Below are 72,089 nucleotides of genomic sequence, written 5' to 3'. Positions count from 1 at the left end.
TTTCTTTCTTAAAAATAATTTTAAAATATTTTGTCATATCATCTATATTTCCTGCTGTATTTCTTCCCCAACTTTTTCCCCAGTTATCTATCTCATAATAAAATATAAAGAAAAAAAGAAAGTTCTTCAAAACTGAACACTGTATCAAAGAAATCTGGTATTACAAATAGTTTGCCACAGCAATTGCCTCCCATTTATGCGTAGAAGTAGAGGGAGATGCTTTCTCTTATTTCAATTATGTAGTATTCAGTTTTGATTGTTTTGTTATTGCTATCATTCTCATTTACATTATTGTAGCCCCAAGCTATATATCCAAAATCTTGACTTCATTCTAGACAAATGCCTATTACACAAAGACCATAATTCATAGTCAATTGAAAATTAACCCATTTATCCAAACTAATAATAAATAGAAATCAGAAAAGCTTCACATTAGAATGTGCCAGGTAATGCATGGAATGAATGAATTGTCTTTCTAGGAGTAAGATAGCTCAGCTTCAATATAAGAGAAATCCTCCACCTCATGTAAGGGAAAAACTCCCTTAGGTCTCTAGTATGGTAAACTGGAAAATAGGGACATATCAAGATATGGGCTCTTCTAGTTATTGGCTTCTTTCTTAAGTTTTTGTTTCTTTCTAGAGAAAACCTGAAGATTTGTGATCCTGAAGAAAACCTAGAACTTCATGTATCCTTTCTCAAAGTTGAAATCCAGACAAAGTAGGATGTCTTCCCTCCTATGCTTTCCTATTTACAACTGTGTGGGGATTTTTTTTTTTTTTTAGCCCTATTTAATTCACTTTGCATCAGTTGATATATTTTCCATGCTTCACTGCATTAATCACATTCATTGATTTTTACAGAACAATAATATTCCATTACATTCATATTTCACAACTTTTTTTTCCTCCCTAAACTATTCCTCAATCTATTGGCATCTACTTTGTTTCCACATTTTTGCTGCCACACAAAAGTGCTGATCTTAATGTATGAAAAGTCTTTCTTTTTGGTCATTGACCTGTTTGGAGTCTATAACAAGATGTGAAACTTCTAAGTCAGTGAAGATGGATATTTTAGTCACTTTCTTTGCATAATTCAAACCTGCTTTCCAGAATGATAGTACATAATCACATCTCCACTAGCAATGCATTAGTGTGCCTTTTTTCCTAAAAATCCCTCTATCCTAGTGGCTCTTGGTTTTAGATAGATTCTTATTTAGATAGATCTTTCTTGATATATGATTCCTTGACATATTAAGAAAAGATTCCTCTATGTTTGTAGTTTATAGAAACCTTAGTAAAGATACATTTTGTACTTTGTCAAATTTTTTTTTCTTGTATCGAAATAATAATTTTTTAGATGTTTAAAATGTTAATTTTATCAGTTGTCTTATTTAAGTTAAACCACACTTGTATCCCTATAAATTGAATTTAATCAATGAGAACTGTTTTTTTTAAATTGTTGTAGGATTTTAATTTTTGCCAAGATTTTATTTTAAATATTTTATTTATGTCCTTGAACAATATTGGTCTATTGTTTTATTAATGATTTCTTGGTTTATGTACTAAATTACATTTATCTCATTAAAGGAATTTGATTGTTTTCTTTCTCAATTTTTGGAAATATTTTATGTAGTATAGGTATTAATTTTTTTTTTTTAAGAAAGTACCTACTAATTGGACCTTAATAAATACTTGTTGATTGACTGTTCTTTGCTTATTTCCTTTTGCTCTTCCAGTCCCTGCTATTGAAATGATCCCTAATAGTTTCTCTGTGGTTCTTTTTAATCTCTTTTTTATAAATTCTCTTTTTTGGTGAATTCCCACAGCTTCACTTAACACCTTCATGCTGAGTCAAAACCTTTGATTTTTTTTTCTCCCTTAAAAATTTTTTTTTTAGATTTTACAACTAGTTTTGACAATTTGGGTTAGAATTTCTGTAATAATATATAATGTTAATCATTATAATTTGTTCTAATTTGTTATTTATTTTGATGGTGGCTATAATTTGACTGTACAGACAGTTGTTAATGAAATAATTGGAAAGACATAGTGGCTTTACAGTTTTGATTAATACTGATCTGAACTTTTCTTATTGAATTCAATTCTTTTTATTAAAAATGTTTAATATATATATGAAATCATGTTAGCCATTAAGAATAGAAAGGTAAAGAAAAAACTCATGCTCCTGGCATTAGAATCATAGATCTTGGTCTCGAAGGGACATCAGAGGTTGTCTAGTTCAAATCCCTCATTTGATAGATGAAGAAAATGAGATGTGGGGAGATTGAGTAATATACCCAAGTACTCTCAGGTAATAAGTGTTAGACATGAGATTTGAACTACAGACTTCTATTGATATTCATATGACAAGAAAGAATATGAGCAGTGTGAAGGTAAAGTCAAAACAAAATATAATGAATTATTCAAAGAGAGAGACATCACTTCTCACTGGTGATGTCTGGTAAAATTTCATGAAAAATATAGTACTTGAATTTGGTCTTGAAGGAAGAGTTATTTCAACATGCAAAGATGATCATATCTTCTATATAGTGCTTAAAGATTTGCAAAATGAACTGTTTTCCTCAGAAATCTCTCATGTAGGTTGTGTACACATTAATATCATTCCTATTTTTTAAAGGAAACTGAGGTTCTCAGAAATAAAGTGATTTATCTACAGTCACATGTTATGTTTACTTCTCAAGTATATTATAGTAAGAATTCCTTTCATATGTGGGTTGGACTAGATGGCAGTTGAGATCCCTTCCAATATTTGGAAATTTTTGGGGTAGAATTTGAATTCAGATCTTTTCACTCCAAAGTTAGCTCTCTACTATACTCTGCTGATTCACAAAGAGCTGGAAAGGACTAGACAAAGGAGGAAAGAGGAAATCTCAAAAAGGGCAAGAAAATTAAAAATGAAAGGATATATAGGGGAATGCTGAATAATCCAGTTTTACTGTAGTATATATATATATGCGTATATATATATATATATACACACACATATATATATTTATTTATTTATACATGTATAATAATCTCTAAAATCAATTCTAGCTCTTAATTCTATGATATGTTGACTAGGGTGATTGAAATGGAAGTGGAAAGGAAGGGACATATACAAGAGGTATTTTAGAACTAGAATCAATAAGACATGGTGTTAGATTGGATGTGGGAAATGAGAAAGGGAGGAATGAATCTAAAATAATTGAGGCTTTGAGCTTGGGTGATATGTCAACAGAACAATTAATATTAGAGCAAGGAGGAGGTCTTCGGTAGGGAGAGACATGATGAATTCAGTTTTAGGAATACTGAGTTTAAAGACTGGCCTAAATCCTAACTTCTTAAACTGTGCATCACAACCCTATATAATGAATATAGGGTTTGCAGAATTATAATTTATTATCAGTAAATGAAGCTGTCCAGCTTCATATTGTAAATGAGACACAGGAATCTTTTTGAAAGTTCTCTCCAATGAGCAGAACCAGGAGATCATTATACACTTCGACAATGATATTGTATGAGGATGTATTCTGATGGAAGTGGATTTCTATGACAAAGAGACCTAATTGAGTTTCAATGGATAAATGATGGACAGAAACAGCTACACCCAAAGAAGGAACACTGGGAAATGAATGTGAACTATTTGCATTTTTGATTTTCTTCCCGATTTATTTTTACCTTCTGAATCCAATTCTCCCTGTGCAGCGGGAGAACTGTTCGGTTCTGCAAATATGTATTGTATCTAGGATATACTGCAACATATTTAACATATATAGGACTGCTTGCCATCTTGGGGTGGGGGGGGGTGGAGGGAGGGAGGGGAAAAAACAAAACATAAGCGAGTGCAAGGGATAATGTTGTAAAAAAATTATCCTGGCATGGATTCTGTCAATACAAAGTTATTATTAAATAAAATAAAATTTAAAATTAAAAAAAAAGAAAACCCTAAAATAGGTCACAATCAGATATGAATGAAATTTCTCAACAACAAAATTTAGCACAATTATTGGTACATAATAGGCATTATATAAATGATTACTATGATGACAAACCATTTTAAATGCTTAAAAAAAAAGTTCTCTCCAAAACTCATCCTCTCCCTTTACCTATTTCAAATTAAAATTAAATTGATATGCATTAATTTTTTCTTTTTTGCCTATGTATGCCCAACTATTAGCATAATATCTGGCACATAGTAGGATAATAAATGCTTGCTGACTTAACTTGTTGCTATAAATGAGATCTGAGCATCACAAATATTTATGAAATCTCGTATTGGTTGGATAATAATCAGATTATTTAGTATAATCTACCCAGAGATATTAGAATGGCTGCCTGATAGAATGTTGGGTTGGGATCAAGAAGATCTGCATTCATATCCTGCCTCTGACTCAAGCCATATGAACATGGGCAAGTCATCTGACTATTTAAAAATTTAAACAACATACTTAGACATATTTAGACAACATACTTACCTAATAAGTAATGGAGGTGTTGCAATCTACTTTGGTGGAGGAATTCTTCAAACTATGAAATCACAGGTTCCTGACACATTATCACATTAATATTAGTTGGAGGACCAATTTCATATTCTGTGAGTATGAATGTATCCAGAAACATCCAAGTTATGCAATAATTTAGGAGTGACAATCTTTTTTGAAATGTTTCATTGACAAAAAAAGTATATTTAAATATGTAGGAACTAATCCAGTGAAAATTATCATGCATATTTCAGTTTATTTTCAGATAAGGCATATATTCCAGATGTAGACATGAATAAATAACTTTGTTTTGGGCATGGTGGTAGAAAGAAAAGGTTTTAAGGGTAGGTCTTAACAAATAGCCAATGTCTAGGCAAAGCCAAGAAGTAGAATTACTCTTTACTTCTGAGTAAAAAAAAAGTTTATGAGTAATATAATGCAATGAGCTGAATCCATTCAGAAATTTTTAAAAAATGCCCAGGACACACCACAGCTTGCCCTGTCACATTGCCAAGTAATGTTACTGACCTTCTGAAGGCGGCATGAGGGAAGGAGGTGTTTTGTTCAGACGTGCCTAAGTCTTTTACTGTCACCTTGGTTAAATTAGGGGAAGCAGAAGCTACTTTACAGTTGTATTATATGCTTAATTACATGATGTGATTGTACTGATATATTTAAATACCTTAGAATTATTTTAAATTATTTTTTTAAAAAACTGTACACATATGACCCTTGAAACCAAAACAAATCTGCTTGCTAGCCCTCTCAGGGTTGAATGTGTGGACATATGTTATCTGATCAAAATGAGAAATTAGGGAAGAAAGAAGCAACAGTTTTGATTTTGCCTTTTTTTCTCCACTTTCCCTTCCCTATTTTGAAATAAAAGTTTTCTGAGAATATTTTGCTAATGATATTCACATCATTCCTGTGAGGTAAAGAGAAACCATTCCCATTTCATGAATTGAGAAGCTGAGATTTACTGGTTGAAATTAATTACAAAGTGAAATTATTTTCAATATTCTATTTGCCTTTTAGTTCTACATATTTTATCATTTAAATGTCTCCAAGTGATATAACTTAATTTAGATATGCAAAGTTACAGTTATGATGCTAGATTTTGTATAGAGATATCAAAAGAGAGAGACATATATTCTGCTTGTTGCTTCATGGGAGAAATTTGATGCGTTTTGGACACATTTGATCTTTAGAGGTTTGGGGAAAATGAATCCTGAATCCTCAAAATTGAAATGTGGTATGCACAGTTGTGCCAAGTTGGAGTGAAAATATGTCAATAGATTTAGAGTTTTATTTCCCTAAACTCTAAGTGGGATGTGTTTGAAAACAGAAAAATGACCAAATAGATGTGGTCCAGAAAAAATTATCTTAATATATAGTAGGAGTCCGGGAAAACTGCCCTCTAGTGGAACTTTTTGGAGTTTGGCCCTAAAATCTTTTTTTTAAATTAGAGGTGAGAAAATGTCCTACATCTGAGAACATGTGATTCTAGGAGAAATAGAGAAACATTTCAATTTAGGATACTAGGACAATAGATTTGGAGCTAGAATGGACCAGAGGGGGTCACCTAATTCAACCACCCTCATTTTGCAAATGAGAAAACTGAGGAAATAACTATTCACAATCAAGTAGGTGGTAGAATCTTGATTTGGACCTACATCTTCTTTCTTCAGTATTCTTTTCATAGTACCAACCTACTCTGAGAGATGTGAGTTTACAAATGAAATGGTTGTGATCACTTGTGAGCTGTGTAAGATGTGTTTACCCTGTGTCATCTTCTTTCTGGTTGTTAACTCTTGGAAATAGGCCCTACATTATCCAGGATATAGTCACAATAACTCACATTTATCTTGTGTTTCATAGTTATAAAGTATTTTGATCCCATAGTAGCCCATGTTATCCTTACCTCTACTTTTTGGAAGTGAGAAAACTGAAATTCAGAAAGTGACTTGCATCAAATTACATAAGACTTAAGCCCAAATCTCTTGATTTAAAGTCTAGGACTCTTTCTGTTCAAAGTATCAAGTTTTTTAAAATTTTTATTATTATTATTTTTTTTATCAAAGCTAAACATGATGTCAGAAATAAATAATAAGTTAACAAATCAGGAAAATATAAGCAGTATTGTCAAATACACAAAAGAATATAAAAGAATATATCTTGGTGAAATTGAAAAATCATTGAATAAATGATTTTGAATAAATCAATCTCTAAGGACCTCAGTCTTCTTAGATAAAAAAATGAGAGGATTCTATTAGATGTCCCTGAAATATCTTGCCAGCTCTTGTTCTATGTACATTTATCTATGCAAGAAATTGTTCATTGCCATTACTTTAATTTACTTTTGGGGGAAATGACAACTTTCAGTAGCATTGTTGATGTTTCAGTCCTATATTTAAATCTAGTTTTTGTTTTGTTGCTGGTTTTTTTCCCCCCCCTGCTTTGCTATCTATGGATAAGCTTTTGCAACCATAGCAAGGGGAAACATTTTCAGAGACATATTCTGCCCTAACAATGTCAGAAACTTGTAAGGGCATGACTAAAAAGCTAACTTTAAAAAAATTTGATTTCAAGTCCAGATTAGGGCTAGGAAAAGAAAGCCCCTAAAGGCAAGCATGGCCTTCTGTGTGACTTTGATAGCTTTCTCCTTCTTCTCCACTCATCCTCCTCCCAAAACTAGTCATCATTCCATAAACACAAATTCATCCCTTTGTATCTTAAAAGCTTATAATATAATCAGGAGTCTCCTCTTGGAAGGAAAATATGGCTACTGAATGTCACATCTTAATATCTTTAGCAGTCTAATATCTTAATTTTCAGCTTGGAATAGGTGACTACCAGTTGAGACCAAGGATTTTGGAATTGCAATCTAAAACTTTCACCTGGGGAAGATCTAAGAGACAATAAGTTAAGATGGATTGCAGACAGATCATTAGATTTGTTATTGCTGGGAAGGAATTTTCAATTTAGCTCAATTTTACCTAAGTATCAGTTTTCTCATCTATAAAATGGGGGCAATAATACTCTCTTTGAGGGTTGTTATTAGGAAAATGGTTTTCATTGGTTATTGCTAACTGTTTGAGTTTTGCTTGTTTTTGATACTGGATCTCCTTATCAGGAAGTGCATCAGCTACTCTCTGGATTAACTCCACTGCTGACTGGCAAAGGACTTTTGACTTGTTCTCTTTCCCACATGGACTATTTCTCCCCCCTTAAAAAATTGTTTCTTAAATACTAAGGAACTATATGAAGATGAACTAGTATGAATAAGGAAAGGGAGAAGAGCACTGACATGGAAAAATGTTCATAATGTTGCTTGGGACTTTGAAAAAGAGTGTCATCCTGCCTGTCATCTAGGGGAGGAGGTGGAAGGAAGGAAGGACAAAGTTGGAACAGAAGTGATTGCAAGTGTCAATGTTGCAAAATTACCTATGTATATGTTCTGTCAATAAAAAGCTATAAAAAAAGAAAAAGAGTATCATCTGATAATTTTTTTTCATGGCCATTCATTACATGTTTAAGGAAAGTATATCAAACACAAGGAAAGGAAAGTGACAGATAGAGGGTTAGGGTGCCAACCCTCAAAGATCTTACAATCTAGTTCTAGAGGTAAAGCCAAATCCATATATAACTATAGTGAGAGTCAGAGAATGAGAAATGCCATAAGTGAAGTTGTAATTGCTTTGGTTGATTTGGAAAAAACAAAAACATTCTTCCTAACTGAGAAAAAATACAGAAAAATTTTGTCTGAGACCTAGACTAGTTATACTACAAGAATGACAGAAAACTTGTCTCTCTTAGAAATGAACTTCCTTGGCTAAATAGAGGAATTTGAGAAATAGCATTGATATCCTGGGAATTAGCAAACTCTACAACTCAGGACTTGATTTATTGCTTTGTTGATTGTCTAAACTTAGGAAAGTTATGGAGAAAATGTTCATGTAGATTAAACTTAAAAGTGTATCATACATAGATGATATTTTTTTGAGATCTGATTGTTAAACATTTACCACACCCCTGTTTATAATCCAGAGAACTTTCTTTGAAGTACTTAGAGACTATAACATATGTATTGTCATTTATTTATAGTACTAGTATCAATGAATTATTTTTAGTGCTTTTAAGCAGAACAGTTTTTCTTCTATTTTTTCTCTCAACTACATTACTTTTATTTTTGCCAGTTGCCTTGTTTGAGATCATCATGACTACTTCTACATTTTGGAGTTTTGGTGAAGCAAAATAAATTTTATTCCAATCCCTCATTTTAACTCTGTATGAATCATTATGTTTTAAGTATGTTCTTATAAACAGAACATTGTTGGATGAATTGGTTATTCCTAAGTGTCTTTTGTCTGTTGGAATTTCCCTTATACTATGAATACTTCCCCCAGGGAGTCTTAAGTTCTCACCTTCACTGGTGGTCTTAAGCATGGAGAACAGTGAAAGGATTTGACTATGATTAATCAGTGCTATTATATATAGCAAAAGGTATGTCTTTAAAAGCACCTCTTTTCTCCATTAGATTTTGTCTGGTTCAGAATTTAGATAAATCAGAATTCTTTGATAGCCAGAGGTCAGGAGATCTTAGCATATAGTCCTAGATCTTTGTGAGTGTATGTGAAAGAGCAAAATGGATTGAAAGGATCTTCATGATTTATAACTTTCTCTCTTTTATTTATGTAATAAGAATGTAGCAGGGTCACAAGACCATTATCTCTTCATGTACTTGTTCCCTTTTAATATCCTCAGTGTCCTGATGCAAGGAATTTTCATTGGATTCTATTGCCACTTTTTCTTAGATCCAGAGATTGCTAAGAAATCAGTTAAACTTCATAGTGTAGTAGAAATGTAGATTAAAAATTAATTGAAAACTCAATAATCTAATCCTAAAGAATGAATACATCAAAGAGCAAACAAAACAGAGAAAATCAATAATTTCATTAGAGAACTACAACAATGAGACAAGATATCAAAATTAATGAGAGCCAGCTAATGTAGTAGTTATGGTAATATTCATATCTTCTAAACACTAGCATCAACAAAAATAGAGAAAGAGCAAATCAATGAATTGGACACATAACTAAAAAAAAAAAACGTAGAAAAATAACAAATTAAAAATTCCCAGTTAAATACCAAATTGCAAGTCTTGAAAATCAAAGAAGAGATTAATAAAAATGAAAGCAAGAAAACAAATTAAACTAATAAATCTAGGAGCTGATTTTATGAAAAAAAATCAATAGATAACTTATTGGTTAATTTAGTTTAAAAAAAGAAGAAAATCAAATTGCCAGTATCAAAAATGGAAAGAATGAATCCATCAATAGAGAGGAAATTATAGCAATTATTAAGAATTATTTTGCCCAATTATAAGACAATAAATTTGACAATTTAAGTGAAATGGATGGATCTTTAACAGAAAAGGAAATAGAATATTTAAATAACCCAATCTTAGAAAAAGAAATTGACAAGCCATTAATGAGCTCTCTAAGAAAAAATTCCCAAGACCAGATGGATTCACAAGTGAATTGAACCAAATATTTAAAGAACAATTAATTCCAATATTATATAAACTATTTGGAAAAATAGGCAAAGAGGGCTATCAAATTCCTTTTATGGCAGAAATATAACACTGATACCAAACCAAAAAAAAGCAAAAACTATAGACCAGTTTTCCTAATGAATATTGATGTAAACATTTAAAATAAAATAAAATAAATGACAGCAATATATCACAAGGATAATACACTATGAGCAGGTAGGATTTATGCCAGGAAATTAGATCTAGTTCAATATTAGTAAATCTATCAGCATAATTGACCATATGTCAATAAAAAACCAACAAAAAATTATATTATTATCCCAATAAATGCATAAAAATCTTTTAACAAATACAACACCCATTCCTATTAAAAACATCAGAAAGCATAGGAGTAAATGGAGCATTCCTTAAAATAATAAATAGTATACAACTAAAACCATCAGCAAATATTATCTCTAATGGAGTTAAGCTAGAAATCTTCCCAATAAGGTGAGGGAATGAAGTACTATTTAATCTATTATTTGTTGTTGTTCTAGAAATGCTAACAATAGCAATGAGAAGAAAATGAAATGGAAGGAATTAGAATAGGCAATGAGGAAACATAACTATTACTCTTTGCAGATGATATGATGGTGTGTATTGGTGAAGAAAATAAATTATATTCCAATTCCTCATTTTAACTCTGTGTGAATCATTATGTTTTAAGTATGTTCTTACAAACAGAACATTGTTGGATGGTTGGTTGGTTATTCCTAAGTGTCTTTTGTCTGTCAGAATTTCCCTTATACTATGAATACTTCCCCGGGGAGTCTTAAGTTCTCACCTTCACTGGTGGTCTAAAGTATGGAGAACAGTGAAAGGATTTGACTATGATTAATCAGTGCTATTATATATAGCAAAAGGTATGTCTTTAAAGCATTTCTTTTCTCCAATAGATTTTGTCTGGTTCAGAATTTAGATAGGTCAGAATTCTCTGATAGCCAGAGGTCAAGAGACCTCATTTAGAGAATCAATTAAAAAACTACTTAAAACAATTAACAACTTTAGCAAAGTTGTAGAATTCAAAATAAACCAACATTAATCATAAGCATCTTTATATTTATAATATATTTATATTATATATAATGATATATATAATATGTAATAATTATATACATAATAGATATATATGATATATAAATATATAATCAACAAAGTTCAGCATAAGAGATAGAAAGAGAAATTCCATTTAAAATAATTGTAGACAATTTAAAATACTTGGGAGTCTACCAGTCAAGATAAAACCAGGAATTATATGAACAAAACACTAAAATACTTTTCACAGAAATAATAACAAATCTAGATAATTGGAAAAATATTAATTGCTTATGGGTAGGATAATTCTACCTAAATTAATTTACCCCTTAAAAGTGCAATAACAAAATATCAAAAATAAGTTTATAGAGTTAGAAAAAATAATAACAAAATTCATCTGGAAGAGCAAAAAGTCTAAAATATCAAGGAAATGAATGAAAAAAAATGTAAAGGAAGAGGGTTTAGCTGTACCAGATCTCAAACTGTATTACAAAGTGACATTCAGAACACTCTGATATTGACTGAGAATAGAGTAATGGATCAGTAGAATAGATTATATATACAATACATAATCGATAATCACCTTAATAATCTAGTGTTTGATAAATAAATGCAAGGATTCCATTTGGGACAAGAATTCACTATTTGACAAAAGCTGCTGGGAAAACTGGAAAATATTTTAGTAATAACTAGGTATAGACCAACATCTGCTGTATACCAAGATAAGGTCAAAATGGGTACATAAAAAGTAACATAAAGGGTGATATTATAAACAAAATAGGCAAGAATGAAATTTTTACTGTCAGATCTCTGGATAAGGAAAATATATATGACCAACAAGAGATAGAGAGCATGGTGGGATATAAAACGGATAATTTTAATTACATTAAATTAAAAAGGTTTTGTCTAAACAAAACCAAAGCTTCCAAGATTAGAAAGAAAGTGAAAAATTAGGAAAATTTTTTTTACAACAAGTTTCTCTTGTAAGAGCCTAATTTCTTAAATATATAGAGAAGTGAGTCAAATTTATAAGAACACCAGCCATTTATCAATTGATATGAATTGGCAGTTTTCAGACAAAGAAATCAAAGCCCTCTATATTTACATGAAAAAATGCTCTAATTCACTATTGATTAGAACAATGCAAATTAAAACAACTCTGAGCTACTACCTCATGCCTATCAGATTGACTAATGTGACAGAATTAGAAAATGTTGGAGGGGATGTGGGAAAACTGGGACATTAATACACTATTGGGAGAACTGTGAAATGATCCAGTCATTATGGAGAGCAATTTGGAATTGTCTAAAGAGATGTAAAACTGTGTAGTCTTTGACCCAGCAATACCTCTACTAGGTCAGTACCCTAAGAAATGTTTTTTTAAAAAGAAAAAGAACCTGTATGTACAAAATATTTATAGCTGCTCTTTTTGTGGTAGAAAAGAAATGGAAATCAAAGAGATGCCGACCTATTTGGTAATGGCTGAAGAAGTTGTAGAAATGATTGTGGTGGAATACTATTGTGGTGTAAGAAATGATGAAAAGAATACTTTCAGAAAAACTTGGAAAGATTTTACATAAACTTATGCAAGATGAAGTGAGCAGAGCCAAAAAACTGTATACATAGATCAATATTGTATAATGATCAACTGTGAATAATAGCAATTCTCAACAATACAAAGATCCAAGACAATTCTGAAGGATTCATGATACAAAATATTATTCACCTTCAGAGAAAGAACTGATGGAGTCTGAATGAATATCAAAGCATATATATTTTTTAAACTTAATTTTTTTTGGTGGGATTTTTTTTTTTTTGGTCTGTGTTTTCTTTCACAATGCAACGAATATGGAAATATGTTTTGCATGACTGCATATGTGTAACATATAAAATTGCCTGCCTCCTCACTAAAAAGAAAGAAGGGAGGGAGAAGTGGAGAGAATTTAGAACATAACAGTTTTACATGAAAATTATTAAGAATTTTTTTAAAAAAAGAAAAACTATTTATGGTTGCTTGTTAAATGGTTAAATTTGTTTATTGTTTTTACATGAGATTTGAAAAAAATATGTATATGAATATGTATATTACTTCATAGCTTAACAGAAATAAAGCAATTTCATTTGATTAGGAAAATCATGGTATTGTCCACTACAGGACACAGGTTCCATAAAATTCAGGAAACACAGGTAGCCAGAATTGAAGCAGACATCACTGCTTCCCATATTCAAAGTTCTCTTCCACTCCCATCTCATCGGATGGAGTGCAGGACCATAAAACCTAGGTGTCTAATCATTCTCTTGTTGCTTCAAAAGCATAGGAATGGAAATTATTAGGTCTAGTGCCTTTTAAAAATCTTATTTCTAAAAGAAATTAGAGGGGGGAAATAATTCAGTCATTCATGGAAGATTGGCACCATAGGACTTGGAGAGCTATTGAAAAAGTGAAGTTGAGTCAATAAGTCTTTAAGAAGTACTTATGTGTCAGGTACTGCGTTGAGTGCTAGAGCTAGAAGTACTCACAAAAAGAAAGGTAGCTCTTGCCTTAAGAAATGGATATTCTGATAGGAAAGTCAACAATAAAAAGCAGAGGTGGGAGGAAAATGGTGGAAAAGTCTAGAAAGTCAGAAGCTGATCTAATTGATGGCTATCCTGGGCTTCCACTTAAAATTGAGGTTCTGGAAGAAGTTTATGAATGAGAAGAGATTGGAGAATGCTCTAGGGTGACGAGGCCTACAGAAACCTCTAGGTTTCTGTGCTTCTTCTGGAAAAATAGCTATTGGGTGAATATGACATCCAGATTGTCCCTTTCTACTCTTCTCCTATGGTTCTTTTTTTTTTTTAAATTTTATTTTATTTAATAATAACTTTGTATTGACAGAATCCATGCCAGGATAATTTTTTTTACAACATTATCCCTTGCAAGCAGTCCTATATATGTTAAATATGTTGCAGTATATCCTAGATACAATACATATTTGCAGAACCGAACAGTTCTCCTGTTGCACAGGGAGAATTGGATTCAGAAGGTAAAAATAACTCGGAAAGAAAATCAAAAATGCAAATAGTTCACATTTATTTCCCAGTGTTCCTTCTTTGGGTGTAGTCTCCTATGGTTCTGATAATTTCTCCTTTATCTAGATGAGTCTCTCCAGGTAGCAGTGATGTGACAGGATCTTGAAGTTATTGACTTTCCCCTTCCTCAAACCTTATCACAATCGTGTGACTACTTTGGTCAACTAATATGGGCTATTCTGGCAATGAAACCAAATTTAAAACGTCTCAGTAATGGCAATTGCTGGAGAAATATCATCTAAAGAATCCAAAGATATGTCCATTCAGAAAGCTGAATATTATTGTACTTTTCCATGTCTCTAATTTTTAATGCTCAAAAGGCCTATATCCCTGTCAGGATGGGATTTAAAATATTCAGCCTAGGAAAGAAAGATGATAAGCAAGTTTGGAGTTTGCAGGTAGGAAGAAAAGGTAAATTGTACAAATAAATGTTGATGGTCTATAACAAAACGGCTCTGTAGTGCTTCTTTTAGGAGCAGAAATGGGAGTAGATAGTAGTTAGTAAGAGGGTGGGTGCTGTCCTTTATCACAATTAGACCATTCTTATTATAGCTTCTGACTTTTTTGCCTCCTCTTATCCATTTTGGTTAGATTATAATTCATTGCAAGCTAGATGTGAAATCAGACTCCATATTAACTTACTTGTCTAAAAGTACAGCTTGGTTCCTAAATTGAAAAGTGTAACCAGCCTCAACAGAGCAAGATTATGTTTTGATCAACTGTGATGGACTTGGCTATTTTTTAGACATTTGATTTAGAATTTTAGACATTTAGATTTTTTTTAGATTTAGATTTTAGATTAGAATTTAGAAATTTAAACATTCTATTTTCCTCAGAGAGAGTGATCCTGTCACATCACTGCTACCTGGAGAGACTCATCTAGGTAAAGGACAGATAAAATTAAATCTATCTGCTCCCTTGAATATTATTAATCCAGGGGATATGATTTTCAGATTCAGGCTAATTTTTGATCACTTTTTCTTAATGAGGTAGGAACAAGACTTGAAGCTTTAAGACTTGAGTTCCTTTCCACCAAGTATCAGTTCCACAATGAACATAGGAAGCAGCAAATCAATCTATTTATCCAATTCAATAGCAAAACGAAATCAGAGAAAATCTAAGTAGGAGAATTTATATTAGACAACACAGAATGAAAGTACTCTCCCAATGACGGCAAAGTAACTCAGCTCAACCAAGAGAGAATCCTAGATCTCATCCAAAGGGAAGTTCCTCAAAGTCTCTCATGTAACCAGCTGGGAATTGGATCATGATGGAAACTGCTTCTCACATGTAGGCTTCATCCCACAGTTTTTTCCTTCAGCAGCTTTAATAGGAGTTGGCCTTTTCTATTTTCTCTCTATAAGTTAAAAGCTATAAATGTGAGAAGAGATTGTAGAATTCCCCCCAAAATGGAGAACCTGGCAATCTCCTCTTTCCACTACTGAAGAGAGAGTCCAGTAGTAATGGTTTTTGAAACTCAGTTTATATTAAGGAAGAAAAGACAACTTTATAGAGAATTTTTTGTCCATTTTATTTCCTTAAAATGACAAAGTTCTGACAAAGTTCCATATCTCTTGTTTATTTTTCAATTACATTTTTTCCCCCAATGAATGAAAATCTCCCTTGCTTCCTTCTTTTGACCCATTGAGAAAAAATTAGTACAGTTTAGTAACTGTGGGAACATATTACAAATTGATTTTCAGACTGGCTGGAGTGATTCACAGTTTCACTGACATTGTATTAGTACTCGTTTTCCCATAGCCTCTCTAGTTTTTGTCAATTTTCCTTTTTTTAAAGTTAATTTTGCCAACCTGATGGGTGGGAATCTCAGAGTTATTTTAATTTAAATTTTTCTAATTTATTAGAAACATACCATTTTAAATATGGTTCTTAATAACTTGGATTTTTTTCTTCCTTTTTTAAAGTATCTGTTCATATCTTCTGACTGACCATTTATCAACTGGGGAATGCTTTGCTATGTCTTTTGTATATTCCATATTATGTAAATTATTTATTATGTAAGTCAAATCAATAATGATGTAAACAATTTGTTCTTATGATTCTGCCCATTTAACGATTACTTGTTATTACAGGGGAAAAGATGTAATCTAAACAAGCAAATCTTCTAAAAATTAATTATGACAGAATATGCAAATTTGCTGCATCTGACAGCTAGGGCTCCAGGGAGAACCCTGATAGATTGACATGCATTTCTTTACTGACATCTTTTCCACAAGCTTTCACTGTACTTCTCCCATTTTTAGGGGCCTGGATCTAGCCCCCAATTCCATTTATCCACTTCACATCCATTAGCTTTTACAAAGGGATATTTATCTCAGAACCATAATAATTACATACAAACATTTCCCCTCTTCCCCCCAAAACACATACTTCAGGAGCATAATCCTGAATGTTAGAGATTTCAATCTCTTTATCTAGTATAGAAAAAAAAAATAAGAAGACCAATATGAGCTATTTTGAGGGGCCATGTGTCCTCGGAGGTGAGAAGACTCCAAGACGACCTTCTTGGAGAGACACTATGAGCTTTTATCAGATGCTGCAAGTGTAGAAGTTACTGAAGGCCATTGAATCTGATCCAGTCTTTTATGTAGCATTTTGGCTATAAAGTCACTTTAAAACAAACAAACAAAACAAAACCAAAAAAACTCTTCCCTCAGTCATATGACTAGTCAACCAAAATCAGTTATTGAATATCTAAGTATGTTCTACAATCTCTCAGGCCTTAAGATCATCATGAATGTTTCAGAAACAAGCTCTTTAGAGTTCTTTATGTGCAAAAGTTGCATCAGTGGAACAAGCTGATGGGGCCTGTGCATGTGCCAGACTTCTAAGGAAGAATGCGACAGATAAAACAGACTTTTATTGAATTTATTATACTATTTTTATTGACATACATGCAGACATGACAGTTATGTTAGGCTCTTTAGGATTTTGTTTATAATGGAATTTAGGATGGTCTGGGTACATGTAATTAATGTTATCCTTTCTGGATATTATCAGATTGTCCCCCTTTTTTTTAATGGAGAAAGGGCTTTTAAATTTCTAAAGTTAGTGCTCTCAGATAAATTTGTTTTCCAGTTTAGCTTGGAATTCATACAATTTGGATTCTAAGTCTTGTTCTACAGATGACTTATGTGTGCCTTTGGGAAAACTATTTGATTTCTGTTTCTCTATTACAGAAACACAGAATATCAGAATTGGAAAGGAAGGTTACTTAGTTCAACCTACACCTAGCTGGAAATTCTTTATTCAGTTTCCCAACAACTAATCATTCAACCTTTGCTTGAAGACCTCTGGTGAGGGGGAAACTACTATTTTCCAAGGCAATTCATTCTACTTTGAGGTGGCTCCATTGGGAAGTTTCCCCTTAAGTCTAAATTTGACTCGCTGCCTGTAGTGTCTACCAATTAATCCTAGTTCTGTTCTCTGGGATCAAACAACTCAGAAATAATTTCTACTGTGTGTTAGGCTTGAATTCTCAAAGATCAGAATAAGTTTTCTGCAGGACAGCCATTCAAAAACTTCAGGACAACTATTACGGCCTCCTGAGTTTTCTCTTCCCTGAGGTAAATGTCTACAAGGCACTGAAGCCCTTCCATGTCCCTACCCTTTCCTATATATGGTTAAGTTTTGATGTCTTCACTAAAATATAAAACCCAGAACTCCAGATGTGATCTAGATAGAGAAGAGGAGTGCAGAGAGATCTTCCTCCTCCCTTTTTTTTTTTTTTAAGGTCTTGTGACTTCTTTTAATAAAGCCTAAAATTCTCTAGAACAAACTTTTGTCCTCAATATTCTTTTATACTATCAAAAATTGTTGAGGATCTGTCCAAAGAGTTTTTGTTTATCTGGGCTATGTTTTTTAAAATTAAATAATTTATTTTTTCACTCAGTAGCATTTTACACATATATATGTATATGTATATATATTCACACATATATATATATGCATTCCAAAAAAATAATTTTCAACATTCATTTTGGTAAGATTTTGAGTTTCAAATTTTTTCTCCCTCCCTTCCTTCCCTCCTCTCTCCTCAAGACTGCAAGCAATCTCATATAGGTCATACATGTCATGTGGGTTATGTTTATCAATATTATCATAGTAGAAATAAAAACTGATTTTGAATTTGTAGACACTCTGAAAGAGTTTCAGAGACCTTCAGAATTTACGGAACCACATTTTGGGAATCACTTCTCTAGAACATATAAACAACTTTACCAGCTGTTATCATGAAAAAATGTAAGGGTTATTATAAGCCCAAAATTAAAGTAGATGGTACCTAAATTGCATATTCAGTTTCAGACTACCACAATAAAGTGAATCATATGAAAGTTTTGGTTTCCTAAAAGTTATTTTTATTGCAGTCTATTAAATGTGTGATAGTATTATATTTAAAAACTCCCCAATGTACTTACTTTAATTAATAATATTTTATTGCTAAAATATTCTTGCCATCACCTAAGCCTTCAGAGAATTGCGATCTTTTTGCTAGTGAAGGTTCTTGCCTCAGTGTTCATGACTGCTAACTGATCAGGAGTGATTGCTGAAGAGTAGAATGGATATGGAAATTAAAAAAAAAAAAAGATAACAATGAAGTTTGCCCCATTGGTTGATTTTTCCTTTTACTTGAACATTTAGACACTATTATAAGGTTATTAGTTGGCCTAATTTCAATATTACTGTGTCAAGAAATAAGGCGACCAGAGGAGAGGGAGAGAAAGGAGAGAGACAGGGACAGCTGACTGGTAACATAGTCAGAACACACACATTAATTAAATAGTTTTTCCATCTTTGTGATACCCCAAAAGTGACAGTAGTAACAGATAACATATATAATAATAATGAAAAAGTTTGAAATATTGCAAGCATTACCAGAAGATGACATAGAGACATGATATGACCATATATTGTTGGAAAAATGGCATTAATCAATAGATTTGCTCACACAGGGTTGCTACAAACTTTCAATTTGTAAAAAATTCAATGCCTCAGTGGTGCAATAAAGCCAAATACAATAAAACTAGATATGCCTGTAATAGTAAACTTATCCCCAATCATTACCTGATCAAGTTTATGGTAACTTAATGGCAGAAGGGAACCATATAAAAGTTAATGTTGGTTAAATATGCCTAGGTACTTAGTATAGTAGAATTCATTGCTACTCATCAAAAAGGATAGCTTAAATTAGAGCTATAGTTCTTTAATTTTTACCTAGGGTAATAAAATCAAATATTTAGATCTGAAAACAATATTTATTTAGTCTAGCCCCCTTGTAAAACAGAGGAGGGAACTTAGTCCTGGAAAAAAGTAAATATCTTGCCCAATTTATTCAACTAGTAATTATCAAAATTGAAATATCAACTCCAAATCCACATCTTGCCCCTGTACTATCTGCAATAGCACTACTTACATTTTCTAGATGCAACAGACAAAATGTTTCTGCTATCACTTTGGATAGTACTATCTTTTGGTAGTGGGAGGAATCAAGCAATTTTTCCTCAAACCTACTATTAACATCCACCAATTTCATTTGCCTTTTGAACCTTATAGGAGTTAATAACACAAACACTACTTTATAGGCTGGGGCTTTATTGTAAGAAACTTCTATTTTTTTCTTTCAAGTTTTGGGACAAATAACAAAAGTTTTTTTTTTTTTTTAACTTTTAAGACACACACACACACACACACACACACACACACACACACACACACATCCATATATGGTTAGCATCTCTAACTCTGTAAGAAGCATGGCAATTTGTGAACCATATGTTATCATTGCTTCTAACTGCTTAGTTGTTGTCTGACAAACCAGATATTTCCATGTTATGGAAATTGGTCTGCTTTGTGTTTCTTTCTTTTCTGATACAGAAATGATTACCAAAATAATAATTGCACAGAAAAAATAATCTAACATTTTTCAGACTTATTACTAATCTTAGCATAATATTTAATCAGTTTGAGCATTATGTGAGCCATGAAATTCAGTTCTCTTCGAACTGATGACTAGGACAGGGACAAAGTCAATAAAACAGTAGTTGGTTTGATTTTTATAATCCACCTAAAAGATCATCTGGGATATATTAAACACCTCTTCCCTAACCCCTACCATAAAATCCAAAGGTGTGTGTGTGTGTGTGTGTGTGTGTGTGTGTGTGTGTGTGTTATTGAAGTGAATCAATTATAATTGAAGTTAGAGAAACCTCAGGCATACTCAAATTTCTCTCTTTGTTAATGGAACCCCAAAGACACTGTGTTCAGTCAGATTGTTCAATCTGACCAAGGAAAAAGTGAAATAAAGACCAAGATTCAGAGAAAATGTATAGCATACAGCATATGTGTTGGGAGATGCTTTGAACGACTGCGAAAGAATTTTATATGTAATCTAACACATTGCATATCTTTAGATATTATTAACATCTTACAAAGCTGGACATAAAATCAAATGTCGAAAAGCCAAAATTATGTCATAAAGAGAAGAAGCAGACAACATAAAGCCTTTCTTATGTGCTTTACTAAAATGCTTTAAAAAAAATTAACTATTATATGGCTTGTAGCCATAGGTGTAGGATAGGTTGTAAATTAATTTGGAAGCAGGTGTTTCCATGGTTGTGGGGAAAAAATGCCAACTGAACATATCTAAAAGGATTCATGGAGCAGAATATGCCAATACTTGTAAGAGGCAAGAAATGCAAGTAAAATCCCAATAGTGGAATACATTTCCCGCCTTTTGAAACAAAAGCTGGAGTCATAAATGCTACAGCTGGAAGAGTTTTGTAGGATTTTTGATCTTCGTGGGTGAACTCTGCATTAACATCCTTAACTCAGATGTACAGCTTGAAGTCAGAGCATATCCAAAAGATATATATTTTTTAATCCCAACCTCAGAGTTTCCATTAAAAATATAAACAAGGCAAACATATAACAATATGTAGTTAAATGCAATTATTATATTTTATAAAAATTTGAGCTGCCATTTATTAAGGTTCCAAAGAGCTAGCTCTCAAGTCAATATGAACATTATGTAGAGTCCCTCTGTTTCCTCATTAGAATGAATCTCTTGACTATTGATGCAAAATGCCTGTCCAGTTACGAATAATAAAATAAAATTTTTTTTGGCTGCGGCAGTTGGGGTTAAGTGACTTGGCCAATGTCACACAGCTAGGCAATGTTAAGTGTCTAAGGCTAGATTTGAACTCGGGTACTTTGACTTCAGGGCTGGTGTCACTGTACGACATAGCTCCCTTATGAAATAGATTTTGACAATGAAGCAATGGAGGGACAAATGTTGAGGTCCAAATAACTTTGGAAACCTATTCCAGAGTTCTGGATCCATGATCCTATGAATTCTAAAGCTATTCCAAAATTTCTGTTACCACTTCTGGTCAAGAAGATGACTGGGGTGGGGGGGCAACTAGGTGGCTCAGTGGTTAGAGTATCAGCCCTAAAGTCAGAAGAAACTGAGTTCAAATCTAGTCTCACACACTAAACCCTTCCTAGCTGTGTGATCCTGGGCAAGTCATTTAACCCCAATTGCCTCCTCAGCAAAAAAAAAAAAAAAAAAAAAAAAAAAGATGACTAGGTGCAACATAGTTATTTTACTTTCCTGTTAACTTACTATGTATCTTTTAAGGGAACTGGTAGGAGGAGGAATAAGGGAATAGCCCCAACTTCCAGCAACTGATGTTCAATCTATTAAATCTATTGGGCTTCCAAGATTTCAGGCCTTGGTTTCAGAGTGACAACCAAAATGAACCTATAAAATATGTAATTTTGCTCTAGAGACAGAGAGAGGTATTAAACCCCAGTGAAATAGTGAAAAGTAACCACTATTTGATAAAAACAAACAAAAAACTTGCTAAGAAAATTGGACATTGGTATAAAAGAAATTAAAATTTGATCAATACCTCACATCTTATTTTTAGATAAACTCCAAGTGAATATGAGATCTACATATAAAAGATCACATCTTAAGCAAATTAGAGAAACATTAGGAAAACACATTACCTATCACATCTCTGGCTAGGAGAAAACAAGGGATAGGGAAGAAGATAAAATAGATAATTTTGATTACATAAAACTAAAAAGTTTTTTGAACAAATTCAATGAAGGAAACAATTGAAAAAATTTTTGCAGCAAATTTCTCTGGCAAGGCCTTATTTTTCAGGCTATATAAGAAAGTGATTAAAATTTACAAGAATAAATCCTTCTTTTTATAGCCAAATGAAAAAAATTCCAAATGATTACTAATTAGAGAATTAAAAATCTAAACAATTCTGACCTTTTTCCTCATTCAAATTGTCAAAGATGATTAAAAAAAGTTTAAAAAATGATGAATGTTGATGGAGCTGAGGGAAAATAGGCACTAGGATGCATTGATGCATTGTTGGTGAACTTGTGAATGAATACAACTTTTTTGGAAAACAATTTGGAATTATTAAAAAAATTATTAACAATACATGACATTTTATTCAGTTATGCCACTGCTAAGTTTATACCTAAAGAAAAAAAAATTAAAAAGTAGTAAAAATATCATATATATATATGAATATTAATAGCAACTTTTTTTTTTGGTGGCAACAGAAAAAGGCAACTAAAGCAATTTCTACCAATTGGAGAATATCTCAATAGTGTTATATGAATGTTATGAAATACTATTATAATATAAGAAATAAGGAAATAGATGATTTAAACAAACAGACTTATATGAACTGCTTCAAAGTAAAATAAGCAGACTAAGAAGAAGGAACATTATAAAGACAAACAACTTTGAAGCTTTAGCATCATTTGTGATTCCAAAGTACTGAATATATAATCTAATATTTATTTCCTGAAAGAGAAGTAATAGATTTAAAATATCAAATAAGACATATTTTTATACATAACCAATAAAGGAATTTGTTTTGCTTGATTATACATATCTTTTTTTTTGCTTCCTTTTTATTTTTATAATCACTTTTTTTTCAAAATATACACAAAGAGAATTTTCATTCACCCTTGCAAAACTTTGCATTTCAAATTTTTCTTCTTCCTTCTTTTTCCCCTTCCCTAGACAGTAATTTAATTCAATATAAGTTACATATGTGCAATTCTTCTAAATATATTTCCACATTTATCATGTTACACAAGAAAAATCAGATCAAAAAAGATAAAAAATGAGAAAGAAAAAACCAAGAAGCAAATAACAACAAAAAAGGTGAAAATACTATGTTCTTAGCCACATTTAGTTCTTATAATCCTCTCTCTGGATGCATCACAATTCCATCGGAATTGTCTTGAATCACCTCATTGCAGAAAAGAGTCAAGTCCATCACAGTTGATTATCAGGGTTTCCAGAGTGACCCTCTCTCCAACTATTCTATGCTTCCTCCACATACCTTGCATAGTCTCTTACATGTAGATGATTATCGGATAATCTTGTTGCTGTGTACAATATTCTCTTGGCTCTATTCACTTCACTTACCATCAATTCATGTAAATCTCTCTAAGTCTTTCTGAAATCATTCTGCTTATTGTTTCTTATAGAACAATAATATTTCATTACATTCATCTACCATAACTTATTCAGCCTTTCCCCAACTGTTTAGTTTTCAGTTCCTTGCTATTACAAAAAGACCATCTACAGCATTTTTACACACATATATATCTTTAAAAAATATTTATTTTATTTAAAAATGCTAATAGTATTTTATTTTTCTCAATTACATGTAAAGACAGTTTTCAACATTAATATTTGTGAGATTTTGGATTCCAAATTTTTCTCTCTCCCTCCTTTATTCCCCTCCCTGCAAGACAGCAAGCAATCTGATATAAGTTATACATGTACAATCAATTAAAACATATTTCCATATTAGTTAATACATATATTTGTAAAGGGAGTTTTGCAAAGGACTGTGGAACTGGGACAAAGCAAAATCAGTAACCAACTATGACATTACCAAGGAAGGCAGAGATAACTTACTACCCTGTTGGTGAACTGATGATAGTCATTTTCATGATCAATATATTATCACCTATGGAAAGATCTCAATATATATTCTGTTCAAGATAAGATTTTTTTTATTATTTCCTTTCTTCTTTTTTAAACATTTCTTTTTTATTATTATTAAAGCTTTTTACTTTCAAAAGACATGCATAGACAATTTTTCAACATTGATCCTTGTATATAGCCTTGTGTTCCAAATTTTACCCTCCTTTTCCCCCACTCCCTCCCTTAGATAGCAAGTAATCTAATATATGTTATACATGTTAAAATACATACATGTTAAATCCAATATGAATAAACATATTTGTAAAATTATCTTGCTACACAAGAAAGATCTGATCAAAAAGGAAAGAAAATTAATAAGAGAACAAAAGACAAACAAACAACAACAAAAACAATGAGAATGTTATGTTATGATCCACACTTAGTTCTAGCAGTCCTCTCTCTAGGTGTAGATGGCTCTCTTCATCATGAGATCATTGAAACTGAATTTGTATTTTTCTGCTTATTTCTATGCATCTGTCTAAGGTTTTATTTATACAGCATGACTGGATTGACATTACATATATATATATATATATATATATATGTATATATATATATACATATATATATATATCCCATGGCTTTGTATTATAAATTTATTTATTTATGTATGTAGCATGACTTTATATTATATTTATATATATTTATACCACGACTATATTATATATATACATATATCATGAGTTTACATTATATAGATTTATATGTAGAATGACTTTATATTACATAGAATGACTTTATTTATTTATTTATTTTTTTACTGTATTTGTGACCATATTTGCTTGTCCATTCTTTTATTCCATCTGGGAGAAAAGTAACTTCCTCATTATTCATGCTGCATCACATTCCAAACTTTTTTCTTTGTTTTCACCAACCTAATACATGATCTTAATTTATTCTCAATAAAGCCTACTATCTCTGACCATCTTATTTGTTTTCCTCTTTCTGCTATCTTCATGTTTTTCACTCTCTCTCCTTTCCTCTCATAGATAATTTTCTATTTACTTTCTTATTTCATCTCCCCCTTTAGACTAAAAATTCTTCTGAAGGCTAAATGTTGCCTCGGGTAATTGAATACATTAAATTACACTCAATACATGGAGATCGTTGATTCTTTAAAGACTTTTTAAAATTTATTAACCCAACAGTCAGCACTATGATGAGTTTAAGGGGGCATCTTTCCTAGGACCTTATAATCTACTTGGTTGTATGTATCATCATCATTGTTGTTGTACTATATCAAATGTAACCTATATGGTAATAAAAATATTTTCGTGATAAAGATCTAACACAAGATAACATTCAAATATGTAAGTTAATACACTAGAATTTAAGCAGCTAAATTCTTAGGGGATGGAATCTTTTTGACCTAAGTCTTGCCACTGGACTCTGGAGGAGAGAGTGTGGTTGATGACTTTGAACAGCTCTACTTCACTTAAATTCAATTCTCTTGCAAGTCAAAACATCACCCTCCTGATGTCATAGGTCCTTTTTGAGAATGAAGGACAAATAACAACAATAACTTGTTGGAATGCATGGGAGAGCTATTGGAATACACGGGTACCACCTGACAGTGGCTGCTGGACATCTAACCCAGAATGGATCTCCTCTTGTGAGAGGATGATACAAGAAGACTGAGAAGCAGTTGCTGTTCTCTGACCTCTCTGATTGAGGGGCTGTTGTGTTGTCTAACCTCTCTCCTCTTCCCTTTGTCTCCCAGCCCGCAACACTGTGTCACACACAGGTGCCCTATAACTCCTTCAGATGCTATGATCCACAGCTGTGGAGGCTCTCGGAGAATTGACCTGCCCCTTAACAATAAATAGCTTAGGGAATGGATGTATAAATGATCATGACTCAGTGGGGGTAGCTCAAGAAGGGCTTTCAGAAGGTTCTGATTTTGAATAGGAATTAACAATAAGGGAAGACCATGAAAAGGTAAGAGAACAAGGATAATAACTTTTGTCATTCTTAACTCAACCTCCTCCTTCTGCATTATTATAACTTAGAGGTTTTTAGCCATTTTTTTTTTTTTTTTACACAGAACCTTTCTTTTGGTAGTCTGGTGAAGTCAATGGACCTCTTCTCAGAATATTATTTTTAAATACATAAAATACACCATACAACATTACAAAGGAAATCAATTATATCAAAATACAATTATTGAAATATGTTTTCAAGAAGTTTCATTTCACTCCAGATTAAGAATCCCTACCTAATCCTTCTTTTTCTTTTATTTAATTGAAACTGTTTTTCTATATTTCTTACTTTCTGCCATCTATTAGAAACAACCTTCATTTCCCATCCACTGAACTAAAATCTTAGCTTCTGCAGGAAGTCTTTGCAGATGTGGATCCTACCAATATCTCTGCCACATGGTCAGCTTTGTCTATATTAGTTTTAACAAATAAGGCAAAAGAAAAATTGTAATGCTGTATGAGTCTGCTATGCTCTTTCCTATCTCTGTGCATTTCTTACTTCCTGAATAGTTCACCCTTTATCTCTCCAAATCTTAGCCAGCTTTTAGGATCAAACTTAAATTGCAGCTTCATCATGGACTCTTTCTTTTTTTTTTCATTTATTTAATCTTTTTCTGATATGCACTTAGAGTCCATAGTGCACAATTCAGAAACTATTTCCATAATTATTTTGGGTGTCAGTCTTCCCAACTATATTGAAAGAGCTTTGATACAGACACACACACACACACACACACACACACACACACACACACACACACACACACAAATATCTGGCCTAAGAAAGGGCCAAGATTCTTAATCTGCCAGTTAGAAATCAGTTGTTTCATCTGAAGGGTGTGGTAGGGAATATTCATATGAAACTCAAATGAAATAGTAAAAGTAAAGCCATTTGGTGGGGTTTTGATCTCATGTGCTTTGGTGTCAAGACAAGATGGCAAATATTGTAAATAGTTTCAGAAGCTTGGTTAAACTCAGATGCTATTTTGACTCATCTGACAGACTTGATACCACTTTTTTTTTTCTTCTCAACAAATTTTATTGGTTTTCAAAATTACTGTTACATAAGCTTAAGAACTTGATTCTTATCTCTAGTCCCACTGTTTAGTATAATTAGCTAATTTCAATGTCCTCTTGCTGTCTATGAGCAATATATCACTTCTGACTCCTGCATAAGAGGGAGTTTTCTGACCATTACGTTTACTGCTCACAGTATTAGAGGCTCAGCTCCAAGCCAGATTGGCTCCATATCTGGCCTTAGCCAGGCATTGACCATACTTTCTGAATGAGACATGCATGTATCATAAAATATAAGTTCCTAGGGATTAAGTACTATGTTTTATAGAAGACAAGCACATTTTGAATTATTCACAAATATTAGGCCACAACAGCAAATACTGACTTCTTAAAAAAAAAATCTCAATAAATTTATTCCCATTTATATATTTTGTGAGTAGCATGATCCAGTCACTGGTTTTCATCAGTGGATGCCAGGAAAATCCTTACTGCATAGTTAAGAATCTATGTGGTTACTTTCTTTTGTACACATATTTCTCTAAGATTTAGTTACTTTTCAAGGAGCCAAATAGCCTTACTTATGAATTATTACCATTAGGTAAGAAGCAAAAGCAGATTATAGGCAGAACATCACCAACCACTGTTCTATTGAGGGTAGAAAGATGTAATTGGACCACAATCCTTTTTTTTTTTTTTTGAAGAATGGTTATTGTTATTGCTATATTGCTTTTGTTTCCCAATGACTCTGCTTTTGCCCCTGGATGAACTAATTGAACCCTCCCTTATGTAGTTAAGCAAAACAAGTCAACCAATGAGATAGAAATAATACTGGGTTTGGAATCAATGGACATGAGCTAAAAATCTTAGTTCTGCCATTTATTACCTGTGTAAGCTTGGGCAGGTTACTGAATTTCTCTGTTTTTAATTGTAAAATGAGGGGATTTGGACTAGAAGTTCTCTAGAATCTCTTAAGTTTCCAAATCCTATGTCCTTTACTCAATCCTTATTTTCCTAAAATTCAGAACAAAATTGTTGATCACATTGTTGATCTCTTCTATGACATGCTCTTTTCTTTAGGTTTTCAAGAGACGACTCTTTCTTGGTTTTCCTTCTACCTAGTTGACTTCTTTTTCTGAAAAAGTTTTCTGAAAAGTTTCAATAACTTCTCTTAATGCAACTGTTTTGTCATTCACTCTGTCATGCATAATCTTTCTCATTTGATTCAACTGTGTTTTTTTATGTTAGAATTATTATAATTTATAACCATATAGACAACCAGAAATTTCTCTCTCCTTCTTTAGGTAATTCTCATTTCTAATTTCTTTATTTCTAGAGCTTCTGTAGTAAAATATTTTAAAATTGATATTAAGCTTTTCTCTTATGTTCTTTGTGAGTTTGATTTTTAAAACATTTTAAATATTTTTTTGCTAATTAAGAGAATGTATAATTTTTTTTTGTTCTATACTTTGTTGAATATATTTATTTTTTGTTATTTTTAATTAAGGTATTTTTCTGTTGTGTAAAGCTTTTAGACATTTCAATTCCTTTTTTTCCTTACCCTGTGGTCTCTAACTGTAATTGTTGAGCGCTTCCTAGAATCTCCATTTTGAGGAAAAATCCAGACCAGCCTTCCTGCATTATCTAGATTTCATCACTATGCCTCCATAAAGGCTTCCTAACCCCTTTCAGGTTTTTTTTTTTTTTTAAATGTGTTGTCTTTTCTATCATTTAAATTCCTTAAAGGTAGGGTTTGCCTTTCTTTTTGACTGTATTTGTACCCATAGTACTTATAGTTCCTGGCACATAATAAATGCTTCTTGACTTGACCATTGATTTTTCAATGCCTTTCCATAGATCTTCAGTAACCCTCTCAAATCACCTTGGTTATACTGTTAATTGTTATTCTTAGCAATATTATTAAGTTTATCCTATGGTTTTTACCATGGAAAAGGCTGTCACATATACTGTTTGGTGCAAGTCTAAAAATATTTCTATGCTTTCCATCAAGTATTGTGAGAGAATGTTCATTTGTGATGTTTATAGCCACTGTCATCTTTTTAAAATTACAGTTTTGCTAGAGTCTCTTTGGAGACAATGCTATCTATGCTATCAAAAATAAAAAGGGCTGTAGGAAATTCCCATCTAAGTGTGTCCATTTCCTTTTCAAAATCATTTGAAGCATCAATATCACTTTTTATTATCTACTTCATTATAAAGTAGAGTTTCTGAAGTTTATGTAAGCGAATATTTTCATTGATGCTGGGTTCTTCATTTTTTTTTCATCCATTTCATTATAAAGTAGAATTTCTGAAGTTTGTATAAGTGAAGATTTTTATTGATGTTGGATTCTTTATTTTTTCCTCTCTTCAAATTTTAATAACTCATAAATTTCATTTATTATTACATTGGATTCAAGCTTATGAATGAAATATTTCTTATAATTATTTTATGCTGTTGATCAATATGTTGTTATGTAACTCGGGGCTGAAGACCATTGACAAAATGCAGAAATTCCTATCTTACAAGACTTGTTTCCAATGTTGTTATGATACAGTATTAGAACACAATAAAATATTCATGTTTTCAGTTTATTTTGTACCCATGTGTGGATTGCTCACTTTAGCAATCAATGTCATATATACTAAAGTACTTTGAGCAGGTGGGATATTGATATTTCTTATTTATTCCATTTTATCTTGCTTTCTTGTGATATCAACATCCAAAGAAGTGCCATTCATTCTGTTATCCTATACAACAAATTGATCATCACAGTGATTTAAAATGATGCCAATATGCCAGATCTATTTCTCTATTTCTTGTTGGATTACATTGACCAAGGGGCTAAACCAATCAGTGTTTCTGTCAGATACCAATTCACCATGTTTCACATTTCTTTGCAGCTCTTTACAGCAGCTATAAAAGTTTGGAGACAAATTAAGTTCCTTCTCTCAAGGCAGGGTATATCATTTTGACTGGAAACCACCTCTTCTCCCCCACCTCCTTATGGAATGAATTATGAGTTGAACTTTTGCGGGGCAGGCATGTTGATGATGATGATTTTTGTCAGTCACTTAATTCAAGATCAACAGCAATTGTTTCAAGAAGTCAAGTTTTTAAAGTTTATAACATTGTTAAACTCTATGATGCAAAATTATCTCCAACTTTACTTTGTAAGATAGATTCTTGAGTTCAGGAGTAAAATTCTAACATTTACCCTGCCTTTTATGCAATATAGAAGATTGTTCTAAATGTTTTCAGGAATACACTCTGGTGCAGACACTAACTAGTTATATTTTTAAATGTAAGAATATTGTTTTGATTTACTTGCCAGTGGGAAAGACAATCTAATTCTTTTGTATTCATGGAATAGTTCAGTCTATTAAAATTTAAGAAATATAGTCTCTGGGACTTGTTGGTATTGTTCAATTGTTTCAGTGTTTTAGTTGATTAGTTATGACTAATTTTTTGTGATCCTGTTTGGAGTTTTTTTTAGCAAAAATACTGGAGCGGTTTGCCATTTTCTTCTCCAGCTTATTTACAGATAAGGAAATTGAGGCAAACAGGGTGAAGTGACTTGTTCAGTTAGCAAATGTCCTTAGTCACATTTGAACTCAAGTCTTCCTAACTCTAGACCTATTACTCTATCAGTCATGCCATCTAGCTGCCCCCAGGGACTTTTGAGCATATTCTTTTGTTCTCATCAATTTCTTGTTATATTCTAACCCCAACTCTAATTCCCTCTCACTACTCTGCCCCATATTAAAGAATGAGATTTGGTTCCATGAAAAGCTTTTGTGGTATGCATTACAGACAAATGATTTTCTTCTCAATCTCCTCCTCCTCTCCAACCCTGAACATTTCTTATTAGTGGAGTCTTGTGGGTATGGGCTCGGAAGTGCCAAGAATGAATGGACTCATTGACATTTCTATTCCAGTAGCTCTTGTGGATTGTTCAGAAGGATGAAACAGAACAGGGGAATGGTATTCTAAATTCAGAGGCAGAGAACTGGCTTAAGGACAACAAATACAACTTGGGGAGTTTGAAATGAGAGGGCTTTCTCAAAGATCAGAGGAAACCTGTTCCGCACAGGTGCTTCTGTCATTGTGATCTTGTGGCTACAGAGAATGTCAGAGTTGTTGTTCTGAAGCTCCTACAATGAGATCACAGCTGTTTTAAGTTCTGCACACTCTGTGCTGCTCAAGCTAGCATTGTTCAGGAAGCTAGTTAGAGAAAGCATGGAGAAAAACAGCTTAGGATGACAGTGCTTGCTTTGGTATGATTTCAAAGGATTGGGGTGGTTCCTGTATGCCTATTTTGCAGTGTTGAAAAGATTTTGCAAGAAGTGGCTACAGGAGCCTCCTCTGTTGCACAGAACAAATCACTTTTTTTTTCCAATAAAAATTGTACACAAGTTTTTAAATGTGAAACGCTGTCTAAAAGGTCAAATTTGAAAATCAATGTTATTTTGGAGAATACTGGGCTAAAGGAATCAATCAGCTCCCATTTCCCTTTCAATAACTGTCTTTAAAAAATCATTTGTTTCTGAATTCCAAGAAATAGCTCAAGAACCACCCATATCCCTCCCCTCCTAGTTCCACTTAATCAGAGACTGATGCCATGTTTTGCTTTCAAAATTCTAAGGCAGACTTTTTTAGGGAACCTGGTTTCATAGAACTAGGGCAATGTACTGAGAAATGGGAGACAAAATCTTGTTACTGCATTTAAAAAATAATATTACATACTTGCTTGCTTAGCCTCAAGGATAAGATTATGAAATATCCTACCTTTGTGGTATAATTTTCCCTTCAAATCTATCTACCCATACATTTTACATATATATGTATATACATATATGTATTATATGTTTACATATATATATAGATACACATGCAGTATATATATGCATGCATACACACATATACACTCAGATATACTTTTCCCTAATGACTTCAAAATTTCTTATGGAAGTTCAATTTATTCCATTTCTCTCCCTGCATATCTAGTTATCCTACAATGGGGTAGAAATCAAATGAATAAGCATTTGGATCTGTTAATCTCTCAGCTCTGAAAATAACCTTGAAAATGGAAGAATTAATAATAAAGGTTGCAACTTCCTTCTCTGCTCTCCTCCTCTCCTCACTAGTATCAGATATATCCAAATATATTTCTTTTATCTCACCATTTTATATCAGTATTCTTTTTATCATGATTCCAGTCTCCTCCGTACTCTACATATATTTCCTAAGTCTTACTGATGACCCTACTGATCTCAACTGCCTGAGTCTGAGTTCTTCACAGTCTGAAAATTCATAACACATTAAATTTTTCAATGATCCACTTATAATAATTGATTTCACATTATTTCAGAGGCATGTTGGCTCCTATTCCTAACAAAAAAAAGGTATTTATTTTTAGGAAATTAGTAGTCCTTCAAAGAGTTGTGGAGTATTTATTATTTACTCAATACATATAGATCCTTCTATTGAATACGAGAGAGGAAGAATGATGGCTAAGAAAAGAACTGAGATCTCTTACATCAAGAACCTTGGACTCTGATGCATAGTATAAATAAATAGACACACACGCAAGTGAAAAAGCTACTGAAACATAAGCTACAAGTCATGTTAACAACATTTATAAATCTGAGGATACAAATAAGAATTAAAAACAGTCCCTGCTCTCAAAAAGTTCTCAGTCTACTGGGGGAAAGTAAAACAAGGACAACATAAGGACAAGTAACATAACAACAATTATGCACAAACCAGAGATGGACAGAATAAGTTGGAAATAATCTCAATGGGAAGGCATTAAAGTTAAGGAAGACTGGGAAAGGCTTTTTGCTGGAAGTGAGACTAGTTGAGACTTGAAAGAAACCAGAGAAGACAGGAGGCAGATAAGGAAGGAAACCATTCCAGGGCTAGGGGACAACCAGTCCAGGAATGGAAGACTAAGTTTATAAATAGGAAGAACCTTTAGGATCAGTTAGTTCAACCAACTAATTTTACATGCAAAGAAATCAGTTCAGAGAAGTTAAATGAGTTGTCCAGGATACATATGTGGTAAATAGTAGAACTGGGATTCAATCCAGGCTTTGATTTAAAATCTACTATGTTTTCCATTATTCTTGATGCAAAAACCTCTATAGAATGAATTATAACTCCTCTATTATTATAAGAGTTATATTTGGATAAAACACTGACTTTAAAGTAAAATGACTGATTTTGTAAAAAACATGCCAACAATTTGCAAATAAATGAATGCTCCCTTCAAAACTATCACTTCTGGGAGCTCTTTTGCTGCCATTGTGCCAAATATTAGGGTGCCTTTTTGGGAATTGCCTTCAGAGATGGTTGCACATTGTTTTGAATAACCTCAGTGGAGGCAAATCTTTATCCTGTGACAATGGATTTGATTTTTGGAAGGAAATCAAAGCCTATTAGAGCCAAAACTCATAACTAAAATGATATTTCATTTTTTGGTTAAAAAAGGAGGTGTGGCATTACTAATGAGATGGATATTCTTGTGTGGCTCATAAACCAGGGCTGATGACAGTTTCACAAAAGGAGGTCCAAAAATGGCCTGAGTAATGAAAACATTGCTGGAAGAACATACCAAGTGATGATGTTGAAAGGGATAACACTCATCTAGATATATGAGATCTGGTATTTTGTTCAACTCCCCTTCCCCAAACCTCAATTCATGACTTCATAGTCATATCCTGTGGGAAGACCAAGGAATTTCCAGGATGAAGTGACATTACCAGAGAAAAGTATTGAAGCTGTAAGAGTTGAGAAGAAGGAAAGAGACATGAGTTGGTAGAAAGTAGGAAGGTAATTTAAGCAGAGGTAGTGGTAAGCACAAAGTTTTGGAGTTCAATCAATAAACATTTATTAAGTACTGTCTATGTGCCAGGTGAGCAGATAGATAGCTCATGAATAGTATTGAGTTGGGAGTCAGGAAGATATGAGTTTAAATATTGCCTTAGACACTTACTAGCTATGTGACAACTTCTGTTTGACTAGGAATCCCTGGCCTTAAAGAGCTTCTGTTTTATTGGGAGACATCATATGATCTCTTGGAAGGGAAGAAGAAGCTAGCACTTGAGTTGAATCTTAAAAGGAAACAAGGGATTCCAAGAATTATAGGTGATAAGAACATTCCTGGTGTGAGGCACAGCTGGTACAAAGGCAGCAAAACTAAGCGATGGGACATTGTTTGAAAAGAGAAACAATAAAGTTAATATGACTAAATCACAATATGAAGTATGAAGAGCATATGAAGGAGAGCAATGTAAAAGTACACTGAATAGGAATACAGCAGAGTGTAAATGTCAAACAGACAAGTTTGCATTTGATCCTTAAATAATAGTGAGCCACTGAAGGGTATTAAGTACAGAGATTACACTGGAGTGAATGAGGCATATGTGAGAAATGATAAAGCAGATGTGCTTGCCTAGACTGAAGAAAATGAGCCTAGAATATGAGTCATTGATTTGAAAATGGGGAAGATCTTATATCCCAAGAACTTTGCTTTGATTCACAAAACAATAAGCCATTGTTTGAATTTAAGAATGGAACCTTAAGAACATCGTACTTTTCACATACAGAAAAATACTGATTAACTCTTAATATTATTTGGTATTTGAATTGTTTTTCTAGAGATTTTGATGAGTTGCAGTAATCCATACACATATATAGAGTATTCAGGGAGAACTAAAATCTCTGGTGTGAGAACTTACTTACTCTCTAGTGTCCACTTGTCACTGGACTCTCACCTGTGATTCCAAGAAGCTATAGTGAGCCCAGTGGCCACACTGGGTAAAAAGTATTGACAGATGCATCAAACCAGTTAGAAGGTAACTGATAAGCTCAACCCTTTTGGTGAGTTAGGAGTTGTCTACCCTAAGCCTGTGAAGATTTCCTCTGCCAGAATGGACAGACAAGAATAATCTGTTCCAATGGAACAGATGAAGGTATTTAAAGCAGATGCTGTGAGTTACTTAAAGCTTGGTCAGATATTGAAGATGTCAAGGTCATCCATTGCATCACAGGCAATTGTCAGTCGTCTTGACTTTTATTTTTCCACTTGACTTTGGTCACTCTGGAAGAGTGAATGATAACTGCATGATTCTGCCTCACTCAAATGCAATTCATGTACCAGTCAAGACATCATCCTATGATGTCATTCGTCTTTTTAGAAAAAAAGGATGAACAATAGCACACTATTTAATCGAATACTCCTTGTGAACAATGAAAAATATTTGTGAGATTGCTAGTTGGAGATGGGAAGGTAGTCTCTAATTGCAGAAAAAAAAAACTTTATACAAAACTAACTGGTTAACACAGGGACCTACTTATAAAGCAATTGTTTATAGTTTCCCCAAGTCTCATCTGATAGTATTTCCCCCTTCAAGGCTACTTTGAATTTGATTTGTTCATGACTTATCTATACCTGTGTGTATGTATGTATATACATATATATATGCACATGCTGTCCCCCTTCTTAGAATATGACTATGGTTCTAACTGCCTGGATTGGCTGGCTTAGACAAATTAAAATGCCACTTGAGAAATAAACCAAACTTGCTGTGTTGGACACCTAGAATGCTATTGCATTAGTTTGAATGCAAAACCTTTTGTATTGTGTGAAGGGCAGATATAGCAGTGTAAGCAGGCAGATGCTCTGTAGTCTGAGAGAGTTGGGAACTGAATAAGGGATGAGGTGTGGAGCCAAGAATCAAGCCACCAGCATAGGGAACTATGGACTGAAGGTAAGGAGAAAGTCAATACATGATATAGAAGAAAAAAAATTAAATGGTAAGTGATAATAGTAGTAGTAGTAGTAATAGTAGTGGTGGTGGTGGTGGTGGTAGTAGTGGTAGTGGTAGTAGTACTAGTAGCAGCAGCAGTAGCAGCAATAGTAGTAGTAGTAGTAGTGATGGTGGTGGTGGTGGTGGTAGTGGTAGTGGTAGTAGTACTAGTAGCAGCAGCAGTAGCAGCAATAGTAGTAGTAGTAGTAGTAGTAGTGGTGGTGGTGGTGGTGGTGGTGGTAGTGGTAGTGGTAGTAGTACTAGTAGCAGCAGCAGCAGCAATAGTAGTAGTAGTAGTAGTGGTGGTGGTGGTAGTAGTAGTGGTAGTGGTAGTAGTACTAGTAGCAGCAGCAGCAGTAGTGGTGGTGGTGGTAGTAGTGGTGGTGGTAGTAGTAGTGGTAGTGGTAGTAGTATTAGTAGCAGCAGCAGCAGTAGCAGCAATAGTAGTAGTAGTAGTGGTAGTGGTAGTAGTACTAGTAGCAGCAGCAGCAGTAGCAGCAATAGTAGTAGTAGTAGTCATGGTGGTGGTGGTATTAGTGGTAGTGGTAGTAGTACTAGTAGCAGCAGCAGCAGCAGCAGCAATAGTAGTAGTAGTAGTGGTGGTGGTAGTAGTGGTAATGGTAGTAGTACTAGTAGCAGCAGCAGTAGTAGCAGCAATAGTAGTAGTAGTGGTGGTGGTGGTGGTGGTAGTAGTGGTAGTGTAGTAGTACTAGTAGCAGCAGCAGCAATAATAGTATTACTACTAGTAAAAATAATAATGATAATGATAACTCTCTCATTGTCATGTGTATTCTAGCTTTCCTTCTAGAGTCAGGTCAGCTAGAATTCTAGGGTAACTACTGGAGGATTGGGATTTCTTCTCTTCTACAATTGGCATTGGTGATAGGCCCTATTTTCTGGGTTCTTTTAGTTGTTATGGGTCTGTAATTAGTGCCCCAATAGTATTTAACCATTTAACATCAATTACCTTTTACAAAAGAGACATTTATTTTAAAGATATAAGGTACGGGAGAATATACTAAGTCAGAGATTACTAGAAACAGAGCAAGTTTTCATAATATTCGAAGTATGTGGAAGGTAATGAAATGCATTTGAAAGCCTTGTTAGAATCCATTTTATCTAATGAATGATTGAATAATCATTTATTAAGTGCTCAATAATACTCGAAATACAGGGGGGGGGGGAGTGAAATATTTCCTTCCCTCAAAGAGCTTCATTCTATTGGAGAGACTCATATGTGTAGAAGTGGTAGCTAGTGAAGGGATTTGATAATCCCTTTCCAAAACAATAAAATAATTGATTTAACCACAATGCTTAGAACAAGAGGTAGGAAGTGAGATTAGGGGAATGGTAGATGTACAATAATAGGGCAGGTGTTTTGATGGATGGAGAAGAAAACTGAATGGAATGTATAGCATAATCTAGCCAGGTCTCCAACCTGAAAAATAGACTAGGCAATTTGATAGTCACTCAATTACCAATCAAGATACATTATCCTCAGGTGAAGGTTCTGTCTGAAATGGTTCCCCAGCATTTGGAATTATGGATTCAGAGGTTTATAATGTTGGCCTAGGGAAAAATAGGATGGCAATAGAAATAGGGCAGATTGTCTGAATAGGATATGAAGCATAGTATAGTCTGGCATTTCTTTCAGATTTTGAGTTTCTTAAGATAGAGATAGGTAGAAAGATAGATAAACAGATAAATAGACAGATGGATGGGTAGACTGAACACTTACTAAGTGCTTAAAATGTGACAGCCTTAGTGCTATGTGGTTAGGATAAAAGACAAACATCAATAATAAAAAACATCAAACCTTGAGAAAGCAAAATTATCCTTCACCTCAAAGAACCAATATTTTAATGAAGGAAGACAAAAAGAAAAGCGGAGTTACATGAGAGCAAGGCAGCTGATGTATAGAATGATCTAGGAGGGAAATGAGCATCATGACTGGACTTTTGAGAATATGCTGGGACATATGGCAAAGATTCTCTGGTCACTGATTAGACTTCATTTGGGTTATCCTCAGGGGCAGCTGCTGTGGAAAGTAATCCAGGAGGTAAATAAGCAATATAATTGGTGACCATTATGGCAACCAGATAATCCAAAATTGTAATATAGTGTGCCATATAGAACAAATGTGTAATAGCTTTCTTGTTGAAAATCACCATCATTTAATATTAAGACAGATTTAATATGAGAAAGAGTTGTGTGAGTTACTTTAACTATACACATAAATTCAGTCTACTGATTGACGTGACAAGGTGTTTTCTGTTGTCATGGCCCGTTGAGTTTTTGGCTCATCTCAGGAGACTAACTCCAAGTTTTTATCTTGGTCTTTTCATTTTAATGAGGTGGGTCCTTGTTTATTGGGAACTGAGTAAAATCTACCAAATTTAGAGGGCATAAAAAATCAGTGATACTTCCAGAAGTAGAGCCAAGATGGTGGAGACAACATACGTTTCTCTCTGACCTTCTTTGTAACCTTCACAATAATTATGAAATCCAACCTCTGAATTAGCTCTGAACCAGCAGAACCTACAAATATTAGGAGTGCAACAAATTATCAGCAGAAGATAATTTTGAAGATCGCCAGAAAAGGTTTGTTTCAATTAGAAATGGGAGGGAGGCAGCCAGCGTAACCAGCTGAGTACAAACGCCATCACAGACAGTGCAGAGTCTTGGGACAGTGCAGTGTCTTTGTGGCAGTGCAGACTTCATGTAGCAGAGAATCTGTGGGAGAAAACAAACCAGAAAAGGTCTGTTTCAATCAGAAACAGGAGGGAGGCAGCCTAAAACAAACAGCTGACCACAAACACCAGCACAGACAGCACAGAGTCCCAGGGCTTTGCTGATTCCATCAGCTATGCTGAGAATCTATGGGAAGGAATCTATAGGAATCTACAGCAGTGCTGACTACTCTGCCCTAGTTGCAAGCCAGTAGATCAGCAAAGAAGTTATAAAACATCCAACACAAACACAAAAGATCAATAGTGAACCCCCCAATGCCAGAATCTCACAGGAGTTAGCCATGCCCACCCAGCACCAGGAGTGAATCAGCATTGATCCAGTGTATGCATTTAGAAAACCTCCCCTGCCCTAAAGTCAGATCTTAACTTTAAAAAAAATGAGTAAAAAAGTAAAGAGGACTCTAATGATTGACAGCTTTTATAGCAAAAGAGAAGAAAAGATTTAAAACCCCAAGGAAACTAAAAGCAGATTGTCTCCAGATGAAGCCTCAAAAAGAGATATAACCTGGTCCCCATCACACAGGACTCTCCTCAAAGAAATTTAAAAGGATCTTAAAAGAGAGCTAAAAGAAAAATGTGGAAAGGAAATGAAAAATTTGCAAGAGGTTTTGGAAAAGGCAACACAGAAACTATCTGAAGAAAATTTACTACAAAATAGATTTAATGAAATGGAAAAAAAGCATATAACTCATTAAAGATAAATTTGATAAAATGGAAAAAGAAAGAAACTCCCAGAAAAACAGAATTGGTGAAACAGGAAAAGAAAATAACTCCCTAAAAAACAGAATTTGTGAAATGGAAAAAGAAAATAGCTCCCTAAAATACAAAAAAAATTCCATAGAACAAAACAACTCTTTTAAAAATTCAATTGGACAAATACAAAAAGAAGTAAAAAAAGTGAATGAAGAAAATAACTCACCAAAATTCAGAATTGAACAAATGGAAATGAATGACTCAATGAGACAACAAGAATCAGTCAAGAAAAACCAAAAAAAAAAAAGAAAAAAAATAGAAAAAATATAAAATGCCTAATTGGGAAAACAACTGACCTGGAAAATAGATCTAGGAGAGATAATCTAAGGATTATTGGACACCCTGAAATACACGATGAAAAAAAGAGCCTAGACACTATCTTTCAGGAGATCATCTCAGAGAACTGCCCAGATATGATAGAAATAGAAGGTAAAATGACCATTGAAAGAATTCACTGAACACTTCCTGAAAGAGACCCCAAAATTAAAACCCCAAGAAATAGCATGACTAAATTTGAGAACTATTGAATCAAGGAAAAAAATATTACAAGCAGCCAAAAAGAAACAATTCAAATACCAAGGAGCCACAATAAGGATTACTCAGGACTAGCAGCTTCTATTTGAAAGCATCGAAGAGTCTGGAATCTGATATTCCAAAAGGCAAAGGAACTTGGAAGGCAGCCAAGAATAAATTACCCTGCTAAACTGAGCATTTTCTTTCAGGGAAGAAGATGGACATTCAATGAAACTGGTGAATTCTATTTATTTTTGATGAAAAGACCAGAGCTAAACAAAAAAAATTGACCTAATATAGAACTCAAGAGAAGCATAAAAAAGGTAAAAAAAAAAACAAAAACAAAAAAAAAACCCAAAACAAAAAAACAAATCTCTTGAGTACTGTATTTCTGTTATGGGTATACATTGAGAGTACATATATCATTTGATTTTACTGTTATAATATTAAAAAGAAACTAGAGATGGAAAGGGGATTGTAATAGAAAAAAAGGGAAAGTAGAGGTAAAATGAAAGAAATTACATCTTAGGAAGAGGCAAAGAAAACATAATTGAGGGAAAGACGAGAGGATGATGAGTATCGTGTGAATCTTACTCTCATCAGATTTTGTAATATGCTTCTCTAAAATATAATATTCTCTGTCGTGGGGTTTCTGGAGGCAGCAGTTTCAGTTCAGTAATCATCCCAAATGCAGCCAGGGGATAAAGTCCAAATCCTTTACTGTCTCTTTCAAAGTCTTGTCTCCTTCACTTGGGGCTTGGCTAGTTTTTCTAGAGGCCTTCTGGATCTTGGTTTCAGTGGAGAAGCAAAGGAGTACAGCCTACCACCACTTCTCTGTCTTCCCTAGTTGTCCTTGACTGCCTTCCCTGGCTACTGAATCTCCCTGATTTCCAAGGGTTTGTGCTTGAGCCTCCAGCCACAACAAAGATGGAAGATAGAATGAATCTGTCTCATCATCTAGTGCGCTTCTAGTGTCCTTGTCCTTTCTGGCCCTGAGAGCGTCTTGCTTATATGCTGTACATTGAGTACAAATCAATCATTCATTATATCACTAGGAAACCATTATTTGTTATAGGATTAAATCAATGCTAAATTAGATTTAACCATTGTCTCCTCAATTCCACTTAGTACCTTGTTTCAAGTTCTAGCCCATAACATCTCCTTGTAGGACTAAATCAATCATACTGAACCATGCTAAATTAGATTAACTATTGTCTCTATCAAGTCCACTGACTTAGCACCTTGTTTCAAGTTCTGGCCCATAACAAGATTTGGCCCAAAGAAAGAATATTAGATATATTTGGTTTCACAAAGAAGCATCTCTCATCTTAAAGAAAAATGGGAGGGGAAAGGGGAAAAGGGAAGGGATAGGTTAAAGAGAAAGGAAAAGAGAAATAGTAGGGAAAAGGTATAAGAAAGGGGAGGGTTCTAAAGGGGGAGGACTGCTTGAGACAAGTAGTGTTTATAAGTAAAATACTGCAGAGGAGGGAAAGGGGAAAAGGAAAGAGAAAAGTATAATTGGGGTTAATATGATGGCAGGAAATACAGAATTAATAGTTTTAACTGTAAGTGTGAATGGGGTGAATTCTCCTATAAAATGTAAGTAGATAGCATACTGGATTCAAAGCCAGAATCCTACAATATGCTGTTTATAAGAGTAAAGTTAAAAGGCTGGAGCAGAATCTATTATGCTTCAGGTGAAATAAAAAAAAGCAGGGGTAGTCATCCTGATCTCAGATCAAGCAAAAGCAAAAATTGACCTAATTAAAAGAGATGAAGGAATCTCTATCTTGCTATAGGGTATCATAGATAATGAAGCAATATCAATATTAAACATATATGCACCAAGTGATATAGGAGAAGTTAAGAGAGTTGCAAGAAGAAATACATGGCAAAACTATAATAGTGGGAGATCTCCACCTTGCTCTCTCAGAACTAGATAAATCAGACCACAAAATAAATAAGAAAGAAGTTAAAGAGGTAAATGAATACTAGAAAAGTAGATATGATAGATCTTTGGAAAAAAATTGAATGGAGACAGAAAGGAATTCACTTTCTCCTCAGCAATTCATGGAATCTATACAAAACCTGACCATATATTAGGACATAAAGACCTCAAAATCAAATGCAGAGAGGCAGAAATAGTAAATACATTTTTTTCCAGATCACAATGCAATAAAAATTACATTCAATAAAGGGCCAGGAGAAAATAAACCAAAATGAAATTGGAAACTAAATAATCCTATCCTAAAGAATGAATGGGTGAAACAGTAAATCATAGACACAATAATTTCATCCAAGAGAATGACAATAATGAGACAACATACCAAAATTTGTGGAATGCAGCCAAAGCAGTAATAAGGGGAAATTTTATATCCCTGGAAGCTTGCTTGCATAAAATAAAGAGAATATCAATAAATTGGGCTTGCAACTAAAAAAGCTAGAAAAAGAACAAATTAAAACCCCCAATCAAATGCCAAACTTGAAATTCTAAAAATAAAAGATCAATAAAATTGAAACTAAAAAACCATTGAATTAATAAGTAAAAGTAAAAGTTGATTTTATGGAAAAAAAACTAACAAAATAGATAAACTTTTAATTTGATTAGAAAAAAGAAAAAGGAGAATCAAATTGTTAGTCTCAAAAATGAAAAGGGAGAACTATCTACCAATGAAGAGGAAACTAGAGCAATTATCAGGAGTTACTTTGCCCAGCTTTATGCCAATAAATTTGACAACCTAAGAGAAAAAATACCTACAAAAATATAGATTGTCCAGATTAACAGAAGAGGAAATAAGTTACTTAAATAGTCCCATTTTAGAAAAAAGAAATAGAACAAGCTATTTATCAGCTCCCTAAGAAAAAATCCCCAAGACCAGATAGATTTACATGTGAATTCTACCAAACATTTAAAGAACAATTAACTCCAATATTACATAAACTATTTGAAAAAATAGGGAATGAAGGACTCCTACCAAATTCCTTTTATGACAGACATGGTACTGATATCTAAACCAGGTAGGATGAAAATAGAGAAAGAAAATTATAGACCAATCTCCCTAATGAATATTGATGCAAAAATCTTAAATAAAATATTAGCAAAGAGATTACAGATAATCATTTCCAGGATAATACACTACAACCAAGTAGGATTTATATAGGAATGTAGAGTTGGTTCAATATTAGGCTAACTATTAGCATAATTAACTACATCAATAACCAAATTAACAAAAATCACATGATTATCTCAGTAGATAGATACAGAAAAACATTTGATAAAATCCAACACCCATTCCTATTAAAAACACTAGAGAGTATAGGAATAAATGGACTTTTCCTTAAAATAGTCAATAGCATCTGTTTAAAATCATGAGTAAGCTTCATATGTAATGAGAATAAACTAGAATCATTTCCAGTAAGATCAGGAGTGAAACAAGGTTGCCCACTATCACCATTGCTATTCAATATTGTATTAGAAATGCTAGCCTTGGCAATAAGAGAAGAAAAGGAGATTAAAGGAATTAGAGTAGGTAATGAGGAAACCAAATTATCACTCTTTGTAGATGATATGATGGTATATTTAGAGAACCCCAGAGAATCAACTAAAAAGCTATTAGAAATAATCCAAAACTTTAGCAAAGTTGCAGGATACAAAATAAACCCACATAAATCATCAGCATTCTTATATATCACTAACAAAATCCAACAGCAAGAGATACAAAGAGAAATTCCATTTAAAATAACTGTTGATAATATAAAATATTTGAAAATTTATCTGCCAAGGGAAACTCAGTAACTATATAAGCAAAACTACAAAACACTTTCCACACAATTAAAGTCAGATCTAAGCAATTGGAAAAATATCAAGTGCTCATGGATAGGTTGAGTAAATATAATAAAGATGACAACACTATCTAAACTAATCTATTTATTTAATGCTATACCAATCAAACTCCCAAGAAACTATTTTACTGACCTAGAAAAAATAACGACGAAATTCTTCTGGAAGAACAAAAGGTCAAGAATTTCAAAGGAATTCATGAAGAGAAAAGCAAATATAGGTGGCCCAGCTATGCCAGATCTAAAACTATGTTATGAAGCAGCGGTCATCAAAATCATTTTGTACTGGCTAAGAAATAGAGAAGTTGATCTGTGGATTCAACACAGAACAAAATAGCCAATAACTATCACAATCTAATATTTGACAAACCCAAAGGCCCCACCTTTTAGGATAAGAATTCACTATTTGCCAAAAACTGCTGGGAAAATTGGAAACTAGTGTGGCAGAAAGTAGACATAGACCTACACCTACCACCATATACCAAGATAAGGTCAAAATGGGTTCATGATCTAGACATAAAGAATGATACTATAACTCAGTTTCAATTGATTAGTGATGAACAGAAGCAACTACATCCAAAGAAAAAACACTGGGAAATGAATGTAAACTGTTTGCATTTTTGTTTTTCTTCCTGGGTTATTTTTACCTTCTGAATTCAACTCTTCCTACATAACAAGAGAACTGTTCAGTTCTGCACACATATATTGTATCTAGGAAACATTGTGACATATTTAATATGTATAGGACTGCTTGCCATCTGGGGAAGAGATGAAGGCAGCGAGGGGAAAAGTTGGAACAGAAGTGAGTACAAGGGATAATGTAAAAAATTACCCAAGCATGGGTTCTGTCAATAAAAAGTTATAATAAATTTTTTTAAAAAAAGAATGATACTATAAACAAATTAGAAGAATATAGGATAGTTTACTTCTCAGATTTGGGGAAGAGGAAGGAATTTGTCACCAAAGAAGAACCAGAAATCATTATTGATCATAAAATAGATAATTTTGATTATATTAAGTTAAAAAGTTTTTGTATAAACAAAACTAATACAGACAAGATTAGAAGGGAAACAATAAACTGGGAAAACATTTTTACATCCAAAGGATCTGATAAAGAGCTCATTTTAAAAATATATAGAGAAGTGACTAAAATTTATACTACTTCAAGCTGTTCTCCAATTGATAAATGATCAATTTTCATCAATTTTCAATTGGAGAAGCTGAAACTGAAACTATTTGCTCCAATTCACTATCAATCAGAGAAATACAAATTAAGACAACTCTATGATACCACTACACACCTCTCAAATTGGCTAAGATGACAGGAAAAGATAATGACGAATATTGGAGGGGTGTGGGGAAATGGGACACTGATAAATTGATGATGGAACTGTGAATGGATCCAGCCATTCTGGAGAGCAGTTTGAAACTATGCTCAAAAAGCTATCAAACTGTGCATCCATACCCTTTGATCCAGCAGTATTTCTACTGGTATTATATCCCAAAGAGATCTTGAAGATCTTAATGAGAAAGGGACCCACATATGCAAAAATGTTTGTAGTAGCCCTCATTGTAGTGGCAAGAAATTGGAAACTGAGTGTATGCCCATTAATTGGAGAATGGCTGAATAAATTATGGTATATGAATGCTATGGAATACTATTGCTCTATAAGAAATGACCAGCAGGATGATTTCAGAGAGATTTGGAGAGACTTACATGAACTGATGCAAAGTGAAATGAGCAGGAGATCATTATACAAAGCAACAACAAGACTATATGAGGGTCAGTTCTGATGGAATGGTTTTCTTCAATAATAAGAGGATCCAAATCAGTTCCACTTGTGCAGTGAATGAAGAGAGAGAGCCATGGGAACAGAACACAACATAGCATTCTCACTCTCTCTGTTGTTATTTGTTTGAATTTTGTTTTCTTAGTTTTTCCTTTTCTTCCTTCTTGATCTGATTTTTCTTGAACAATAAGATAACAGTATAAATATATATATGTATATTGGATCTAACATGTGTTTCAACATATTTAACATGTACTGGACTACCTGTCAGCTGAGGGAGGAGGTGGGAGGAAGGAGGGGAAATTTTGCAACAAAAGATCATGCAAGGATCAATGTTGGAAAAATTACCCATGCATATGCTTTGTAAATAAAAAGCTTTAATAAACTTTTTTTAAATGACAGTGATATATTTAGTTACCATCTACCTTCGTTGAAATCAAGTCAGAATATAAGAAGCAAAATATATCCCATTCTCAGGCCCCTAAATCATCTACTTTTCCAGTTTCTCCCACAAATAATCTTGTTCAAATGCCAGTAAGTCCACATGCCCTGTTTCTGGCAGCACTAGGTCCCAATTCAGGTGATATTCCAGTGCATTCCTACAGGGGAGTTTTCAGATGGTATTTTGTTTACCTGTGTTGTTGGCTGGTCTCAACCCCCTGGGAGCCAAGATCTTCCTGCACCGTTCACCATACCTGTCTATAAAATATGCATGAACATAGACTTAACTCAATGTGCCCGGGTCCTTCTTTGACCTCTTGATACTACTTATCATTTTTAAAGAAATTCCAAGAAACTGATGTAATATCTCTTTAGTTGTAATATATTAGAAATCTGGGATCCTTTTAAAAGACTCTGATCAGGTTCTATCAAAAAAAAACCCAAATCATTCTGTAAAATTCAAGACTTTTGTAGCAAAATACCCTTGGGAAACATTCACTTTAACATAGCCTGACATTGATAATGTAGCCAAAACACAATTAAAGAAAAGTCTCCCCCTTTCCCAAATTATATGGTAGAAGATCATAAAACTACTCTCCTTGGAAAAGAATAAGGTGTTTGGATTTGGGATTTTTCCAATGGTCAGATACAGGCTATACAATGAACTCTTCATGCTTCTGGTTTCCATATCACTTGTCAAAGCTACAACTAGGCAGGGCATTTGGAGCTTTACTTTCAGATACTGAAATTCAGGGGCCATAATAATTTAAAACATGCATTACTTCTAGCATAGGATCTACTCTAATAACTGATTCTTTCTCCTGATAAATTAAATTAAAATTTGTTATTTCTTCTACTTCTAATAGTTAAGAGTGTTTTGTCCCTCCAATCTGGAAAATCTGTGTAAAATTTTTGGCCTTCCCTTCATACCAAAGAAATGTGGATTATCATGGTATTAAAATATGAAATATGGTGATTTACAATATGATATATATATTTTATCCATTTTTGAATTTCTAAACTTTTTTCTGTGTAATCTACTAACCTTTGCATGTCATCTGTAGCTTCTTCAACACCCCCACCCCCCAATTTCATTTAATTTCTTATATTGCCCTACAATGTATTTAAACTATGATGGGGAAAATGGATATTGAAAGGATAACTGTAATTACTTCTTGTGTTATTTTTCCATGAGGAATTATATAGTTGATTCAAAGGAATCATTCATGATGATTACCCTAAGTACCTAAATTCTTTTTATTACTCTATCTCTTGTGTTGGTTCTCCTACTTTGGACTTAAGCAAGTGGTAGCCCTTTGGGTGGTTTTTCATTGTTTTAAATGGTTGTCATTGCTCATTCTCCAACTTTTTCACCTCTGACAAGACATGCTACCATTTCATTACTTTTAGTATGAATATTGTTGCAAACTTTTTAAGGAATAGTGCCTGGGCTAGAGTGAAGAATATGCTCAACTATAAAGTTTCTGATGCAGACCAAGCAAAATGAAGAAAAGTAATTATTTGGAAATTGTCCTACCCTGTTCCATTTTTTCCTTTGGATTTGGGTTTGGGATGACACTCTCCCTAACTTAATCTCTGTACCCCAGATTGTAAGATCCCTGCTCCTGTGCTCCATTTCCATTAGGCACTTAATAATTCTGCCAAATCTAGGCTTGATTCCTGCTCAAACTTGCATGATTAATCCCAAAAGTTCTTTACTTTTCCCTTTCTCACATAGGTATATTTCAGTGATGTCAGTAAAAAGTAGGTGGATGTCTTAATCCACACTGAGACCTTGGGGATACTACCTGCACAGATCCCTACTCTCCAGGTGTTAAGGCCAGGTGTGGTCACTCTGGAGATGACTTGATATCAAATATTTTGTGTAATGGCTCCAATTCAGTGAATTCCGCTGTACAGTTGCTAGCAGAAGAAACTGTGTCTCTTGACAAGCCATCCATAGCTGACACATCCAATTTGGAAAAGATCCATTTATATATGTCAAGAGCATCAGAGGTGGCATCCTTCCTTGTCTAAAGTCCAGATGTAAATGGAAGTCACTGAAGCTATTGTGAAAGCATCTAGAACTGAAGCTTTGGCAGTATTCCCAAGTTGGTGCTTACAGGTTGATCTGCTCCATGGAATCATCATGAATCTAAAAAAATGCCCAAGAAGGAGGGCATATAACACTACCTCTATCAGGAAAGTTTAAAACTCAGAAAGATACAGGAAAAATTAAAGGGGTTGGTGAGAGTATAGGATTAAAGATAGATTATATGTCATAGATTAGTCGTGGGTTTCCATTCAAATAATATCACTGATTCAGAAAATGTCAAAACTGAAAGATATCTTACAGGTCATTTAGTTTAACCTACTCATTATATAGATAAATGAACTGTTGGCTCAAGTAAGAAAATGATTTGCTCAAAGCATAGGAATACTGAGTGGAGGAAACAGTCCAGAATCTCCTGACTAATTCCAGAGTTTACTTCCCCTCTCTTTGTTGTTCCTCCCTGGCTTATAGCACTCAGAGAGTGATAGTATCTATCTGTTATACTTGTCGCCCAATTCATTGACATGCTATTTATATTTTTAGCACAGTAGCAACTTGTGAAATATTCAACCTGGCCACCTTGCATCTCAGAAAGCTTATTACTTTAGATTCTTCTTCTTCTTCTTCTTCTTCTTCTTCTTCTTCTTCTTCTTCTTCTTCTTCTTCTTCTTCTTCTTCTTCTTCTTCTTCTTCTTCTTCTTCTTCTTCTTTTTACCTCTTCTTTTCTTCTATATTCTTCCTTTCTTTCCACTCCATTTCATCATCTTAGAATTAGTGAAAATTTTCTACCCCTCTCCCTTTTGTTCGCTTTCAATATTTAGGAGTTCTAATTATCTTAAGAATTGTTTATAATTTATTACAGATCATTTTTGAGAGTATTATAACTAGAACAAATTTTACAAAACTTGACATAGGTAATTTGACTAATGCATTTTTGGTAATATACTAAACTGTAAAAACATCTTCTGTGGATTCTATTGTTTATGAAGAAATCTGGAATGGATATAAAGCAAAATACTAAAACACTCTTTCTTTAATTAAGAATAATGATCATTCTTCTCATCATAAGATCATAGATTTGAAATCTGAAAGATTATTTAGTCCAACTATTTCATTTTACAGATGAGAGAAATGAGGCCTGGGGAGGCTAAATGTCTTATGCAAGATTCCTTAGGGAAATAAGTAGTAAAGTTAGGACTCAAATCCACATCCCTTGGCTTTGAATCAGTGACTTCCATTATATCACATTGTCCTTAGGCTTTAGAAGGTACACATGCTTCAGTGTTAGAGGAGCTGGTCAGAGGGTGAAGGAGCCATTTTATATAGAAATGCTGCCTAATGACCTTGATCAATTTAACTTGATCACTTACTACTTTATCATCACTGATTATAAAAAAATATATTATCATTTATCTATCTCTATAGATAACAGCAACAATCACAAAATTTGCCAGTAATTATACTAGATTCTGAGAATACAAAAACAAAAAATGAAGCAGTCCTTATCCTCAAGAAACTTACATTTAATTGAAAGGGGAAATGGCATGTACACAAAAAGTTAATGCAACACAAATTCCAAGCAAATATAAGGTAAGTAATTTCCCAGGAAAGTGATGGGGGGTGGGGTACAGTGGTGAGGATGGTGGTGAGGTCATTAATAAATAGGGGAAATAAGAGAAAATTCTTGGAGGAAATGTTGCTTAATCTGGTTTTTAAAGGAAACTAAGAGGTCTACCAGGTGATAAAGACAGAATAAATTCTAGTTGTGGGAGGACAAGCTAAATAGCCCCAGGGAGATAGGGGATGGGATGTCATCGGCATGGAAAGCAGGTAGATTTCTTTGTCCAGAAAATAGAGAGTGTAAAGGACTTTAATATACAATAAACCTGGGAAGGTAGGCATTATAAACCAAATAGATGAGTTTGCATTTTCATCTAAAAGCAATATGGAGTTATTGGAAGCTCTTGAGCAGGCAAGTGATAATCAGACCTGTGCCTTCTATTTATTTCATTTCAATTCAATTCAGTAGACTTTTATTAAACACATATCCTGTGTGAAGCACTGGACTAGGGAATGCAAAGATAGATAAACATAAAATAAAAGTAGGCCTTGACCTCAAGATGGATTATTGGAGGATTGAAATTGAATTTTGCAATTGAAATTGCAATTGATCCTTTCCTTAAAACAGGTTTTGCTATGAGAAAGGGTAGAACAGATATTATTATATATTTCAGAGGAGAGAAAGATTATTACAGACTTTGCTTAGTTTACATCTTTGGATTGGGCCTCCCATATTATTCATTATAGGGCATTGTGGAGGTAGGGATAGGGGAGGACATGAAGAGAAAGAGAGATAGGGAGAGAAACAGAGACAGAAAATATTCAAGAGAAGCTAAGGAAAGAGACGCTAAGGACTCTAAGAAGTCATTTCAATTCAGTGTAATAATCAAAGGAGTACTAGACCATTTACAAAGAGACATATGCATTGCCTCAGCACTGATGATTTTGTACTGTGGGGTGATGTAGCAAACTTTTAGTGGTTTCTTCAGTTTCCTTCTCCCCATCCCCAATTTTGAGAAAGAGCTGGAAGGGTTCCAGCATGATCAATAGATGAGAAGAGAGTTTGTGGAAGTATGGAATCACTCCTTTTAGAGTCTACTGAGGGTATTGCTCCTCTTGACTCAAAGGCCAATAGTTTCATCCCCTATCTTTGGTAGATATCTCTCTAGAAGGGGCGGGTGTACAGGCCAGTTCTTACCTCTGTAGGTCCTTGTATGAAAGGGAGGATGCTTTCTTTTCTGTACGTAAGCATAAACTCAGCTGTAAAGGCCAGAAAGAAGGAATGAGGTGGGAGTGCTGCTAGAGATGTGGAAAGCAACTAGTAAGAGTCTAATTTTACTACGGACAGGTTTCCCTTTAACCTGATACAAGTTTGTTTTGAGAAGAGAATGTTTGAGAGGTTCACAAACAGGGTCCATCCCAATTAATACTGAGAGATTTTAGACCAAAAAGTCAAAGAGTTTACGAAGGAGATATTCTGTATTCACTCTTAAAAGTTAGCTTTATAATGTACCCATGACCACAAAAACACATTTGTTTTCACATATTTTAATTAGATTTAACGGAAATGGAAAAGTAATTTGCTTTTTATGGAATTACTATCAGTTTGAACCTAAGAACTTTTCCAAAATTTTAATACAAACCAGTCATACTGAGTTAAAGCAAAAGAATGTAGAAGAAAATACTGGTAACATACAGGAATTGAAACATATAAGTTATAAAACAATATAAGTTCCTGAAAAAGCATCCAGTCATAACAAAATGACATCTTGCTGAAAACTTGGAGGAAATCATTCCAAAATGAAGATTTCTTTTTTGAAATATTTTTAAAATAGTACATTTTTTTTCTTAGCAAAACATAAACTGGAAAAAGAGAGGGGAAAAAAAAGCAAGCCATTTTTGACTCTGCAAAGCATTCTTTACAAATGTCTAAATGGTTGTTTTTGGGTTGAAGAGATATTTTCAAGAGAAAGATTTCTTTTTTTCCCCCAAGAAATAATCTTTTAAAAATTGTATTCTTTTTTATTTGTAAAGAGTAGCAATTTATTCTTGAGTATAATTTTTTCATAATAAGAGCTTTTTTATTTTTCAAAATACATGCAGGTAGTTTTCAACATTCACTTTTGCAAGACTTTGTGTTTCAAATTTTTCTTCCTCCTTCCCTATTTCCCCTCCCCCTAGAGAGTAAGTAATCTAATATAGGTTAAAGATGTATACTTCTAACCATAATTTCCACATTTATCTGCTACACAAGAAAAATCAGATCAAAAGCGAAAAAATGAGAAAAAAAAAACAAGCAAGCAAACAACAATAACAACAAAGGTGAAAATACTAAGTTGTGATCCACATTCAGTCTCCATAGTTCTCTCTCTGGATGCAGATGACTCTCTCCATCACAAGTCCATTGAAAAGACAAAAAAGATTTCACTGAACTCTATAAGATGAAAGGAATCTGAGAGAAATAAATCTAGAATTAAAACATTTTTTTAAATGTAAAATTTCAAAATATATGCAAAGATACTTTTCAACATTTACCCTTGCAAAACCTTGCATTCCAAATTTTCTCCCTTCCTCCCTCTTCTCCCCAACAGCAACTAAGCCAATATAGGTTAAACGTGTGCAATTTTTGTAAACATATCTCCACATTTATCATGCTGCATAAGAAATCAGGAGAACTAGAATTTTACAATCTCAAATTAAGTGCTTGGTCAAAGTAGAAGGAGAGAGGTCATTCAATCCAACCTCAACGTCCACATTCACTCAGGTGATTCAAACTGGGAATAAGGATTTGATCTAGGTCCTCAAACATTAAATACAGAAATATTTTCTTTGATGCTCAATAAAAGACAGTCTCCAAAGGATACAGTTGAGAGAACAGGCAGAAGAGATTAGGTGAGAACTATGGTGAGTTTACTACGGCAGGGGATAACATTAGTAACCTGTCTGGCTGATGTTGAATTCATTATTCCAGATGTTGAATTCATTATTACAGCTGATTGCACTCTGATTTCTGCAGTATCATTGCTCTATTCTGTCCTGCCCTTGGGCGAAGCTGTTTGGGAAGGGAACAAAAAAATCTGTGAGATGCTGGCAGGAGGGAAATCAAATCAGCAAGGAGTGACATGAGGGTTTTGGTTGCTGGGAGCCTGGAAGGTGTCTGTGGGACTTTGAGTAAGTGGATTAACTTCTCAAAAATTCCCAAGATGCTTCCAGAGTTGAAGTTCTATAACTCTATGACTTAGAAATCAGAAAGGAGAAGTAATGGAGAGGGATTGGTGGGGCTGAACATAAACTCAGATTGCTGCATAATTTTATTGAGTTGGCTTTGATGTGGTTCTCGCAATTTTATTGAGTTGGCTTTGATGTGGTTCTTTGGAGAAGGTGAAGTGGAGGAGCGCTTCTCTTGAGTATTCTGTCACTGTGAGCAATTTCTGCTAGGGTTTTTTTTTTTTTTTTTTTTTTTTTTTTTTTTTTTTTTTTTAATGAGGCAAGGTTAAATGACCTTGCTCAGGTCCTTTTGACTTTGGGACCAGTGCACTATCCACTGGGCCATCTAGCTGCTCCAATCTCTGATAGTTTTTGAGTACCTATTTTCAATTAGTGGAGACAGCTTCCCACTATAAAGTATCAACACTATGAACTTTTTTTTTTTTGCTTTGTTTTAATTTATTTATTTTTAATACACATTGCTTTATGATCATGTTAGGAGAGAAAATCAAAACAAAAGGGAAAAACTATGGGAGAGATAAAAAAAAAAGAAAAAAGAAGTGAATATAGCATATATTGATTTACAGTCTCTATAATTCTTTTTCTGAATGCAGAAATTTTCTGAACAAAGTTTATTGGGATTGTTTTGGGTCACTGAATCACTAAACAGAACTAAGTCTTTCATAACTGATCATCATACATTCTTGCTGTTAATTATATACAATGTATTCCTGGTTCTGCTTGTTTCATTTAGTATCATTTTGTGTAAATCTTTCCAAGCCTTTTTAAAATCAGCCTGTTCAACATTTTTTATACAACAATAATATTCCATCATGTTCATATCTCACAATTTGTTCAGTCATTCCCCAATTGATCAGCATCTACTCAGTTTCCAATTCTTTACTATCACAAAAAGGGCTGCTACAACATTTTTGCACATGTAGATCTTTTCCCCTCCTTTATGATTTCCTTGGGATACATAGAGATCCAGCAATAGCACTGCTGGGTCAAAGGGTATACACAACAAAAACTGTGAGCTTTTATTCAATTTATTTATTAGGTGCCTACCATATTTCAGGGACCAAGGTAAGTGATGAGATATAAGACAAGGCAAAAATGAAAAGCCTATGCCTTTGGCTATAGAATATAAATTGGAATACTTATATTCAAGTAACAGTCCTTCATAACCTGGTCTTCACCTATCTTTTTAGTCTTCTTACAATCTATTCCTCACCACATAATTTGCAATCTAGTGATACTAATGTCCTTGCTGTTTCTTGAGATAGAAATACTATCTCCTCACCATGCATTTTCTTTTCTTTTTTTTCCCTCAATAGTATTTTATTTTTCTAAATACACATAATTATAGTTTACAACATTCATTTTGTAAGATTTTGTTTTTCTCTTCCCTCCCTTACCTCCCTTTCCCCCAAAACAGCAAGCAATCTGATATGTTAAACATGTATAATCCTTTTTACACATATTTTATATTAATTGTGTTGTGCAAGAAAAATCAGAGCAAAAAGGAAAAATCCATGAAGAGGATAAAGCAAACAAACAAACAAAGGTGAAAATACTATGCTTTGATTCACATTTAATCTCCAGAGTTTTGTTTCTGTATGTGGGTGGCATTTTTCATCCCAAGTTTATTGGAATTGTCTTGAATCCCCTCATTGCTGGGAAGAGCCAAGTTCATCACAGTTGATCATCATATAACCTTGCTGTAACTATGTATAATGTTTTCTTGGTTCTGCTCACTTCACTCAGCTTTAGTAAAGATGTAAATCTTTCCAGGCTTTTCTGGCATTAGCTTTCTCACAATTTCTTATAGAACAATAATATTCAAACACACTCAACCATTCCTCAACTGTTGGGGATCCACTCATTTTCCAATTCTTTGCCACTACAAAAAAGAGCTGCTACAGACTTTTTTGCACATGGTGATCCTTTCCCCCTCTTTTATGATCTCTCTGGGACACAAACCCAATAATGACACTGTTGGATCAAAGGATATGCAGAGTTTTATAGCCTTTGAGTATAGTTCTCTCTGTCTATCTCTCTGTCTCTGTCTCTTTCTCTGTCTCTTCTCTTTGTCTCTGTTTCTCTTTCTGTCTCTCTCTGTGTATGTCTCTCTCTCCCCTTCCCCCAATCTATGTATCTTATTTTTCATCGTTTACATGGTATGTGCTCTGTTAGTCTGTGAGCTCCTTGAGAGCAGGTTTTTTTTTTTTTTTTAAATTGCTTCCCCCTTTTTTTTGTATCCCTAATATACAGCACAGAGCCTGGCACATACTAGATAGTATACTTGATAAATACTTTTTGACTGTGTCAAGAACTGTGTCAGAAAACAAGAACTTTGTGTTCATTGCCTAATTTAACTTACATTTCAATAAAAGCATATAAATATTAATTCTTATTGGAGGTAAAAAAGGAAAACCCAATCATGACTCTTGAGTAATGAGTTTAAAATTGCCTGAAAACTCCTGATATTCAATAACAAAATAGGGCTAGGCAGACCTGGCTGGGTTTTGAATGTTTTGAAGTTATTCAGACATTTTGGTTTGGTAAAAAGGAAAACACATTTCGAGAAATACTTTCTCTTAATTAAAAAACAACAACAACCTATGACTATTTTAAAGCAAATTTAATCCATATGTTTTTGATTTATTTATATTTAAACCATCAAAATATTATTTCTTAAGAGTTGTTTGATGTCCAAGAAATGTTTTAAGCTTTTAAAATAAGTTTTAAGAACTTTTACCCCCATTAAAAACAGGAAATCACATTTTACCAAGCATAGATTATTTTAGACATAAAATAATCACTAATTCTGACTCTGTGAATTTTGAGGAGATTTTGAATTTACCAAAATGGGCTTCCCAGTTCTTAATATGAAGCTAATACCTGTTTTCTTACAGATAATATACTTTCATCAGAAATACCTAGAAATTGTCCATAGTACCATGAGTCAACAATGTTCATATTCTAGAAAAATATATTCTCTGCTTCTAGAGTAATGTAACACAAATTGTGATAGTTCTGAACTTTATCAAAGTGAAAATTGATATATTTGTATTTGAGCAAAATATTAGTCCAAATTAGAAGCAGTTAGATGACACAGTATATAAACCACTGGACCTGGAGTGAAATGTGGCCTCAGACACTTGCTAGCTATGTGACTCTGGACTAGTCCTTTAACTTTTTTTGCCTCAGTTTCCTTGGGTGCATAATGAGGCAGAGAAAGAAATGACAAACAACTGCATTATCTTTGCCAAGAAAATAGTAAATGAGGTTTCAAAGTATTAGACACAATGGAAATGACTGAATTATAACAAGGTACTAGGAGACTTATTCAAGATCAAAATTCAGAATCATTCTTGACTCCTTTCTTATATTACATATGAAGTCTTTTGGACCTCTCATTTGTAATCTCTCTCAAATTTGTCAATTTCTTCTCATTTCTCCACCTACCATTTTCATTCAGGTCCTATCTTTTGTGCTTGAACTATCATATAGCTCTTCCCTTTAACCTTGCCTTCAGTCTCTCCTCACTTTCAATTCACCCTGCATGTCATTTTCAGATTAATTTTTCTCAAACACTACTTTTACCCTTTTGCTAATCTTCTTTAAAAACAAAACAACAACAAAAATTTTTGTGCCTCCCATTTGCCTACAGAATATAACCCCCAAATCCTTCCAGGGGTCCTCAAACTATGGCCCGTGGGCCAGATATGGCAGCTAAGGACATTTATCCCCTCACCCAGAGCTATAAAATTTCTTTATTTAAAGGCCCACAAAACAAAGTTTTTGTTTTTACTATAGTCTGGCCCTCCAACAGTCTGAGGGACAGCGAACTGGCCCCCTATTTAAAAAGTCTGAGGACCCCTCCCTTAAACCCTAATCTACCTTTTCAGTCTTATCTCTCATCCCTTTATGAAGTCTCTGTTTTTATAGGCTGGTCTTCCTCAGTGACCTACTGAACATTCCTTACTCATCATCTCAACAGCTCTATTCATATACTCTTGTTTAAAATATCGTTTAGCCCTCTGTATTCTACTTAAGACTTCATGGGCTATCAATTGGGGAATGGCTGGGTAAGTTGTGGTATATGAATGTAATGGAATATTATTGTTCTGTAAAAAATGACCAGCAGGATGAATACAGAGAGGCTTGGAGAGACTTAGATGAATTGATGCTAAGTGAAATGAGCAGAACCAGGAGATCATTATACACTTCAAAAACAATACTGTATGAGGATCAGTTCTGATGGAAACTTCAATGAGAGGATCCAAATCAGTTCCAATTGATCAGTAATGAACAGAACCAGCTACACCCAGTGAAAGAACACTGGGAAATGAGTGTGGACCACAACATAGCATTTACTCTGTTATTGTTTGCTTGCATTTTTGTTTTTCTTCCCAGGTTATTTTTACCTTCTTTCTAAATCTGATTTTTCCTTTGTAGCAAGACAATTGTCTAAATATATATACATATATTGTATTTAACATATAATTTAACATGTATGGGAGGAACTATCTGTCATCTAGGGAAGAGGGTGGAGGGAAGGAGGTTAAAAGTTGGAACAGAAGTTTTTGCAGGGATCAATGTTGAAAAATTACCCATGCATATATTTTGTCAATAAAAAGCTATAATAATAATAAAAAAAAAGACTTCATGGGCTTTTTAAGTTAACTTAACAATTTCATCCCACTTCCTCCATTGGAGCCTTCTATGATGATGCTAGTCAACAATAACTGATCTCTTCTTTGAAACTGTTATAGCACTTTTTACATGTTGTGAAATGGAATGGGACTTTTAATTAATTTCAGTAGTTTTGATTTATTTTTGGATTTTTATGTCTTCTGTTCCTGCCTTGATAAATTCTTGTAGAGTAGGGAATCAGTCTTTTACTACTGCTATACACAGCCCAGTACTAACCACCTAAAACTTGATCACAGTCTTTTGAGTTGAATCAAATTTTTTCCCTGTTCCTAAATCATGGAACTGTAAGCTTTCACTTCTTAACTCTAAGAAAGAGTTATTATCTATTTCTGATTTCCAATAATTAGTAACTTATTTGCAATTGGTTTATAGTTCAGTTTATTAGACTATTGTGTTACATTATAACAATTGGATTAGGTGATGAGCAGGTGCTCTCAGAAGAATCTGGAAAGACTTACGTGAATTGATACAAATAAAAATGAGCAAAACTAGAACTTTGTACACAGTAACAGCAATATTGTATGATGATCAATTGTAAATGATTTAGTTATTCTCAGCAATTCAGTGAACTAAGAAAATTCTGAAGGACATATGATAAAAAAATCTTTTTCATTGCCAGAGAAAGAACTCATGAAGTCTGGATGCAGATCAAATCATACTCTTTTAAAAACTTTATTTTTCTTGCCTTTTTTTTTTTTTTTTGAGTGGGGTGTCTGTTTTCTTTCCCAACACAACTGATATGGAAATGTGTTGTGCATGATAACACATATCTAACTTATATACAATTACATGCCTTCTCAATGAGGGGAGAGGGGAAGAGAATTCAGAATTCAAAATAAAAAAAATGAATGTTAAAAACTTTTTACATATAATTACAAAAATAAAATATCAAATATGTACATATGTGTATATGTAGGTGTGTGTATATATACATATATAGAGAGAGAGAAGGAGAAAAAAAGGAGAAGGATAAGGAAGAAGATTTGGGACATGTCTATTTCCCAACAAGCTTATATTTATTTCTTTATACTCCCTCTATATCCTAGGCTCCAATTCCTCCCACTCCATTTATAACTGACTTTATCTCAGATCATTAGGCTGTGTTTTTTTCCTTTCTACCAACCAGTAAAACAAATAAGCATACTTTCCTCTCCTAATTTATTCTTCAATACAGAGGAGAGAGTTAAGAAAAAAATTGTTGCAAAATAAAATAAAGGATCATAGAAATGAATACATAGTGGATTGTATCTATGGCCACAAATTAGTTTGAAAAAAAAAAAAAAACAACATACATATACCAAACAACTCAAATGCTTACTTAAACCATTTGTTTCTCACTGAATTAAATTCTTTCCCCTCTAACCAATATATGTACTTTTCTACAGTCTATTCATCCTAAAGGACTCAGAGTTGGAAGACCCTTAGAGATCACATAGCCTAGACTTCTCATTCTATGGACAGGACATCCTGAGACCCCACTAGTAGGAAGTTGTAGAACTAAGATTCCACCCCAGTTCTTCTGACTTTTGGCACTATGCTGTGCCATCTCAATGTTAGATGGTAGATTGTTATTGAGACAGGAAGTGGAAGAGACAGTCTCACTAGAAAAAGGTGATGGATCTGGTATCAGAGGACCTCAATTCAAAAGTTGCCTCTCTTGCATTTGGAAATAATTTAAATTCTTTGAGTCTTGGTTTCTTTATCTTTAAAAAAGGATATAGGATTAGATGATATCTAAGGTGCCTTCCAGATACAAATCTACTATAAGATATGAATGATATCCCATTTAGTAAGCCTTAACACAAATGACTGTTCTTTTTCCTGTTTTCTGGGGGGAATCGATGTTTATATAGGGCAACAAATTCCTACAAGTTGGTTTCAAAGGGCAAACATCTCTTGCTCTGAGTAAGTTCATTATCATAACATAAGTAAATACAGCTAAAATGATAGATGAATTAGTTAACGCTCCATATGGGCCCATTCATATAACATTCTGTCGACACATTTTCCAGCAGCCAACAGCTGTGTCACATCAGAGTAAATTGTCTTGAGCAATGTTTTTATTACATTTCTACTTCCCTCCTTGCTTTTAGTTGACCAACTTGTGCTGACAATGGAGCAGTTTTTTAGGTACACCTTCAGTAGCTGGATTGCTTTGCTTTGCTTTGCTTTGAGGAATGCATTTGACCCATTCAGTAATAGGGGCCAGGCACTCACTGTCCATCAAGCATACATTCCTACCTGTTACTTGCATTGCCCAATACTAGAAATCAATACTAGCAAGGGGGTAACCATCAAGTTTTCTCTGGTTTCCAGAGACCTGTTTAACTTCTTTCCCTTAAACACCACATTTTTGTGATTGTTGTTGCTTTTGTTCTGTGATCTGAGGTTTCTTCTTTGGATAGCACTTGGACTTGTTACACACTAGAGTCAAAGGAGCAAAAAAAGGACCAGAAAAGAAGGCAGGAAGGTCCCTCATGAGGTCATACAGTTCACTCTTCACTCTCTCCCTTTCCCTATGACCTTCCTCCCTACCATTCTCAGCACGTATCAAAAACTGCCACAATCTGTTCTTTCCTTTTAAAATTCAATCTGAATTGAAGTACAACATTTGGGGAATTGATTAAAGATTCCTAATACATTTAAGCAAAAGAGGTTCTTTGTTAAATTATATTTAACTGTGAGTCACATGAATCACACCGGCACTTCTAAAACAGATTTAAATAGCAAATGGCTATTTGGTAAAAAGAAGCTATTGGCTTTCCACAACAAACAATGGGCTTCTTTTTAGTGGAATATTTATATATATACATTATACATACATACATACATACATACATACATACATATATACACATACGCACACACATATATATGAAATATACATGTGCATTTGTTTCTGTGTGCTCGCACATATACATTCACACACATATAATATATATACATGTGTGTGTGATGTACATATATATATTTTGCTAAGTAAGTGATCAATAAAATTCTTAGGGGGTGATAACTTCCTCTGTGTTTTCAGAAAAAGAGATGACCTTTTTTTCCTTTTTTTTGGAAAGAAGAAAGGCAGGAAATCCGTAAGGATTCATGCCATTTCTTCACATGCTCCTGTGATGAGTTTTAATTACAAAGCTGGGCCCACTTGTATAACAAAAACATTAAAGACAGTGTTCTAGCAATTTATTTTTATTAATCATGTATTTGGTCTTGTAAATAATACACGCAAGAACATCCTTGTTACGTCAGTTGGACTGCAGTGATTAACTGTTTAATTATAAGCCAAGAGCATCTTTCAATCTTGTATGTGCTTCCTTAATAACTGTATATCTTCTCTTAGGCACTTTAATCTGATCCAAGCAATTTATTTGAATTTTTCATCTTTGATTATTTAAAATAATCATTTCTAATTTTTTTTTAAAGATGGCTTTAGGATTAAAAGGACTTTCTACATCAGAGCACATTATTAATAGTCTCTTATTAAAAGAGACTATTTGTTAGAAAGAAATGGCCTTGGCACTTTGGGTGACTTTATTATTGATGAAGACTATTTTTATTTCAACTTTTTCCTCTGCTGAGTAGAGTTTCTCAACTCCTTGGATTCTGTTGGTGTGAGGTAATCTTATGTTTGGAGAATCAATCCCTTTTGTTATGGAAATGACTGTGATCCCACAAATACAGCATAATAATGACTAAAGAGAAGAAAAAGAACAGAATAGTTTAAATAGTACAACTCTTAGAACATCTCAAGGTTTCTTGTAGTTTTCATTTCCTCTGTGGAAATATGGACGCAAAAAGAAACAGATGTCAAGGCACACTTGACTCTAATTTGGCTGACTGAAAAAGGATCATTGATTTGGAACTGGAAGGGACTTTACATTCAACTAGCCCAACCTCCTTTTAACAGATGAGAAATTTTTGATCAAGAGAGATTAAATGACTTGTCCAGGGTCACACAGCTAGTAAGTGAACAAAATAGTGTTTGAAAGTAGGCTTTCTAATTCTTTCAGCATACTTTCTACCTAAAGGAAGAATTTGTAAATTGCCAGATTAAGTTAGAAGTTCATTAGTACAAATGAAGATGGATCGCAGAAATACAGGGCTACATATTACTAAAGTATAATAGAGAAGATCTGTGTAACTGAATGGACCACAGGTGAAACCAATAATTTAGTTAATAAACATTTATTAAATGCCAGCTATATACAAGGCACTTTGCTAAGTGCTGAGGATATAAAAAGAGGTCAATGATAATTCCTGTTTTCAAGAATCTCATATTCTAATGGGGAACTATAAGGCAAGTCTGGTAATAAAACATACTTGGGGCAAATAGCAAGAAAATTTCTTTTAAGTAAATTTTTTATGAGAAATTCATTTTGGGGAGGAGATTGAGATCTTAGATAGTAGAACACAAGTCCTCAAGGGCTGATTTCCCATCACTTACCAAATATGTTCCAAACTCTTTAGTCTGGAATATTAGAGTTTCTTTTTAGACTAGATTTAACATGCCATATTTTCATTACTGTCTTTTTCTTATTCTATTCTCAAACCAAAGTTCAAGATCTGGGACCTTCTTAATGAGCTATATAGTTATTTGAAAGACATCAGCATAAGTATTATATACTAGAGTAGGGCTTCTTAAAGTTCTTCCATTTGTGAATCCTTTTCACCTATGAAATTTTTTTGGCATATAGTATATAAAATAGATATTCAAATCAAACATTTGCTGATAATAAATCATAAAGAAATTTACCTTTAAATTCTTTGGTATACATATAATTTTACCATTTATTAAAGACAACAGCAAATATACATTTTAATGAGATGAATGTGCTTGTTTATTTTTACATAAAAATTAAATCTTGGTCGAATATTTGATGCCTTTTATTATTGCCAGATTTTTCAAGACCTCTACATTCAATTACATGGCCTCATATGGGATCATAACCCACAGTTTAAGAAGCTTTGCACTAGAAAAACATAGTGGAGGAAAATTACAGCATAGTATTGGATGGGCTGTTATGGGCCAGAACTCTGAACTTGAAACAAAGGATTCTTACAAGGTACTAAGTCAGTGGAATTGATAAATACAATAGTTATCTAATTAGTTATCTAATTTAGCAAGGTTCAGTATGATTGATTTAATACTACAAGGAGGTGTTATGAGCCAGAACTTGGAACAAGGGACTAAGTGGAATTGAGGAGACAATGGTTAAATCTAGTTTAGCATTGATTTAATCCTACAACAAATAATGGTTTCCTAGTGATATAATGATTGGTGTATATTCAGTGTGGGACATATAAGCAAGAAACCCTCAGGGCCAGAAGGACAAGCACACTAGTTCTCAGAACCTCAGCCAGGATTCAATTGGGGAGATTCAGAAGCCAGAGAAGGCAGGCAGGAGCTTAAGCTCTCAGAACCAAAGAGAAAGATAGGCCTCTAAGAAAGCTAAGTGGGCCTGTTATGCCACAGTTCTCTTTAACTGTCCTGACTCAGTTTCCCTGTACGAGTTTCCCTTGTCCCAGTTTCCTTAACTGTTCTATCTCAATCTCTTTGGTTGTAAATCCCCCTCTGACCCAGTAAAACTAAGGATTATTCACTCTCAGGTTATAAATTAGCAAGATAAACAAGAGAGTAGATTTCCTGACTCTTTTGTGTCCTCAAGGATTTACAATATCACTTTAAAATATTCCAAGATACCCCACAATATCTTTACTTCTTTGTATTCAGACATCCTGTCTCTGGATTTTTTTAAGGGTTTATAGCTTCCCCTTCCTGATAGAAACTTTCCCTCCTTTCCTCTTCTTTTTCTCCAAAAAGGTACTTAAAGATTTGAGATTCTCCCATTCAGCACTGGATAATTCCAAATGAGAGTCTTGTCCAGTCAATCTTACTCTCCCATTAATAAAATATTAAAACTCTCTAATCTCTCTCCTGCCTCAGTTTCTCTGGCATTATAGGCCCTAGGAGAAGGAGACTAGACTTGGAAAGAGACAATAAAGGATTTGGACTTTAACACCTGGCTGTACTTGTGATTATTAAACTGAAAGGAAGCCTGCTCCCAGAGATCATGGGTCATCTATTGAATTAGTTCAGGAACATCTCTCTTTTCCTCTCTTCTTCCCTCACTCTTCTATTTGTTTCTCTTTTCTCGCATTTTTCTTTCTCCTCTTTCTCTTGCTCTTTCATTCTTGTCTCTATCTCTGTCTTTCTCTTTCTCTCTGTCTAGGAGAGATGCTGTAGACGGATACTAGTTCTAGATTTCATCTGGTAAAACTACGGATTGCTTTCAAGGATTCTAAACAGTTCTCAGTTTTGAAACTTTATCCTTTTATACAACAATTAACATATTTCCAGTGAAGCTAAATGCCATAATCTCAGAATGAGCAAAATTTAAGGCAAATGAAAGGCAATTGAAAAATGAATGGTAAGTAAAAAAGCACTGCAGCACATTGCTAAGGATGATTATGTGCCAGAAAAGAACTTAAAAGATTTCAACAAGGGTATGGATCCAATCCAATCCAAATTTATTAAATGTCTGGCATGTACCAGTTACTGTGCTAAATGCTGTGTCTGCAAGTACTAAAAGGAAAGACAGTTCCTGTCTTCAAAAAACTTACAATTTAATGAGGAAAAGATAATATAAAAAAGAAGCTGGAGGAGTGAGAGGAATGACATCAGGAGTATCTGGCTTAAGAGCACTTTATTTTATGAAACAGAGGCTGAATGACCACTTCTAGGGTACATTAGAGTAAGGATTCTTAGAGGCCTATCTCTCTCCTTGGTTCTGAGAGTTCTTGCTGCTAGTCCTTTGTGTCCAACTTCAGCCTCTCCTCTGAATGTCTCCAGCCAGCACAAAGGTGGAAGTTGGCATGACTCTGACTCCACCTCTGAGAGTGGGCTTGTGCTCTTAGTGGGTTTGTCCTTTAGTAGGCGCTTCCTTATATATGCTTTCTTAAAGGTGTGAATCTTGTGGAATTGTAGTAAGTACTAAGTACATCTAGAGAACTGTTAAGCACCCTGCTAAACAACCATTGTCTTTATCGATTCCACTGACTTAGCATCTTGTAATAATTCTAACACTCTAGCTAGTCTATGCACCTTCAGTTTCTTCTTCTAACAACGCCTAAACAGCTGTCAGATTAATTTTCCTAATGCATTGTGTTTTTTTTTTTTTTTTTTTTTTTTGTTTGTTTGTTTGTTTGTTTTTGAGGCAATTGGGATTAAGTGATTTCCCCAGGATCACACAGCTAGGAAGTCTTAAGTCTCTGGGGTCAAATTTGAACTCAGGTCCTCCTGACTTCAGAGCTGGTGCTCTTTCCATTGAACCACCTAACTGCCCCCTCATATATTGTTAAACTGCACATTACTTCCACACTTTCAATGATTCCCCATTGCTCATAAAATCAAGCATTCAAATTCCTTTATGATTTAGTTCCAATCTACTTTTCCAGCTATACTTTTAATTATTCACAGAATTACAGAATTTGAAAATTTGGAAGGGACCTTAAGGCTCTTCTATTTGAATCCATACCCAAAAGAATCCTTACTTTAATGTACCCTAGAAGTGGTCATCCAGCCTCTGTTTGAAGACCTCAAATGAGAGAGAACTTGCTGTCTCCCGAGGGAGCCCATTTCACTTTTGTATTGCTCTAAGAGTCAGGAAACTTCCTGAAATCATTGCCTGTTTGTAATTTCCACTCATTGTTCCTGTTTTAGCCTTCTGGAGCCAAACAAAATGAGCCCAATGCCTCTTTTATATGATAATCCTTAGCATACTTGAAGGCATTTGTAACATTCCCTTTATATGAAGTCTATGGATGTGTTTAAAATATTTTGATAACTGTATTTCAAAATACTCAATTTTCTTTGAAACCCAACATATTTTATGCCCTTTAAAACGGGATTTTGAGAAGGGATTCATAGATTTCACCAGTGTCGGGGGTTCCTTGTGACAAAATAGTCTCTTTGCCATTTGGTCACTTTCCTCTGGACACTGTCCAGTTTATCATTGTCCTTCTCAAGCTATGGTGCCTAGAACTAACCATAATGTTCACATGTGGTCTGACTAGGGTTGGTTATTCTTTTTTGTTGTGCATGTCTTAGTATAGCCAAATGCTGCATAAACCTCCTTAAATGTCATTATCAAAGTGTTGACATATTTAATCTGCAGTCCACTAAAATCCCTAGATTTTTTTCAGACAAGTCATTTTCTGATTGTTCCCCCATCTAGTAGTTGAGGCTGAATTTTTTTTTTCCCTGAAGCAATTGGGTTAAGTGACTTTGCCCAGGATCACACAGCTAGGACGCTAAGTGTCTGCATCACATTTGAACTCAGGTCCTCCTGACTTCAGAGCCCGGTGCTCTATCTACTGCACCACCTAGCTGCCCTGAGGCTGATATTTTTTTTGAACTCAAACATAAAGTATTTCCCTTTTTCCTATTAAGTTTCATTTTGTTAAATTAAGTCCTATGTTTTAGCCTATTAAAAACTTTTTGAACTATTTGTCTACATCTCCATAACCATGATGCTACTTTATATTAATTATGACCACTCCTTAGCTTTCCTATTCCCAAAATGTAAGCTCTTTGAGGACAGGGAGTATGTGATAATACTGTAGATTACATATAGAAATATATAGAAATGTATATATATATATGTAGAAAATATAAATAAAAAAAAAAGAGAAAGAAGGAATATAGAGAGAAAGTTCTGGCCAGATCATAGCGATAAACTGCAGTATAGCTCTTTGTACAGCCAGGGACTTTTTACTGTCCACTGGGAAGAGGAATATAGACTGGAGAGGATCCTTTCTCTCATTAATTTATGTCTATATAAGTGCTTCTTTTGTGGGCTCATGGTCTTCCTTTCCTAGGTCCATTAGAAAGATTTTGGATCACAGTGATAACACACAGGATCCTCCATCCCAACCCCCACCAAATCAATCAGTTTTATCTTTCTCTTTTTACATGAAAAGGAAGAAAAAACATTTTAAAAATCCATTTAGAAAGAGAAGAAGGAAATTCAAAAAGGCACATAGACAAACAGTGCAGTGTGAGCACTATAGTGTTAGATTTTTTTTTTATTAAAACAAGTTTCAAATAATAGAGATTAATAATTCAAAAACAATCCTTTTCAGTTTCTTGTACATGGAGATGTTCATATTTGTCAGTATTTATTAAAATCAGTTTAAAAAGAAGAAAAAAGAAAAGTTCTAGATCTGACTTCCTATGAATTATCTGTCTTTATTCTCAGAACTCAATTTGTAAATAGTTTCAAGCAGAGTTAATGACCTACCTATAGGACTAGTGAGTGAAAGCTGAAAATGAAGATGTGGGAGGAAATGTTCTCCAAGTAAAAGTGAAAGAATCCATAGTATTTGAGCTCCCCAGTTTCAATTCCCAAGAAAACAAACTCATTTTGTTTGTCATCTCTTGTTTGTTTGTTTAGTTGTTTATTGTAGAATTTAATGTCCAACATATATTTTGAGATCAGCACAATTCAGGTCAATCTCTTTCATTTTCTCATGGCCTCTATTGTTTCACTTGTAAAATAAGAAGTTTGCATTGAATGGGGAAGGCCTAAAAATGTGATATGTTAATATAATGCAACATTATCGAGTTTTGAGAAATGATGAATATTAAGAATTCAGGAAAGCATGGGAAGACATATCTCCATATACAAAGAATTGTAAAAGAGTATTGTTTTTAAATCTGTGAATTTCTGTTACTTGCAATTTGTTTTTTTAAAAATCAATTTAACATAGTTTTTTTTGACTACTCAGCTTTTCTGTAAAATGTAAGCTCTTTGAGGACAGGGAATGTATGATAATACTGTAGATTTCTGAGTTATTAGTCATTGTGTAAATTATAGTGAATAGTATAGAGCTATACTCATTCTAAGAACTTAATAAAGATTGGTAGTTGAAAAAATATAAATGAGAAAAGAAGGGAAGAAAAAAGGGATATATTTAGAACAAATAAAAGTGAATATTCTGGAATTTTAATGATCAACTCTTAATCCCAAAGGAGAGGTTAAAAACTATAGTTAAAAACTGTCTATTTTGGACATAATGATGAACGAGATAAGGTGAGATCTTTCAAGACACTTGTGAAAATCGAGTAAGGTTTCATCTATTTCAAAGTTTGAGTAGGCCTGAAGGACTTTAAGCATTAAGTCAAGGGCATACTTAAAGTGTCTCCTCCCTGCTATCTTCTTAAAGACAAAAGCCCCTTCCTGCTATCTTCTTAAAGACATACTTAAAGTCTCCTCCCTGCTATCCCCTCCCTATTATCCCCCTAAGGGCATACTTAAGCCCCCTTCCTGTTATTCTCCCTATTTCAGCCAAATATGGGCAACTATGTACTTGTTGGTCAAGTTCAATTTCTTGGATAGTTCCTGCGTTTAGAATGTAACATCCTCAGCCAAAAAAGATGAGGGTCAGTGGTGGGAGGGGGAATTTGCGTTAGGGATAAGAGAGCCAACCCTGCCCCCTAAGGTGCTTCCTCCCCTCTATTGTCTGCTCCATGGGTGGAATGCCCGGTTCTGGAGAAAGTAAATAAACTTTGCTTTGCTTCTAGAGATCTATCCAGTTGTTTTATTAATGGTTTCTGACCCACACAGTGAGTTTAAAATATATACCATATATTTAATCTGAGATGTCTGGGGGCAATTGAAGATGTGAGATTGGAGGTCAGCAAAAAAATTGGAGGCAGGATAGGTAGATTAGAAAATCATCAGCATAGAGATGGTAATTAAATCCATGGGAAGTGATGAGATCACCAAGTGAAATAGTACATAAAGAAACAGAAGAAAAGGGACTCAGGCAGAATCCTCAGTGATATGGATGAGAATATTTCAAAGAAGTTTGATAAAGAATGATCAGATAGTTAAGAGGAGAACAGGAAAGAGTAATGTTCTGAAAACCTAGAGTGAAGAGAAAATAAAGGAGGAGATAGTGATCAACAGTGTCAAAAGTGCAGAGAGTTGAAAGAAAACAAGGGTCAAGGAAAAAAAAAACATTAAATTTGTCAGGAAACCATCAGTAATTTTTAAGAGAGCAATTTAAGTTAGAATAATGAGAATTTTTTTTTTTTTTTTTTAGCAATTAGGGTTAACTACTTGATCAGGATCACACAGTTGGAATTATTAAGTGTCTAAAGGTCATATTTGAACTCAGTTCCTCCTAACTTTAGGATTGTTCTTTTATCCACTATGTCATCTAACTGCCTCAGTGAAAAAAAATTAAAATTCTTTGCTATAAGGAATGGAACTCCTTAAAGGAAAGAGGGCTACATTGGGAAATATATATGATATAAAACAAAGCATCAGTAATAAACTTTTTTAAAAAATGAAACATCTAAGCTTTTGAAAAAGGAAATACAACAGAATGAATATATATACAATTTTCATCTTTCAAGATTTCAAGTGAAATGGGCATTGTTCTTGGGTATTATGGGACTTTCTCATAAACATGTTATCAAATGTTTTCACATACTAGACATTAGAAATTCTACTTCTTCTTACATAAAGTTTTTTTTGACAGGTCCAGCTGAAAATGGTCTCCCCAAACTACCTTTCATTTATTAAATATATATATATATATAGTATGTATGTGTGTAGAGAGAGACAGAGATTTGTAAAGAGGGGAAATATTAAAGCACTATACAAATGTTAGATGTTATTATTAGAATCATTATGATTTCCACATAGACATCAGATTATTATAGAATCAGAGAATTTCAGAGTCAGAAAGGTTTTCATAGAGTTTCCATAGCCACATTTGTAACTGAAAAGGAATTCTTTCCATAACCCATTTGGCAAATGGTTAACTATCTTCTGCTTGAAGACCTACAATCATGAGGAACCTCTTGCAGTAAGAGGCAGCCTACTACCCTTTTAGATAGATTTAATTGTTAGAAACATTTTTTTTTCCTTTGACTAAGTCTAAATTTGCACTTGCAACTTCCATTCATTATTCTTGGTTCTGACTTGACAACTCTTCAGATAGTTGAAGACAATTATTATGATCCCTCTCTTCTTCCTCCCTAGTTTTTAATTTTCCAAGATAAACATCCTCAGTTCCTTCAACTAGATCCTCATATGGTCTTGAGGTCTTTCATTAACTGTCTACTTTGCACTCTCCACCTTCTAAATGTTCTTTTTAAAATATGGCACCCAGAACTGAACATAATATTCTAGTTGTGGTCTTATATGGAGATACTACCCCTTCCTTCTTCTTAATCAGTTTTTTGGCTGCAATATCAGACTAATGACTAGATGAAACATGTAGTCCACCAGAAAGCCAAAGTCATTTTCAGAAAAAAAGTTATATGTAATCATTTCTCTCCCATTGATATTGTAAAAAAAAAAAAAGTATAAACTTTCTAGGGTTGTTATCCTATATTTAATATTTGCAAAGGGTTTTTGCAAACCTTAAAATACTATATAAATGATTGTTATTATTTATATTTTTATTATTATCCTTTTTATAGTTTACTGTGGAATTTTATTAGAAATAAATATCATGCTTAGAATCACAAGATTTCTGAGTTGTAAGGGCCCTCATCAGTAAATTGGTCTAAGATACAGTCCCAAAGAAAATCCCACTTGTAGCCTTTATTTGAAGACTTCCAGTGAGGGAAAACCTCTATCTTATTCCACTTTGGTCTAGTTCTAATTGTTAAGAATTTTCTGGGGCAGCTAGATTATGCAAGTGGATAGAGGACTCACTCTGGAGTCAGCAAGACCAGAGTTCAACTCTTATCTCAGACACTTAATACTTCCTAGCCATGGACAAGTCACTTAAACCCTAATTACTTTACAAAAAAAAGAAGTTTCTCCTGATCTTGTATCTAAATTTGTCTTTTTTCAATTTCCACTCAAAGATAGATTTTACATGAACTAATGCCATATGAAAGAAACATATAAGCTATACTAAAATGGGAATAATAAGTTTGAGTTCCAGGAAACAGAAAGTGAGATATATTTCTCTTCTTGCTTTCCATGAAGTAGTTATGATAAGATTGAGTCACGGCTAAGGTATAAAAACCAAAGGCATCAACAAAACTAAGAAAAAATGGTTAGGAAGCTTATCTTTTTCTGTAAAAAGTTTATGATCCACATTCCAAAAATGGTTCCTGAAGATTTTATGATCATTATCAGTCATTTGAGTAGAAAGGGGTTTGATTTCTTCCCTGGATTGAAGAGTAAGCTACAAAGACATCTTTGGAAACTTCCCAGCTAGGTGGGGAGAGAGATAGAATGCTGAGCCTGGAATTAGAAAGACCTGAATTAAAATCTGGCTTAAGACACTTACTAGCTGTACGGCACTTAATCTCAGTTTGTCTCAGCTTCTTCCACTGTAAAATGGGAATAATAGTAGCACCTATGTATTAGTTTTCATGAGGATTCAAATGAGATAATATTTAAGTATTTAGTACAAGACCTGGCATATAGTTGGCATTTAAATAATGTTAGCTATTATCATTATTATCTTCATATCCATCATTATCATCATTATTATTCAAGAATTTAAAGAGTATTTTTTCCCTCACTGTTATGATTTCCCCTGGTAAAGGGATTTTTGTGGACACCAGATCTTGTGCAATCATTCAGCTTCTATAGGATAAAGTTATGGAACTGACTCTATGAAGTCCACTATTATGAGAATTCTCCATTACAACCTCTTCAAAATTAAATTTCCTAGAGCTAACCCAGATCCAAGATTGGCAGAAACAACACATCCATTATTTTATTGTGGCAGGCTGGAAGGATCGCACTATTTACTTTTGAGTATAAACAGATTTTATCCAACACTTACCAACAACTTGACCTACATTTCCTATGGTATGACTGAAGGCCACAATGAAAAATAGAAACTAATGGAATGTGTTTGAAGCCAGCAGCATTTAAGAGACATGTTTATAGGTAGCTCATTTTTGTTTACTGTCATTTGATGGATGCTGTCCAAGGAAAGGCACTAGGATTTCCTTATAGGCTCCATTTCAAAATGTTCAGAATCAACATGTGTGGCTTACTTTTGTAAAAATGCTTATGGTGTGTAGTGAAATGGTGCTCAACATCTATGTTCAACCTGAAAATATTAAGTGTTCACTAAAGCTGAGTGTGGTCTTTTTGGCTTGTATACACAGTAGCTCCATTGACACCTTGAGTTCTATAATTCAACTGGAAGACTGGCCCAGATTGCAGGAATGAGCAGGATATTGAGTCTCCCCTCATGTTCTTAGGTTGAGAAGAGGGAAGGCTCACTTAATTTGCTTTAAAGTTTCTTTTGGAGAGGTTGCTTACAGGGAAATTCTTATAACAATGAAATCACAAGTACAGACAAAATATTGATTAGTTGGGATTTTTGCTTTGGTTATTTTCCTGCAGGTCACATACACCTTG

The sequence above is a fragment of the Antechinus flavipes genome, chromosome 1, assembly GCF_016432865.1.
Source record: "Antechinus flavipes isolate AdamAnt ecotype Samford, QLD, Australia chromosome 1, AdamAnt_v2, whole genome shotgun sequence".
NCBI classification, from domain to species: Eukaryota; Metazoa; Chordata; class Mammalia; order Dasyuromorphia; family Dasyuridae; genus Antechinus; species Antechinus flavipes.
Note: the sequence above shows the minus strand (reverse complement) of the source record.